Below are 63093 nucleotides of genomic sequence, written 5' to 3' on the forward strand. Positions count from 1 at the left end.
CGCAATTGTGTTGGAAAGACCATTATTTTATCATCTTACAAAGTATGATCACGAAACTTGGCCACATAACTGCTATGATATCGCAAATTACGAAATATATAAAATTTCATAAAATTTCCTCGTTGCCATGGTAACATAACGATTTTAAAAAGGGCCAATTTACAGATTCTGAGATAATTTTTTCAAATTTTCTTCGGTAAAACTTTCTAATTTTTTCCACACAGTAATCTTATCCATAATTCTTTCTAATGTTAGCATTTAAAAAAAATCGTACGAGCACTTTTTTTTAAATCCTCAAAAAATCCTGTTTTTTAATTAAAAAAAATTCGGCTCGTACGATTTTCTTAAAACTTGCACATTTTACGCATTTCAAGATTACAGAAAACTGTGTAAAGTTTGAAAAGAATTTACCGAAGGAAAAACGAGAAAAATACATTTATTTTTATGTTTATGACGTCACAAAAATCAGGATTTCAATTTCCTCGCGCGACCAGTCGACATCCCGCGAAGGCCCGCGCGTGTTTATCAAAAGTTCACAATGACAAGTTTTAAAAAGCCCGCCCTGCATGCAATATCAGCCACGCGTGTTGCGTGTACTATTTCGCGCGCGACAAAATTACCGCGATACAACCATAGAACTGTAGGGAGCCACCTTACATACCGGTGTAAAACTTCTGAATCAGCCATATATTTCGTATATTATACACCAAGTATCTTGAACATTTCCTGAATCAAAATGGCGTTGCGAAACATGTAAATTCACTGATTTTTTGAAGCTGAAATGCTCGAAAACTGCAGGTTTGTGAAGGTGAAAACACGCGAATTTAGACTTTCTATAATTTATCCTAATTTTCTATCGTGTTTTCAAGTAGTGCCCGAAGGGGGGCTTCGAAACTGAACGACAATCGGCCACAGAATACGGCCTAATTATCATACGAGGGGGCCCAAATCCGCGAGAAGAATATAATCCAAATCTCCGGGCGAAATTGTACCCCCGTAGGTTTATATCCGCTAGCGCATCTCCGGGTTCAAATATGGATTTGGACCGGGGGGTCCATTTTCAGCCAGGTCCAAATCCGCTGTGACAACTGTACACAGGGCCCTAGCAAAAAGTGTAATTAGGGGGTGCCAGTTTATATCAATATATTGTTTGTGTATTGTACCTTTGATATGTAAAAATGATTATATGATGCAAGATACAAGATGACTGCCGGTTAGCGTTCTCAACGTTAACTATCATATCCAATAGAAGAGGACACTTTTGGCCTGCAAGAAGCAGTGTGTGTTCAAGTAAAATAACTGGTGGCATTTTACCAAAATAAAAAAATTTGTTCAATTTGACTGCTCTCAGTTCCAAAGAAAATATGCAAATATTTCGCTGGCAAATAAATCTCTCTGCAGGAGAAAACCCATTAGGTCAGGGTTTCCACAACTTGGCTGTCCTCATAGGGGGTAGCAACAATGAAAAAAAGAGAGACAAAGAATTTTTGAAAAGAAGGCATAATATATCCTATTAACACAGATCCCTCTTACCCTTGTGGTTTTCAAAGGAAATTTCCTTGCATTGTGGAAACCCTTATTGTAGCTAATTGCCTATAATTGCAAGATAATATTCAAAGAATTCTTTCCTTTATAGTTAAATAATGTTGCGAAATTTCATAATAAATAAGGTTTTTTCCTCGTTTTAAATGAGCATCACAGCAGCACGCTAGAACGCTAATGACGAATATACACCACTGACGGCAGCGGAGATAGTCAGCGATGAAGGTAGGTTTGCTGGAATGTAGACTACAAAGATCTTTATTTAACATATCTTTAATGTTGTTGGGTATAAACCATTGAAGCCAGGAAATTGATAAATAACCTTGGGTAATAATATAACAATAATTTGTTTCAGTATTACCGTACTCAGAATCCATCAGAAATTTTGTGAAATGCAGTGCATTTGCGCAAGGATTGTGGTCTAATGGTCTAATTACTTAAAAATCAAAACAGACTTTATCGATTGCCACGTTAGACGAATTTTACTCATGAGTGACTTAGGCTATGTTCACGCTAAACTCAGAGACCACGATCTATCTCACCAGAATCAACCGGCAAAGCGGTTATCCTGAGGTAGGGGCCCTAAATTTAGGGTTTCATATTCGCAAATTCGTAGCCGTGTGACTGCCGGATGTCATTCGAAAGCGAATGTTGTGACGGTGATTGGAAATTCTTGAATATACGACCGCAATTAAGGCTGGTTTCCATTTAATCATCTCCATTCAATGTGTCGTGAACAGTAATTTAAACCCGTGACAAATAGTTCAAATATAAATTGATCTTCATTATTTCAGAATTTAAATCGGCAATTGTTGACTGCACAGACATAGAAATTTTCTATCACATCAGCCAAGGAATCAAGGAACGGGGAACGAGGAACGAGGAACGGGGAACCGGAAATGAGAATCTCCGGAATCTTTAAAACCCGGAACGAGAATCTCCAGAATCTTTAAAACCCGGAACGAGAATCTCCGGAATCTTTAAAACCCGGAATGAGAATCTCTGGAATCTTTAAAACCCAGAGTGAGAATTACCGGAATCTTTAAAACCCGGAACGAGAAACATGTAAACAGAAGGCGAAAAGATAAATCCCGTCCTAAACAACTTGTGTCATTCGATATCAACTTTTTTTTCCATAAAAACAGTTAATTCATGATAAAATGAGCCTGTCTCTTTAATTCTTTCGTTGGAATTTTCCAGATTTGGCCTAAAACGTGAAAGAATTATATTTGAATAGCCATGCTACTTCGCACACAATTTGTTAAATCAATGTCAAGTCTAAAATATCGTGAAAATCAAGCGTTATCGGAATGCTGCTTATCCAGGCGAAATATTGGACCATCACCGAAGCCCTATTTTCTCTAACAAATGCCTTTTCGCAACGGTCCTCCCCAAGCACCCCTGCGCGATCGCACATCTTAGGCTCTTAGCCACAGATCTCTATATTACGCTGAATGCAGCCTTTATGTTTTCCAATAAAGCGCCAGGGAACGAGGCTGTCTCATGGGTTAGACAGCGAGGACAAGGACGACGATGAGGCGAAGGAAAAGGCATTTGTTAGAGGAAATACGGTTTCGGTGATGGTCCAATATTTCGCCTGGATAAGCAGCATTCTGATAACGCTTGATTTTCACGATATTTTAGACTTGACATTGATTTAACAAATTGTGTGCGAAGTAGCATAGCTATTCAAATATAATTATTTCACGTTTTTGGCCGAATCTGGAAAATTCCAACGAAAGAATTCAAGAGACAGGCTCATTTTTTCATAAATCGACTGTTTTTATGGAAAAAAAGTTGACATCGAATGACACAACTTGTTCAGAACGGAATTTATCTTATTGCTCCTTCTGTTTACATGTTTCTCGTTCCGGGTTTTAAAGATTCCGGAAATTCTCATTCCGGGTTTTAAAGATTCCGGAGTTTCTCATTACGGCTTTTAAAGATTCCGGCGTTTCTCATTCCGGCTTTTAAAGATTCCGGAGATTCTCCTTCCGGCTTTTCAAGATTCCTGAGATTATCAATCCTGGTTTTAAAGATTCCGGTGATTCTCACCCCCGTCCCCCTTTCCTGGTTCCTCGTTCCTGGTTTTAAAGATGGCCGCCACCATGACATGCTCGCCACACTTTTTAAATGGCAACCAGGTATCAAATTCATATTGCCTGTAGTTTCTGCCCTGCGGTGTTGTAGCTAAACTATTCTTCAAAGACAGTTTCGATGCTGTCTCGCCACTTTTATTTTAGAATATTGTATGGTATGATTTTTTTAAAGGCAGTTAATGGGTCAATCTCGTTCGGTGCGCTCACTCGTGAGAAATTGTTTTTGACAAGAGAACATAAATTCCATATCCTCGAGCGAACCGTGTAATGTTTTCATTGTTTTGTTTATTATATGGATTAGATCATGAGTGACCAAAATATACAGAAATCAATAAATAAGCCTAAACATTAAAGTAGAATAAATTTTACGTATTTAAAGATGTCTTTCAATTGTTTTTGTTTGTATATATCCAACGTTAATTCCGTTTTATATGACGAGCCAAAGACCATTTGTATTTTCACAACAACAGCAATGAATACGAGAAATTTTACAATTTCTAGCGCACATTGTGTAATTTATAGTGGCGAGTTCTACGAGTGTTTTAGTTCTAATTTATATAAATTATTTAATACCCCCATCCATATAATAAAAGAGGATAATTTCCTCTTCAGAGCCCAGCTTAAGTTAATTTCATTTAATATAGTAATTGTTGTGAACATGTCAAGATGGTTGATCTGTTAGAATATTGCTGTGTGTTTGCAGTTAACAATGACAATACATAAGGACTAAATTGCCTGCTTAATGGCGTGGTAAAACGGGCGATGTTTACTTCACTTTTATGACTGTATTGGTTTCTGCAAATAAGAAACATTTATGAGCTTTCGACTCATTCGAGTCATTTCATAAATCATTAGCTTTGCCTGAGTTCTGGCTTAGGAAATATTCCGCTTCGTTTCAAATGACGAGGGGTTGTTTCATGTATGTATTTCTAGTAAAATTCTATTATGGGTTTTAAAAATTAAATAATTGAAGTTTGCTTTTTAGATAAAGGTGCACATGCAACGTGCCATTTTCATATGAAGTCTGAATTGTTTTAGGCATAGCCGTTATGCTCAAAGATGAGAATGACTGAATCCACGGAAAAGTGATGATGTCATCATATCCCAGCGCGAGGAGAGTGACATAACTTTAACTTTGACAAAAAAGAATCGTACAGCAACGTCAGGAAATTAGATTATATATCTGCGTTGGGAAATAAACAATCCAAGCCTGTTGTTAATGAACAAAAAGGAATTGAAGTAGAACTTCGTGGAGAGAGCATTGAAAACGAAAAATGTCATAATGGTATGAAATTTTATATAATGAAGAGATTTATAATTAGTTTGACTTTTGTCCTCAACCGCTAACCACAAATCGTGGCTTGAGCTTGAAATTTTGCCGTTTCACGTTTGCCGTTCACGTTTTAAACCGCTGGACGTGTATTTTCACGTAGCTCATTTAATAACACGATTGGCAATATATGGCAGTTTACCAAAATATCGTTATTCCGCCTTTAGTCGATGGTCAGTTATTAAAATGGAGGTTCTTCTAAACTTTTCCAGGTGTAAACGACTTTTGATTTTAAAAAAATTGAAGCATTAGAAATAGCTATCTGCAATTTAATTGCGAAACTGTTTACTGCATTTTAATTTTGAATCGTTCTAACACAAGGTATAGGTAAATGACTGCTAACTAAATGTCAAATTTGCAACAACGGCAACGTCAAAACGCTAACGTGAAACCACGTTTGCGGCTTGCCGTAAACGTCTAACTAAAACTCTCTAATAAGGAAACGCGCAATTTCATTGGTTACACTAGGCGTACAAGATGAGCCAATCCTGCACGAAAAGTTTCATGGTAGGTATTTTATAAAGGAAATACTAAATGCTTCCTCGACTTTCGAAAAGCGTAACGGCTCGGACTTTTTCACGCTTTCCAAAAGTCTCGCAATATCTCGCGTGGAGTATCACGCTATCCTGCACGGAGACCATTTATAACACTCCTTTATTATAGAACATTTATCTAAGAACCGACCTGGTTTGAATTAATTGACTACACAAGGAAAAATAAACAAAACCGCGACGTTTCAAGCAAAGAATTCGAAGCAAGGTGAAAAACTTCCCTTGCTCGAAACGTGGAAGTTATCTCTGCATTCTTCAAATATTCGGCTTATCGTCTTAATATTAACATGACAAACTTTCTGGACGTTAATTGGTCAAGATGAGTACAGTAATTTCACCAATTACAGTACTGTGCAAAAGTTTTAGGCCCCCAGTCAAATTGTCACTTGTTAGTAAAATTTATGGTATTGCAAGACATGCTTGGTATAAAGACTTGTAGTGGTCTTGCACTCGGTACAGCCACCATGAGAGACCATTATTGCGGCACAGTGCCCACTCATTGACCTAACAAGCTTGTTTGTTACATCTGGATCAACAGCCTCACGTGATGCGAAAATGGTCTCTTTCATTCTTTCAGATGTCGAGATGGGCTTCTATCTGACGTCTTTTTGACTTATTCCCAAAAATGTTCAATGAGGTCTACGTCAGCAATCTCTTATAACCCTGGGCTGGTCAATATCACTCTCTTTCAGGCTCTTTTCTAAATGACATGGTGCCCCCATCTTACTGGAAGATATAATCTCCACCACAAAGCCATCTCATCTATTAGGAAAGTTCTAGATACAAGCCAAACATACCATTTTCCGTATCTAGTCGAAAATTTACGATCTTGGGACTTTCTAAAAGGTGGAGAGAGCTTTGCGGTTGAGACTTTATCTTTGAACAAGATAGGACACCATGTGACAGAGAAAAAAGCCCCACCGAAAGAAATATCAATCAGTTCAGGGCAACGACAGAATTCTGACCTAAACCTGTTCGAATATCTCTGGGAATAAGTAAAGAAGAGGTCAGATAGAAGACCATCTCGACATCTGGAAGAATGAAAGAGACCATTTTCACAACACGTGAGGCTGTTCATCCAGATGTAACAAACAAGCTTGTTAGGTCAATGACTGGGCATTGTGCCGTAATAATGGTCCCTCATGGTGGCTGTACCAAGTGCAAGACCACTACAAGTCTTTCTATCTAGCATGTCTTGCAATACCATGAATTTTACTAACAAGTGACAATTTGGCTGGGGGCCTAAAACGTTTGCACAGTACTGTATATATTTTTTGTAATCTTTGGAAAATGCCGCAAGTTTATTTGGCAACCCTTTCAAGTTGTAATTGCACTTTGGCTCATAGCCAATAAAAATCACTCTAGTATATACAACTGGGCAATCAGCATTCAGGAAACATGCAAAAATAATATGAATTTGTACCAAATTGTACCATTTACCAAGCATTGTTCTGATAAATAGGCAAGTGGGGAGACAGGGCTGCATTCTGCAGTTATTGAAGGTACGCTAGAAATGGTAAAAGATCTTGTTGAAAATGGCGCTAATGTAAATGGAAAGGACACTGACGGGTGGACAGTGCTGCACTATGCTGTTACTGAAGATAAACTAGAAATCATAAAATATCTTGTTGAAAATGGCGCTGATGTGAAAGGCAAAAACACTGAAGGTAGGACGGTTCTACAGACTGCTGTTACTGAAGGTACACTGGAAATGGTAAAATACCTAGTTGAAAAAGGTGCTGATGTAAATGGCAGAAATACTAGCGGGTGGACTGTGCTGCACAGTAGTGTTACTAAAGGTACGCTAGATATAGTGAAATACCTTCTTGAAAATGGAGCTGATGTAAGTGGCAAAAACACTGATGGGTGGACAGTCCTGCACAGTGCCGTTACCAATGGTAAGCTAGGAATAGTAAAATACCTTGTTGAAAACGGTGCTGATGTTAATTGCGAGGATAGTGATGGAAGGACAGTGCTCTACTTTGCTGTTACTGAAGGTGCGCTGGAAATGGTAAAATATCTTGTTGACAGCGGCGCTGATGTAAACGGAAAGAACACTAACGGGAGGACAATGCTGCACAGTGCTATTGAAAAAGGTACGCTAGAAATAATAGAATACCTTACCGTAAACGGAGCTAATGTAAGACTATGTGCACACGGTAACGTTTTCGAGCGTTTTCATCTGTAACGCGTTTCAATAAGACTATGTGCACACGGTAACGTTTTCAAGCGTTTTTGTACTAGCGTTTTCAAATGTGTCGTTTTGGCGTCTTGTTCACACGATGGTTCACAAACGTTCCCAAGAACTAGTTACCAGTGCTCTGTTGCCAGATATGATGCGCGGTAATGGCCAGGATGCAGTTTTAGCGCGAAATATTTTCTACCTTTTCCTACATTAGTCCGTTCTTTCACAGACAACTAAAACTTGTGTACTGAAATCATTGACTGAAATGCAACAACAGTCGTTAGAAACAAGCGAAATAGTTGAAGTTGCTCCAAAAACTGCAATGGCCGAAACAGTTGATGCTAATAAACGTAAACGAAGCTCCACAGAGAATTTCATATGGACTGACGCCGAAGTAGAATTGCTTCTTTCCATCGTAAAGGAATACAAAACTCAAAAAACAAACGATGGGATATATTGGGACAGTTGTAAAAGCAAGTATACCGACTTAAATGAAATGTTTGTGGATAAGCTAGCGGTTGTAAACGGCATACCTAATGACGATTATGCACATAAACATACTGAATTTCAAAACAACCCTACTCGACTGGCTGGCAAAATCAAACAACTCAGAAACAAGTTTGTTGCTGCTGTAAGAGCTGGTAAAAGAAGTGGTGGTGGAAGGCAGGTGTTCAGATTTTATGAAGAATGTCAGAATGTATTTGGTGGAAATGCAGCCGCTACTGAAATACCTGGAGCCATTGAAACTGATCATAGTGGTGTTCATGCTGTTACGTCTGCCAAAGACAAGGAGAATGTAGAAGAGGATTTGGAAGAGGATGCAGGTGCAACCATTCCATATTTGATGACCCTCTCCCTCCGAAACGCCGTCATCTTATTTCTGATTTACGAAATCAAAAGTTGAATAAGAAAATTTCCACTGATCAGCAGATGATAAACATTGCACAAAAAGAACTTGTGTTGCAGGAACTCATGGTGAACAAGATAGCTGAAAGTGACAGCCAACAGGCAAATGCACTAAAAGCACTGTCAGAGTCAATTACCATCATTGGTCAATCTATGTCAGAAGGTTTTAAGAATATTGCTACTGCAATTGGTGAAAAAAAATCAGGTAGTTCAAATGTTGAAGAATATTGGTGATAATAATACAAGTGTGATGGTCACAAGCAATTTAGAATTGTTATGCTGTTTTAAGTTACCAGTTGTAGTGTTCACCTTAATATAAATGGGAACATTTCATGTTTTGAACATAGTATATATTATATTGTAATATAAATAATTACATTTTTGTTGTATAAATATTTAAATATCATTTTCAATATTGGTTGAGTTATATTTACAAGTAATTATTTATCATTAAAATTATATTATTTGTTTACCATTTTGTACAACTGTTATTAATTAACAAATAAACATTTTTTCAAGTTTGCAACAAGTTTAAAGATTCTGGGTGATGCTTGGAGGGTAGGTTAACCACATAAAGTGAACCCTATATGTTATAAGGCAATCACTAGTTCATTCAAAATACATTTTGAATATTTCACGAATGTCCTTTGCATTATTTGGGCAAGGTTCTATTTGCTGCCGCCAGTTCATAGGTTGTTCATTAAATTGTTCAATGCTCTGAATTCTGGGCTGAGTGAATTCTCTATCATAACGTAGTGCTGCATCAATTGCAGCCTGATCTACCCCGTCATGATGTACTTCGCAGTAATTATGGAGATAAAACATGCATAAATGAGATATGGAAGCAATTCCAAATCAACATCTAGTACACCTTTTAAACAGCCCCACCTGGCCTTCAATCTTCCATTTGCACACTCTATCACCATTCTTGCCGATGACAGTCTGAACCCATAAAATTGTTCAGCCTCTGTTATGCCCCCTGCTTCATACTCCTTCATCAGGTAAGTATTGAGTGGGTAGGCTGGATCACCCAAAATGCAAATTGGAACAGGAGGTAAATTTTGAACAATCACTTTAGGGCAAGTTGGAATGGTTCCATCTTTAAGCATTTTACACACTGACGAATTGACAAACACTTGAGCATCATGGACACTCCCTGGCCATTTGACAACAACGTCAAGAAAGCAGTACTTGAAATCACATGTTCCTTGAACATTTAGACTGTAGGTACCTTAAAAGAAATGTTCATGGAAAATTATTACTTGAATTAATATCCTACACATTAACAAATCAAGGTAGTGCTTGGTACGTTTACCATATTCTATCTATATTCAGTCTAGATTCAGTCTATTTTTACCCAAACAATATATTTGTCATAAAGGTTGAGGCTTGTTCCTTAATTGATTCGCGACTGAATGAATTTAACATTCAATATGACACCTTTTCCTAAAATTTTCAGTGCCATTTGATATATAGGGACACCCCTCCATTCAGGGGTTTGGATATCCAATAAGAAAGAGGGATATTTCATCCTTATTTTTTCAAGGGGTAGACTGTGATTTTGCCCCATAATTACATAAATTTGATGTTTTTGTGATTATTCAAGGGGAAAAATATATTAAAGAGGTACTTATGATATCCTATAGGCCAATGTTTCAAAAAATGCATCCAAAGGGATTCAAATTATTGTTCTCCTAAGAGGGCTTTAAAATGATCCCCCAATAGAGCAGGGGGGTACCTATATTAAACAGAGAAATAAAACAGGATACTCTGAAGTAGAAGACTGGTTACAATGTTGCACAGGTGTACCTTTCCGATTAATATATTCAGATGACTTTCCTCTTGGTTGCTTTATCCGTATGTGTGTTCCATCTACAGCTCCTATACATTGGGGAAAACCATGCTTATCATAAAATTGGCTGGCCAACTTGTGTATGCTTGCCACATCAGTTGGAATCTTTATGTACTCTTTTCCTAGATGCTTAACTATGGCAATGCAAACTGACCGAAGAAGGTGGTTTTTCCAATGCCAAAGGCATTTGCAACCTGAAAACGAAGTGAAATTAAATTAAAGATAAAGTGAAAATGTGTTGTAATCAGTAATCACAATGGGCTATATTGCATTTAATATGTTTATCTCCAAGGGTTAGAAAATTTTGCCTTGAAAATTGATCTTAAAGGGTATAGCATTTTGAATGTACCTTTGGTACATTCCTATATCATCATGGTACCTTTCTATATCTTGACTCGTCTGCTAAATAATACAGTGTAGCTGCAACTTTCGTTTCTACGGGGATTGCTTTTCTCATCACAGTATCTTCTCCAGTTAAATGTGGCCTCAGCTTTTCGCAAAGCTGCATAAAATTCCTTTTAGTCATTCTAAAATTTTCTTTCCACTCCTGAATGCTTGCTTTGTTCTCCCAAATATTAGTCCACCAGATAGACGTCCTGCCTGGTCGGCACCAAATTCTTGACCTTCTTGGGGGTCGTCGAAGCCTTTTTAAGTGTCTTTTTAGGCGTCTTTTTGAATTATTGAACTCCTGAATAGCAGCCAGTTTAGTTTTATTTCTTGTTATCAATATCGTAGTTACAACCAAGGATATTAACTGAAGAACTAAGCTACTAGTCAACAGTGTAAATATCGCCACTCTTGCATTGGGCGCCATTTTGAATTTTAGCGTTTCAGCGTTTTTCATAGCGAAAACGCTTGTCTGAAAACGTTTCCAGCATTGAAAACGTTTCCGGGATTAGATTCCGTTTTCGCCCTGTTTTCACCCATTTTTGTGTGTACGCGCCTTAAAAACGACACTTATTGAAACGCGTTACAGATGAAAACGCTCGAAAACGTTACCGTGTGCACATAGTCTTAATGGCAAGGATGATGACGGATGGACTGTATTGCACTATGCTGTTACCAGCGGAACGCTAGAAGTGGCGAAATATCTTTTGGAAAAGGGTGCTAATGTAAATGGTGAGAATACTAACGGGAGGACTGTCTTGCACAGTGCTGTTGCTAAAGGTGCGCTAGATATAGTGAAATACCTTGTTGAAAACGGCGCTGATGTAAATAGCACGGATATTGACGGGAGGTCAGTTCTACACAGTGCTGTAACTGAACGTAAGCTAGACATGATAAAATACCTTGTTGAACATGGGGCTAATGTAAATGGCAAGGATTCTGATGGGGAGACAGTGCTGCATTTTGCAGTTAGTGAAGGTACCCTAGAAATGGTAAACTATCTTGTTGAAAATGGCGCTGATGTAAATGGAATGGATACTAACGGATGGACAGTGTTGCACAATGCTGTTACTGAAGGTAAGCTGGAAATCATAAAATATCTTGTTGAAAATGGCGCCAATGTAAATGGCAGGTATACTGATGGATGGACAGTATTGCACTATGCTGTTTCCAATGGTACACTAGAAATGGTAAAATATCTTGTTGAAAAGGGAGCTGATGTAAAAGGTAAAAATACTGACGGGTTGACAGTCCTGCACAGTGCCGTTACTAATGGTGCGCGAGATATAGTGAAATATCTTGCTGAAAAGGGCGCTGAAGTAAATATCAGAGATATTTATGGGTGGACAGTGCTGCACAGTGCTGTTAATCAAGGTGAGCTAGAAGTAGTAAAATACCTCGTTGCAAAGGGCGCTAAAGTAAATATCAGGGATATTTATGGGTGGACAGTGCTGCACAGTGCTGTTACTAAAGGTATGCAAGATATAGTAAAATACCTCGTTAAAAACGGCGCTGATGTAAATGGCGAGAATACTAACGGGTGGACAGTCCTGCACAGTGCTATTACTAATGGTTGGCCAGAAATGGTAAAATATCTTGTTGAAAATGGTGCTGATGTAAATGGCAAAAAGGCTAATGGGTGGACAGTGTTGCACAGCGCTGTTACTAAAGGTGAGCTGGAAATGATAAAATATCTTGTTGAACATGGTGCTGATGTAAATGGCAGGGATACTGACGGGTGGACAGTGCTGTACACTGCTGTTACGGCTGGTGCCTTAGACCTCGAATGTTCAGTTGAACAGGTCGCGAAGGATACTGCTGAGTGGAGGGATCTGCATCGTGTTTTCTATTTTTGTAAGTTAGAAATTGTAAAATATATACTAGAACATGGCGCTGACATAAATTGCAAGGATGCTGATGGATGGACCGCCCTCCACGCTTCTGTCGATACTGGTGTATTAGAAATTGTTGAGTATTTAGTTGAGCAGGGTGCTGATATAGCACTTGAAAGTAAAATCAGCGCTCATACTCTTGGCACTGACATCATGAGAATGGCTGTTGTGAACAATTCAGTTGCTTTGGTCAATCTCCTGTTGCAAAAAAAAATCGTTGTGTGGAGAGCTGGAAAACTGCTTGTTGAGGGAAAGCAAATGAGTCTTCTTGAATGGAGTATTTTCCTTGGTCATGATGAAATTCCGAATATTCTCAAAAGGTCCGTAAAACATCGTGAAAAAATTCAGGTGTTGAAAACAACGAACTTCAACCAGTTAGAAAAGGTAATTTCTCAAACACATATGAAGTTGTTTTAATGAGTTTTGCATCTTATATAAAGGTTAAAAGGAAGTTTACAGTCGGCAGCACCTTTTATATTCGTTTTGCACAATATAACTTAATTGTAACCAGATTCGGACTACGCGACTAGATTTTTCCCCTATGCCCCATTTGCTTATAGGCTTAGGTGATTCCATCTAATAACCATCTTTTACTCCTATAGACTGAAATACCGATGGAAGCTTTTGTCGCAAAGAATCAATTCAAAATTGGTGATGGTGGTTTTTCTTGTGTCTATGTTGGTCTCATGAAAGATCAAAGTGAAGTTGCTGTTAAGAGAATTGTGGTGCAAAGTGAGGACAAAACAGTTGAAAACGAAAAAGAAATCATGAGTCTCATTAAAACGAACAACAGTCCATTTATTGTGCACTATCGTCATTTTCACCGTGACGACATATTCATGTATCTTATTGTTGATCTTTGCGAAGAGGACTTGGGGGAACTTGTTCATGCATCCGAGATTGAACATCTACAACAGCGTGGTCCACGAATGATTAAGGAAATTTTATCAGGACTTGAATTTCTTCATGATAAAAGAATATTGCACAGAGATCTAAAACCATCAAACGTCCTGGTTGATATCGAAGGTCGCATGAAATTGGCAGACTTTGGAATAAGCCGCGTTCTAAATGACGAAGAAACAACAGTTGTAACATTCGTGAAAGGTACTCCTGGATGGATGCCACCAGAAGTAATTGAAGCCATTGAAAAAAATGAGAAGTGTCGTTTCAAAAGGAAATCAGATGTCCAGGTAGCGGGTATGATTGCTTTCTTCATCTTAACCAAAGGTGAACACCCTTTTGGATCTAAGTTAGATCGAATGAAAAATATTTCTAAAGGAAACTCGGTGAATTTGAAGAAACTTGGTTTGAAGAAAGCTCGAAAGTTTGTGTCATGGCTGATGAATCATAAAATTGATAAGAGACCTTATGCTCACGAAGCGCTGAGGGATCCTTTTGTTTATAATACATAAATAGCTGTTCTAAGGAGATAAAAGTCCGTTTACACTACGCGCGATATTTGGTAGGGTATGGATAAAACTGGCACCCGTGCCAAATATTGCGTGTAGCTAAAACGGGGCTAAACAACTATTTCTGAAAATAATTATGAAAGACGAGTTCGTACTCGTAAATACGGGTTTCCAAGGGGAGGGAGTCAATGCAGTCCTCGAAAGCTGTAATTTACTTCTTGGTAATTGCGGTTAGCCATGTTTGAAATATCACGACCGATATTCTGAAGCGTTTCGAACAACTTTATAGCATGAAATTCTGTCACGGGTCATATCGCATAATCTAGAATTCTCCTTCATGTCGAAGCCACTGTAAGTTTGTTGCATTCTTCGATAGACCTACACAATTGCGTTAGTTCCATCTTCAATTCCTCCAAATGAACAAGCGACAATTCAGTAACCTTGTAAACAAATATTGTAAAAATAGGGAAACATATCCTCTTCCCTATACTAATATCGGGGAAAGCACTTCCACTTTAGTATATTGTGGATGCATTTGTGTACATGGATGCATTTAAGTTTTGTAAATTTACCGATATTTTTAAGTAAAATTTAGACATTAAATGTGTTTCTATGCATGTTACAAATATAATACTACACCTTTTTGTGTAGAATTTACACATTCGTTTTTGCAGTGAAGTTGTTTCTAACTAAGCCTAAAACTGATCATCTTAAGCGCCCCTTTAGTTATAGTGGAACCTTGCTTTGGAACAACTTGCCTGAATCTTTAAGAGATTCTTCGTCACACCCCACCTTTAAAGCAAACTGGAGTCCCTATATTCATTCAGATTTATCGACTCCTACACGGCAACCAGGCAGAACAGTACTTCTTTTTAATAACTTATCAACCTATGCATATATTTTATCATCAATTATGTAATGTATCACTGCTACCGCTTTACCATCACGCATAGCTGGTGCAAACTGAGCAAGAAGGGATTTTCTAGCAAAATTTAGCCTTTTATAGTTTCATTGTGTCTGTCTCACGTGTCCCTACCCATTTATAATCGTTCCGCATGATTAAAAGTGTTTTAACCAGTGCCTGTGACACTCGCGCTTTTTTTCCTGAAACGCGAAATAACGAATCACGTGACCTAAATTTTTCGCCTTCGCTGTTTGCCGTTTCAACGCCAAGATGAAAAAAAATCGTGACTAAGAATTTAATATGTTTTATAGGTTATCAAATTTTTAAATATTTTTTTTATTCTGAAAGATTTTGCATTTCAACTTTCTTATGTGCTTTTCTGCGACTTAAAGCTTATTAATTCCAGATTTGACCAATTTGCATATATTTACAATCAACAGCGTTGTAAGTCACGCACTGGTCCAAACTCTTTCCATATGTTTGCCCAGATTGGTGATCCTCTCTTCTGTACGTTGGGCCAACACCAGTGGCGCATCAACCACAGATCTACAGGGTGTCTCAGGCTTAATAGCTATATATGTATTCGTTGAAACTATTATTTACTGTAATCACATTCATTATTGACGCATTCATCAACGAACTTTTTCTAACAACTATATTATTTATGCGGGTTCCGTTTTTTTGGGACATGCACCCTGTAGAGCCTCCCGGACCTACGCTTAGGAGCCAGAGCATGCTGTGCCCAAGTCTATAGACTAAATAAATTACGTCTTCTAATCTGTAATTATTTACAAATTTACTTCAGATTGGTTTAGCGCAAGTATGCATGTGCGCTCCTTGAAGTTTCTTTGTGTTTATTTTTTTTAATTTTAGCTGAGTCTTTAAAAGCCGAAATGAGAATCTCCGGACTTTGAATTCCGCTATGTTCTGGAACAATGAGATTAGTACCCACTTACGGCGCTCGCGGAATAAGAACTTTTTTAAGAATCTAGGTAAAAATAATACTTGTAGTTTGTACGTATGAAGTTTGTTCTATAAAAATGTCCCAAGACGCGACATGTATAGTTCGCATAGCCGTCGACGATGTTCCTTTCCAAATTGATTGTTTTTACGTTCTTCTATCATGAATATATGAATATACTCCCCCCCCCCCCACATAAACCCACTTAACGATTTTTGGCTTTGGCCTCTCTCCCTCCTTTCTCTATATGCCATTGTGATTTGTAGATATAGCGACTTCCACGTGTGACCGTGATTAGGCCTTTAGATATACTTTTAGAAATTGGAATCGTGAATTAGTTATCAAGTAAACAGATGATAACAAACAAACAATAAAGATTTGTCGCAAGTATTTAATTACTACACATATAGAGAGTAGAATGCCTAGATTAACTATCTAAATACCAGTGGCGGATCTTGGAGGTGTGCAGAATAAATTTCAAAGCTTAATTTTAAATTCAAAACACCTTAATAACAACGCTATTGGTTATAGATTTGAAAAGAATATTTTTACATCAAATCTGCCAATGCGATTGCGATTTTAAGCTGTCGTAATTTATTCTGCAGTTATAGACCACACACAAAGAAATGTGAGTCAAAGATGTATAGAATAAAAGTATATTATATTACTAAAACGTTTACTGTCCAAATGTACAAACTTCCAACCCCTTCAAATTCATTCTACCGCGCATGTCCCTCCAGGCCAGACCACTGGCCAACACTGCACATCCCGCAGATCCGCCACTGCTAAAATACAGACTATAATTTATCAAAAAACGTTTAAGCATCAAAGAGTCCTAAAACGTCATAAAAAAGTCGGTATCTAGGAGTCCTAAAAAGAGGAGTTAATATGTTTCTCCGCGATAAAGTTAATATAAACTAACCATGCATAGACACACGCCATTAACGAATTAAACTGAATTAAACTGACAATCAGCCTGAACTAACTTGGGCTAGAAAGGATTAAAGTGCTACTGCAACGAAATTTTCGACCCCTTTTTTACTGGCTCAATTTAAAGTGCTCGCTTTCCTGATTTCATTTCTGAAAACAGAATCAAAATTGGCTTTCTCAAAAGATTTTTATAGCTCTCCAAAGTCGCGATTTTTGCCACTTCCTGTGCGAACTTTTGCTCCGCCATATTGTGGTTTGTGACGTAGAAAAGAGTACCGATTCTTAGCATGGCGTAAAAATACTAGTGTTAAGTAGCCTCGTCGACGAAGAAGCTGTGTTTCTTACAGTCCTTACTAAGCCAGTATTCATCAAAATTATTAAATATCTATACATATGTTCCTAACAAAAAGATGGATCGCCAAAGTCGAAGAAAATATTGAATTTTGTCCCGACTTTCTGTCTCATGGTGCGGTTCTTTGCGCGGCTAAGTCGATTTCAAAGATTCGTATATGACTCTTGTTTAGCAAGATCCCTTAAATAAAAGAGTATTGAAAGAAGATTCAGTGCATACATTTTATGTCTGAAGAATCGTAGCAAAAGTTGAAAGCTAACAGATATATAGGCAAAGGCTGATTTTATCATCAATGCGATACTTCGCGCGCACATGCATTAAAGATGAATTATAATGATGTTGGCCTTGGTGTCTTAATGTGCATCGCCAGTGTCGTCTCTTAAGACATTGAAGATCAATTTAAATCAGCAAGGATGGTGTTTCTTGAGTATTTACGTAGATAAACGGACCTGTGTTAGTGTGTGTTTGATATATTTGGATACGCGCTATTGCAAAACAGTGGCAATGTGGCATTTACAAATAGTGCAGTATCATATTACTGTTTATGGTTTGCGGGAATATATCGCATAGCATACACCAATATTATCAGTAACAAGGACATCATATCATTGCCTTCGTCTTCTTTTACTGAAAGCCTAAGCAGTTTTTTTAAGTTCTTCAAGATCGTCTTATGTAGGACTTTGTGGCATAAAGGACTTTGCGGCACAACATATACATGCTTATATATGGCATATATTACTACATTATATCCCTGTCAGCCGGGCCTAAGACTAATTTGAATTTTCTAACAAATCGGCGTATATTTTCAGACCCTTTACCAGGCATTCCTTGAATATATGTTAGGTAACAGACTTAACTTCCATTTCAAAATAAAATGATTTGGTTCTCCGCGTCAAGCTCGAAAATTCGAAGCGGACAACACACAAGCTATACATATTACCATAAGCCTCGAAACATCGGTACTCGTTATGACGTCACATCAGCAAACATAACGGCTATAAAAGTTCGCATTTGATACTGAGGTTTGAGGGCAAAATTAGTCAACTTCTACTTAACACACAAAAGTCATATATACATCAAATTGTTTCTAAAAGGCTGAATATTTGTTTAGGCTAATAAAAATGGAGTCGAAAAATTCGTTGCAGTAGCACTTTAATTAATTGAAACAAACTTCGCAGATAATATGTCTGACGGATGACCCGCCTTTTTAATGGTGTTATTCACAAAGATTATCAAAAGAACTATAACAACAACAGAAGAATACTGGAGTTGTTTTGAGAAATATGAGATGCCCAAGAACACAAATTATTTCATTTACGTTTAACACGTGACAATCGATGTTGTGGTCTTCTTCTCTGCTGTGTTCGTTGTGTCTCGGTGAAAAAAGAATTCCTCATTGCTTCGTCAGCATATGGTCTATCATCAATCTTGTGACTAATCAGCCACAACACTAACTTTTGAGCTTCGCGGTCATCAAGTTTCTTCAAATTGACAGGATTACCCTCTAAAATATTTTTCATTCGATCTAACTCAGATCCAAAAGGGTGTTCACCTTTAGTTAAGACGTAGAAAGCAATCATACCCGCGACCTGGACATCTGATTTCTTTTTAAAACGACCCTTTTCTTTTTTAACTATTGCTTCAATTACTTCTGGTGGCATCCATCCACGAGTACCTTTAGCATCTGTTTCAACTGTCGTTTCTTCTTCATTAAGAACACGGCTTATTCCAAAGTCTGCCAATTTCATGCGACCCTCGATATCAACCAGAATATTTGATGGTTTTAGATCTCTGTGCAATATTCCTTTATCATGAAGAAATGCGAGTCCGGATAAAATTTCCCAAATCATTCGTGGACCACGCTTTCGTAGATATTCAATTTTAGATGCATCAACAAGTTCCCTCAAGTTTTCTTCGCAAAGATCAACAATAAGATACATAAAATCATCGCCACGGTAAAAATGACGATAGTGCACAATAAATTTACATCTGTTAGTTTTTATGAGACTCATTATTGTCTTTTCATTTTCAACTGTTTTATCCTCACTTTGTACTAAAATTCTCTTAACGGCAACTTCACTTCCATCTTTCATGAGACCAACATAGACACGTGAACCACCACAACCATCGCCAATTTTGAGTTCATTTTTTGCCACAAAAGCCTGCATCGGTACTTCAGTCTATGGAACAAACAACATATTTTCTATCATGAGTAGGAACTAGGGATTCAAGTTTTGAGGCTGTTTCGATGTTTAATCACCGAATGTCCGTCCTAACTTATAACCAACTTTGATTCTCAATGACATGCTGACATGGTTAATTACATATCTGCTATACATACCTATATGTATATCAAACCTTACAATCAGGATTATCACTTCTCAGTACTAGTAAAATCTAGAGTACAAGGTTAAACATAACTCGAAATCAAGGTTAAACATAACTCGAATCTTGGTTGTGTTGAGTTACAACCAAGCGTCGAATCACAAATGGATTAAAATTTTCACTCAAATTGTTTGTAACATTTTCATTTAATACGCTATGATTCCTCAGGGTATTTTTTTGGGAAAAACCTTTATCCTCTAACCAGTTATAAAATGAAGCGTTCTTGTTTTATATTGAAGATCTTGAAAATTTATTATAGACGCGTTAGCTTAATATATGGTAATTGCACTGAGTGGAGTGTAATTTGGAGTGAAATCAAACGCCTGATTACAAAATGGCACGACCGCAAAGCGGGAGTGCGATTTGTAATCACAAGTTTGATCTCACACCAAAATTGCACGACACGAAGTGCAATTTCCACTTTATTATATGCATTTTGAAATCATACAAAAAATTAAACAAATTCAAAACGATTTATTGGCTGAAAGAACCGTAAAGGGTGTAAAATGTGAGGAATTTTCGTCTATTTTTGTCAAGAAATTTTGCAGGTCACTTAAAAATCAGAATAATAAAATTTTGTGCCATTTTCCCCTGTAATTTGATTGGTTAGTTACACTGAAATACTAAATCTGATTGGTTATTGTTGGGCAGAGCTTCAATCCTATTGGTTTATGAATGATGTGATTAATGCTCAAAAATAGTGCAATTTGGAAATCAAATACACCATTTTTAATCAATCAGATTGCAAGAAACACCATTGATTTAAAAATGAATATAATAAAAGGAAAAATTATACTCCAAATCACATTAGCCACAATCTTGTCATGGCAACTGGAGCAATTTCGGAGTAAACAGGTTTCAATACATCGTGTATGTGTCTGTTCGTCAAGTAGAAAAATTTCAACTTTATGATGTCTATTTTAAAAGTTTAATAATTTTGAAAAAAATTGAGCAAGATACATACATAATATATAATAATGAACATAAACAGTGCCAGCGCACCGTGCGGTTTATGTCAGCTGAAACGTCTATTCGCATAATTCACGCATGAATTGAACCCCAATATAAAAAATACCAGGCCATAGTTCGTCAAAATATAGATGTATATTTACCATATATTATTGAGTGCTGTCTTGCGCAGTTCAATAAAAATCGAATTTTGCGGGGGTAATTAAATTCCTGGCTTTATATAACACATAACACATACATGTACGCATCATGAAAATAAAATGCTTTAAAAACCCATAGTAACGACCGAGATTTTTCGATACTTTTTTGCAAACTTTGGAAAAGCTTGAAGATTTTTTAATCAGAAAACTGAAATCTTTTAATCTCCTTCCAATCACTGAATATTTTACAATAGGTTACTACAAAAATAACTGACTGCATGTCCGACTAACGAACTGACTGATGTGAATTTTCACCACTTACCATAATATTGAAAAGAAAAAAAAAACCCTAGACAAAATTTTTCAAAATATCTTTCATCTTTACAAGCTAGGCTATTGCGGAAGTGAATATTGAAATAATCTCCATTTAATTTACGAAGTCTATATATATCTCGCTATCGTAGCCAAACGGCCTGAACGCTAAAGGATAAATAAAACCTAATTGCTTTAGTCGCAGTCTGCATGCATGGTAACGTAATTTTGATGCTGCTAACCGTCTACGAAAATCTCCTGATAACCTTTTGTATACTAGTGACTACGCAAACATGTTAAAACAACTTCATATAATTTATTCTAAATATTACCTTTTCTAACTGCTTACAGTCCGTTGTTTTCAACCTCTGAATTTTCTCACGATGTTTTACGGATCTTTTAAGTGTAGTCGTAATTTCAACATGGTCATTGAAAATACTCCATTCAAGAAGATACATTTGCCTTCCTTTAACAGGGAAAGTCCCGGATCTCCACACAACGTTCTTTTCCAACAGAAGCTTTACCAAATGAACTGAATTATTTACAACAGCTATCTTCAGGACGTCAAATCCAAGAGTATGAACACTGATTTTACTGTTCAGAGTAACGTCAGCACCCTGCTCAACTAAATACTTGACAATTTCTAATACACAAAAATCGACAGCAGTGTGCAAGACTGACAATCCATTAGCACCTTTACCATTTACATCAGCGCCCTGTTCAACAAGATATCTCACAATGCTAAATTCACCATCTCTCACAGCATGATGTAGAACTCCCTTTCCATTTACATCAGCGCCGTTTTCAACTAGATAATTAACTATTTCTAGCCCACCTCTAGTAACAGCCCTGCTCAGAACTGTCCTCCCGGAAGTATCCTTGCTATTTACATCAGCGCCATGTTCAACAAGGTATTTCACCATTCCTAGGTTACTTTTAAAAACAGCGTTGTTCAAGACTGTCTCACCATCAGTATCCTTGCTATTTACACCAGCGCCCATTTCGACAAGAAGTTTTACCATTTCTAACGTACCATTATTAACAGCATTTCGCAGCACTGTCCAACCATTAGTTTTCTTACCATTTACATCGGCGCCATGTTCAACAAGATATTTTACGACTTCTACGTTATGCATAGCAACTGCACTTTGAAGCACTGCCCAACCGTCAGTTTTCCTACCATTTACATCGGCGCCATGTTCAACAAGATATTTCACTATTTCTAGCGTGCCTTTAGTGGCAGCACTGTGCAGGACTGTCCGCCCGGTAGTATCCTTGCTATTTATATCAGCGCCATGTTCAACAAGATATTTTACCATTTCTAAATTATTTTTAGAAAGAGCGTAGTTCAAGACTGCCCTCCCGTCAGTATCCTTGCTATTTACTCCAGCTCCCTTTTCGACAAGATATTTTACCATTTCTAGCGCACCTTTGGTAACAGCAGTGTGTAGCACTGTCTTCCCGTTACTATCCTTTCCATTTACACCAGCGCCATGTTCAACAAGATATTCTACAATATCTGGCCTACCTGTAGTTACAGCATATTTCAGCGCTGTCCACCCTCCTCTATCCATTCCATTTACATCAGCGCCAAGTTCAATAAGATATTCTACAATTTCCAGCCTACCTGTATTAACAGCATAGTTTAGCGCTGTCCACCCTTCTCTATTCATTCCATTTAGATCAGCGCCATGTTCAACAAGATATTTTACCATTCCTGTGTTATTTTTTGAAAGAGCGTTGTTCAAAACGGTCCCTCCGTTAGTATCCTCGCTATTTACACCAGCTCCCTTTTCGACAAGATATTTTACAATTTCTAGCGAACCTTTGGTAACAGCAGTGTGTAGCACTGTCTTCTCGTCAGTATCCTTTCCATTTACACCAGCGCCATGTTCAACAAGATATTCTACAATTTCCAGCCTACCTGTAGCAACAGCATACTTTAGCGCTGTCCAACCTCTTCTGTCCTTTTCATTTACATCAACGCCACATTGTTCAACAAAATATTTGACAATTTCTGTTACGCCAACACCAACAGCATGATGTAAAGCAGTTTTGCCCAACTCATCTTTGCAGCTTAAATCAGTACCACAATATTTAACCAAAAATTTCACAACTGCTAATGATGGAGACTGCATTGCACTCTGAGAAGCTATTTGATCATAAAGAAAATGTTTCGGACCATATTCGCAGACATTTATATTCTTGCACTTGCTTCTTGTTCGTTACAAATTCCTATTATAAACGTGAATGATGTAAATATGAGGCGATATAATTTCGAGGGGGGCTTGACCCGTTCAGAATATACTTTAATTGCAAATGTGTAGTTTGTATTAGTTCTATTTTTTCCAGGGTATTAGCAATATTGTTTTATTCTTGCTATCAGTTAAACTCGACCTGCTGATTACTAATGTTTTACCCAAACTGTTTTGTTCTTGACTGATTTATTTCATGGTAAATATTCAGTTCGTTCGCCATCTTAGACCGAATTTCCAAAAAAATCTTTTGGTAACTGGGCATTTGTGACGTCGGGTGCAGGGTAGATCAAATATATTGGAAGAAAAAATTTCAGTATGTGATAATGCAAAGACTCAGGTGTGTATATTAAATGTATATGTGATGTTGCTACTCTGAGTCACCAACCGGGCAAGCTGAAAAATTATCTTGACCACGGGGGGGGGGGGGAGGATTTCGGGGCTATCGCTTGTGGCTACTATGATTTTATCCGACCTACTGGTGAGTGTTCAGAAGATATGTGGAAATGTGCCGATACTACAATTTCAGACGTCATTCCTAAACACAGCAATACTGAGCAAACAGCAGCTGTTAATAAAATTGTTAACTGATCCGAATCAAACGTGATCAAATGGGGGTTTCATTGCTATAACTATAATTGCTCAATACAGCAGCACACACGAATATAGCAAAATTTGTATGCTTTTTGTAGCAGGGTTGTAGTTCATTGTACTTTCAATATAACAATAGAGTTCATATTCGCGGGCATAAATGTGTTTTTGGCCCGATTCGATTTCAAGATGTGTTCTAAACTGAGGAAGGCGGTCAGCATGGGTTGTACTCTCCAAATCCACAACCCAAATATATATATTTATATTATTTGTATTTGATGTATTTCACTATAAATCTGAATGTGTTATGTGATAGACGACATTATAATTTGATTTATAAACTACGTTTTCATAATGACAAAAAATCAAATCAAAATATTCGCGTGCAAAAGCCAGTCGAGGCGTAAAATAAAACTTCGGAAGTTGTATGAGACGTCTGATGTTATATTTCATGCTAAAGAATAGTTAAAATAATTTACCATAACGCTGACTAAAGATGAGTAACTTAACTTCGAAAAAAATGTAAAAATCTTGTAAAAAACTTTGATTCTTTAAAAATATACGGCCGTTGCGACTTCCTATGACTACCGTGCTTCCACGCCCAGAAAAATATTTTTATACTTCTTTTCTCACATACCATGTACTCTCCAAGCCCTCAACCCACATAAATTTTCTAACTCTCATGTTACTATCCCTATGCTCAACTAATTTCGTTTAACCGAGGCGACGGATTGCTGCATGCATGTATTTCTAGTAGTAGGCACTGAAGCGTCACAGCCGGTTTTCTGAAATGAACTGTAATATACTGTATACAGCTTGGGTGTCCCAAAAAACGTCCCCTCTATTGAAATCAAGCCTTTGTTAGAATCTGATTGCTTTAATATTAAGATGAACCCAATTGAATAGTAAGATGCTTTATTTGAATGCCTCAACCTAATAACTATGCTATTTACGCACTACTGCTTTGATCATGCATTCAAATTCCAACAAAAGCTTCATTTGAAAAGGGGGGACTTTTTTGGGGGACACCCTGTACAGGATGTATATAAAAAAGAAGACCTTTACAAATTAATCTATTGTTATACCTGGCCATCAGGCATCACTATGCTAAGCCTATTTATGCATGATGTATAAAATATTGAAAGCTTTGTGCATATATTACACATATCCTTGTTACAAGCATAAAAGCCTTTCTTCATGCAACTGAAAATTTGACATAACTTCTAAAAAGCAAAATTATGCGCAATAATGCATGGTCAAATCGTTCAGTTTTCTCGTCCAGACCTATATCCAGACGTAAAGTACAGCTGTGTTACAAAATGCGTTTTGAGAAAGGTTCTTGATTGAAATCCACCGGTGGAAAGCACAACCTTGAAAAACGCCGGTGCGAAATTAATGAGCAGTAATATTAATTCGTGACATGCATTAGATTTTAGTCGATTGTTTGCCCACCTGTGGGCTTAGCAAATTGATCAGGGGCCGGTTGTTCGAAAGGTGGATAAGTCGCTATCCAACGGATAGGTTTTATCCAGCGTGTGATTTGCGTTGCACGAAGCTTGGATAACTTTATCCAGCCGATAACACTGAGAACATTTACGATAAAAAAGGACAAAAATGCAATATTCCTGTTACTGTGTTTCAACAAACTAATGCACATGATTGTACACACTATTAAAAATGTTTTCGAAGTGCAATCCAGCCAATGTTTATATATTTGTCGCAGCAGCGTTTCACGTTGCCTACGGCAACACATTCCGTTCCGAGCGGCGATTTTTTTGGACATCCTCACATTGATAACAGGCGTTAAATTATTATATATACGCTTCTAATCAGTTTATAAAAAGCGATTACATATGCAAAGAAAGATACAACCTATTCCAAGGAGACTTGCTAATATCTAATTAATTTCACTCACGCAATAGACAAGTATAGACAACAAGGCTACGAATTTTGTTCTCCGCCAGGTATTATAGCCAACCAAAACATTAAAATAGTGTTCCTACATTTGTAATGGAACCGAAAGGCAAAGCGTCGCAAGGTCAAGGAATAAAATTGCAATGTGCATATTTAATAAAATCACTATTATGTGAAGTGCAAAGTTTTTTCCATTCTGTAACTACTCGAGACTTCATAATGATTATGAATTAAAATTTATAAATGCCTAGCAAAAGCAACAGCTGACGTTGTGGTACGAACTTCAAGATAATCCTGTTTTCTCCTGGTAAATTTTAACTTATCTATTGGATAGCTACCCATCAACTACCCATGCTTCGTGCGACACGTTTTTATCCAATAGATAACTATCCACTGGATAGCAGATTTATCCGCTGGATAGGACTTATCCGATGGATAAGTTATCCATCTTTCGAACAACCGGCCCTAGGCATTTAAATTATAGCAATAGTTTAATTTCCAAACTTAAAAGGTCTTCTTTTTTATACACTCTGTATTATACAAAAAGTTTAAAGACAATAGACAAAAACTGCGTGTATATACAAGACAAAATGGTATGCGGCTCAAACTTATAGATAAAGATAGAGTGTATGAGAAAGAAGTTATATAGTGTGTGAAATATTAGCAATGTTAATACATAAACGGAACAGGAGAATAATTTATTTCGAACATTAACTACGGTGAAGCAACTGACTAACACACGACCATTTACATTTGTGAACGGATATTACACACTTTTATAATCTATAACATTCTAGACTCGAAGTGGATGTCATGTATATGCAAACAAATGGTTTGTTTGCATTTTGAACTTCGATAATTTTTAAAATACCATGTGCTGTGTGAATATCCAACAACATTTAGGTTCGCTATACGCTGCTAAATGAATATATGAACTAGTGTTTATGTTCAGATCTATAGAAGCCAATTGACAAAGAGTGCATGGACCTTAATCGTAAAATTAATAGTCCTTAAGATTTGAAATAGCTAGACCTCTGCGGTAAAGATGAACGCTGCTGTCGTTGATATACAATTCACATAGTATCTCAATCACACACGAATGCGACACACAATACTTCGCACAAATATGTTCCTCGTCTGGATCATAATATTAAACCTGACTGCTAGGCGCTTCCGAATCGGTGTCGTGTCGTGCTGAAGTAAATAACTGTGCTATAATCTATTTACTTACCTTCGATGGTTTATGTCCTACATCATAATAGCGTCGATCGATACAGCACCAAAACCGAAGCAAATGTATTGGATAAAATTCCTGTCATCTACGACAAACCAAATTGGCAAAGCTAATAAATTAATAATCTTCGAAGAAAACAATTATTACACAATCCTAATGCAATCTCGATTGTGATTGGCTAAAAACCTACAAATAATTCTCAATGCTTTGCCACCTGCACGAAATTGAAAATTACCCGTAGGTGACTTAATTTTTTGCCGGTAGTTTGTTGTCAATAATGGCACAGGCTTTCTCTCTAAAAAATAAATGCATAATAAAACAATTATTGAATTCCGATAGATGACACGTGTAACATTGCGAAAGACAGGCTGCTCTCAGATGATACGCTGTCTAAAATGTCTAGCCTTTCTTCCGGAAGTATATATGAACTACTGAAATTGTGCTTGAATACAACTAATTTTCAGTGGCGTGAGAAATGCTAGGTGCAAACACCTTGTGCTCCTATGGGTAGTCCTTTATCACCAGTTATGGCCTATTTATTCCTGGAAGAATTTGAAAAGAATTTGAATTTCTCAATTTCTTCTGCGAATGTCTTACGGAATTTGTTTCAGTTTCGAAGTTGTTAATGGCCTTCTCAACGCTGTATCATTCCCAATACAAGCGGACAGTTTTTACTTGCAATATAAGCGGTCAAGCAACTGGTGGCATTTTACCAACATAGAGAAATTTAATTACCCTCATGAAGGCCCGGTTTAACGGACTGAAAGCTTTGCAGTATTAAATACTTACGTGGTGTACCTACAAACTAACTAAACTAATTTATTTATTTAATTGATGTCGCCATGTATGCAAACGTACAAGAATATTATAAAAAATTTGCTCAACTTGACTTCTCTTAAAAGAAAATATGCATATATTTCGCTAGCTAGCATTTCTCTGCAGGAGGAAATCCAGCCGAAGCCAACTTACCGTGCCAGAATTGTGGCTAATTGCCTTTAATTGCATGATAATATTCAAAGAATTCTGGTCTTTATAGTTAAATAATGTTGTGAGACTTCGTAATAAATAAGGGTTTTTCTTCGTTTTCTGGTTTCTTGTTTTAAGTGAGTGATCATCACAGCAGCAATAACGAATGCCACTGACGACAGCGGAGATAGTCAGCGATGATGGTAGGTTTGTTAGAATGTAGATTACAAAGATCTTTATTTAACATATCGTCAATGTTGTAGGGTATAAACCATTCAAGGTAGGAAATTGATAAATAACTTTGTGTAATATCACAGTAATTTGTTTGAGTAACGACAGTTTTCAGAAGCCATAGGAAATTTTGTGAAATGCAGCGCATTTGTCAGGATTGTGTATCAGTGTATGGTCTAATTACTTAATTCAACATGGCTTTTATCGATTGCTACGCAAGACGAATTTTATATATATGAGTGACTTGGGCAATGCTCATGCTAAACTTAGAGATCTCGATCTATCTCACCAAGAATCAATCTGCAATGGCTATCCTGAGAAACGCGCGCTAAATTGATGGGTTCATAATTATTCGCAAATTCGTAGCTGTGTGACTGCCGGATTTCATTCAAAAGCGAATGTTGTTACGGTGATTGAAAATGCATCATTATACAACCACAATTAAGCCTGGTTTCCATTTAATCGTAAATGTGTCGTGAACAAGTGATTTTAACCGATGACAAAGTTCATGCACATATAAATTTATCTTGTTGGCTGCACATGCACACATGGAAATACTAAGTACCTCAGCCTCTATGGCATGTTCACGACACTTGATTAAATGGAAACCAGGCAACACGTCAAGGTATTTGACGAATTAGAATATTGCTACGTGTTTGCAGTGAACAATGATAATTTACATGCAAAGAATAAGGAGTAAATTGCCTGCTTAATGGCGTGGGAAAACGGGTGATGTTTACTTCACTTTTATGACTGTATTTGTTACGGAAAAATTGAAACATCATGCAGCTTTCGAATCATCTGAGTCATTTCATAAATCATTAGCTTAGCCTGGGATCTGGCTTAGTAAATTATTCAGCTTCGTTTGAAATGACGAGGGGATGTTTTTAATGCATGTACAGTACTGTCCAGGAAAACCAGGTCAGCCGATGTCGTACCGCGGTGAGAGCGTGAGACCAAATAACCTAACACGGCGGTTGCCGATTCGACAGACATTAATTCTTAAGATGTTTTTTATTTGATTATTGTGTTGTCGTTATCGGCAGTTTAGAACATTCCGTTCGGAAGCGAACGGCAAACGCGATCGTATTTTTTCCCCTTGCGCGGTCGTCTGCGGTTTCTGCAGTTTTAGGTTATTACTGGACAGTACTATATTTCTAGTAAAATTCTATTATGGGTTACAAAAATTATATCGAAGCTTGCCTTTTAGGTAAAGGTGGACATGCAACGGTCCATTTTCATAATATGAAGTTTGAATTTTTTTAGGGATAGCCGTTTTGCTCAAAGATGGCGACTTCACCAAATAAGATCAGAATGACTGAATCAATAGAAAAAAATAATGTCATCATATCCCAGCGTGAGGAGAGCGACCAAACTTTAATTATGGCAGTAAAGAATCGTACAGCAACGTCGGGGAAATTAGATGACGTGTCTGCGTTGGGAAATAAACAATCCAAGCCTGTTGTTAATGAAAAAAAAGAAATTGAAGTGGAACTTCAAGGAGAAAACATTGAAAACGAAAAATGTCATAATGGTATGAAATTATAAAACATTTATCTAAGAACCAGACTGGTTTATATTAATTGACTCTACCGGAAAAATTAACAAAACTGTGACGTTTTAAGCAGGGAAAACGAACTAAGGTCAACTAACTTCCAAACCAAAGCCCTTATTCGGTTATCGTCTTAATATTAACATGAGAAAATTTCTGGACGCTAATTGATCAAGAAGAATGCAGTCATTTCACCAATTATATATATTCTGTAATCTTTGGAACACGCTGCAACTTCACTGGCAACCCTTTCACTTTTGCTCATAGCCAATAAAAATAACATGTCATTTGTGCATGATAAGAACTCGCCCTGGGGTTGCGTGGCCCCTTTGTTTTGTTTGACCGTGCATCTAATTAATTGAACACGCAACGGTTCAATGTTATCTATTTGTTAAATATAGGTAGTGATGTAAAGCAAGGGGAAAGTGAAAGTGCAAACGTCTGTGAAGAAGGAAAACATAAATTTTGGGACGAAATAAGAAAGCAAGTTGAATGTGGTGAAAACAAAGAAGATCATTGGCAGAGGACAATTCTTTGGCGTGCTTTTCAGTTTAATCCAGTAGATCAAAAAATTGCTAAATATTTAGTTGACCATGGAGCAGACATTTATTCCCAGAACGAAGAAGGTGAAACAGTACTGGGGATTGCGACAAGAAATGGTTTACTCGATCTTGTTAAGTATTTTGTTCAATATGGCCCGAAACGAACATTTCGAGATGATTACAGATCTCTTCAGAGTGCAATACAGTCTCAATCATTTGAAATTGTGGAATATTTCGTTAAAAGGGGCGCTAATGTAAACGGAAATTATACTGATGGGGAAACAGTGCTGCATTTTGCAGTTATTGAAGGTACGCTTGAAATGGTGAAATATCTTGTTGAAAATGGCGCTGATGTAAATGGAAAGGATACTAAAGGGTGGACAGTGCTGCACAATGCTGTTACTGAAGGTAAGCTAGAAATCATAAAATATCTTGTTGAAAATGGCGCTGATGTAAATTGCAAGTATACTAATGGATGGACAGTCTTGCACTATGCTGTTAGCAAAGGTACACTAGAAATGGTAAAATATCTTGTTGAAAAGGGCGCTGATGTAAATGGAAAGGATACTAAAGGGTGGACAGTGTTGCACTACGCTGTTACTGAATGTCCGATGGATATAGTAAAATACCTAGTTGAAAATGGCGCTGATGTAATTGGTAAGACGACGAACGGGTGGACGGTGCTGCACGATGCCGTTAGCAAAGGTACACTAAAAATGGTAAAATATCTTGTTGACAATGGCGCTGATGTAAATGGAGAGGATACTGACGGGTGGACAGTGCTGCACAATGCTGTTACTGAAGGTAAGCTAGAAATCATAAAATATCTTGTTGAAAATGGCGCTGATGTAAATGGCAAGTATATTGATGGATGGACAGTCTTGCACTATGCTGCTAGCAATGGTACACTTGAAATGGTAAAATATCTTGTTGAAAATGGCGCTGATGTAAATGGAAATGATACTGACGGGTGGACAGTGCTGCACAATGCTGTTACTGATGGTAAGCTAGAAATCATAAAATATCTTGTTGAAAATGGCGCTGATGTAAATGGCAAGTATATTGATGGATGGACAGTCTTGCACTATGCTGTTAGCAAAGGTACACTAGAGATGGTAGAATATCTTGTTGAAAAGGGCGCTGCTGTAAATGGCAAGAATACTTACGGTAGGACAGTGTTGCACTGCGCTGTTACTGAATGCACGATGGATATAGTAAAATACCTTGTTGAAAATGGCGCTGATGTAATTGGTAAGGCGACAAACGGGTGGACAGTGTTGCACTATGCTGTTAGCAAAGGTACACTAGAAATGGTAAAATATCTTGTTGAAAAGGGCGCTGATGTAGATGGTAAGAATACATACAGTAGGACAGTGTTGCACTACGCTGTTTCTGAAGGTACGATGGATATAGTAAAATACCTGGTTGAAAATGGCGCTGGTGTAATTGGTAAGACGACGAACGGGTGGACAGTGCTGCACAATGCTGTTAGCAAAGGTACACTAGAAATGGTAAAATATCTTGTTGAAAAGGGCGCTGATGTAAATGGAAAGGATACTAAAGGGTGGACAGTATTGCACAATTCTGTTGCTGAAAAAAGGCTAGAAATCATAAAATGTCTTGTTGAAATTGGCGCTGATGTAAATGGAAAGTATACTGATGGATGGACAATCTTTCACTATGCTGTTTCTAAAGGTACACAAGAAATGGTGAAATATCTTGTTGAAGAAGGCGCCGAAATAAATGGAAAGGATACTGACGGGTGGACAGTGCTGCACGCTGCTGTTACTGACGATAAGCTGGAAATCATAAAATATCTTGTTGAAAATGGCGCTGATGTAAATGGCAAGTCTACTAGTGATGGATGGACAGTCTTGCACTATGCTGTCAGCAAAGGTACGCTAGAAATGGTGAAATATCTTGTTGAAAAGGGTGCTGATGTAAATGCTAAGAGTAATTACGGTAAGACAGTGTTGCACTACGCTGTTACTGAATGTACGATGGATATAGTAAAATACCTGGTTGAAAATGGCGCTGATGTAATTGGTAAGACGACGAACGGACGGACAGTGCTGCACAGCGCCGTTACGAAAGGTACGCTAAGTGTGGTAAGATACCTAGTCAGAAATGGCGCTAATGTAAATGGTAAGAATTCTGACAAGTCGACAGTCCTGCACAGTGCTGTTAATAAAGGTACGCTATATACGGTAAAATACCTCGTTGAAAATGGCGCTGATGTAAATGGAAAGAATACTGACGGGTGGACAGTCCTGCACACTGCTGTTACTAAAGGTAGCCTGGATATCACAAAGCACCTCGTGGAAAATGGCGCTGATGTAAATGCTAAATATACTGACGGTTGGACCGTCCTACACGCCGCTGTCGATACAGGTGAATTAGAAATTGTCAAGTATTTAGTTGAACAGGGTGCTGACATAGCTCCTAAAAGTAATATCAGCGCTCTTGGCACTGACATCATGAGGATGGCTGTTGTGAACAATTCAGTTGCTTTGGTGAAACTCCTCTTGCAAAAGAACATAGTTGTTTCGAGAGCTGGAAAATTTCTTGTCGAGGGAAGGCAAATGAGTCTTCTTGAATGGAGTATTTACATTGGCCATGATGAAATTAAAACTATTCTAAAGAGGTCCATAAAACATCGCGAGAAAATTGAGATGTTGAAAACAATGAACCACAACCAGTTAGAAAAGGTAATTTTTGAAATACATAATCACACAGTTGTTTTAATCAGTTTTGCGTATATAATAAAGGTGAAAATGGAGTTTATGATCTACGCTGTCGCACCGCGAAGACGAGCATTTAGATTCCGCAGACAGTTTTCAATATTCGTTTGCACAATATAACTTATTACCAGATTTTGCCCTCTGCATCTAATAACCATCTCTTTCTCCAATAGACTGAAATACCGATTCAGGCTTTTGTCGCGAAGAATCAATTCAAAATTGGCGATGGTTGTGGTGGTTCACGTGTCTATGTTGGTCTCATGAAAGATGGAAGTGAAGTTGCTGTTAAGAGAATCTTGGTGCAAAGTGAGGACAAAACAGTTGAAAACGAAAAGGAAATCATGAGTCTCATTGAAACGGAAAACTGTCCATTTATAGTGAGCTATCGTTATTTTCATTCTGGCGATGACTTCATGTATCTTATTGTTGATCTTTGCGAGGAAAACTTGAGGGAACTTGTTCATGCATGCAGTATTGAGCATCTACAAGAGCATGGTCCACGAATGATTCGGGAAATTCTATCAGGACTTGAATTTCTTCATGGTAAAGGAGTATTGCACAGAGATTTAAAACCTTCAAACGTCCTGGTTGATATCGAAGGTCGCATGAAATTGGCAGACTTTGGAATAAGCCGTGTCCTAGAAGACGATCAAACGACAGTTCAAACATTCGTGAGAGGCACTCCTGGATGGATGCCATCGGAAGTAACTCAAGCCATTGAGAAAAATGAGAAATGTCGTTTTAAAAGGAAATCAGATGTCCAGGTCGCGGGTATGATTGCTTTCTACGTCTTAACTAAAGGTGAACACCCTTTTGGTTCTTCCTTTGATCGAATGAGAAATATTTCGGAAGGGAACTCTGTCAGTTTGAAGAAACTTGGTGATCGCAAAGCTCAAAAGTTTGTGTCGTGGCTGATCAATCATAAAATTGATGAGAGACCTTATGCTCACGAGGCGTTGAGGGATCCTTTCGTTGATGAACATTGACACAGTCGAAATACAGAACTTTTCTACGGAGATGAGGCAATTATCGTCGAAATTAATTACGAAGGAGTTTCGTGGACTTGAACATATGATATTTGTCAAGAAGGGGGGAGGGGGTTGACACTTTTCACACAAAGAAAAAAAATCTGAATGCAAAAACAAAGGCCTATAATAACTGTAATTAAACAAAGACTGAAAACCAATGTAATAATGAAGTTATATGTTGAAATAAACTGTTAAATACTGGATAGTGTCAGAGCATTCAATGTTGTGTGTATTTCAGATACGGCTTTCTACCATCTGTGACGATATTCACCCCCCTGTCAGAGCCTTGTCCCGTTATTCGCACGAAATCCGTACGGATTGTTTTGAAAAACTCGTGTGCAAATTTTACAAGATAGTAAAATGCTGTATTTTTCAAATTTTATCATCAGCTTTACCATGTTGACCGCTATGGTCAACTTACACTAAAACAGTTTACCTGTCCTAAATGAAATGCATACAAACTCATACACATGCAGGTCCTTGACTAATCAGGCGCATCCAGCTTCAGTTGAGTGATATAAAAGGATCTCAAAATTGTTCAAATGGCTGGGATAATGAGATTAATTATTAACATGATAAATATACTAGATGCTGATTGGTCATGAGCAGTACAGTTATCTCATTGATGATTTTTGCCAGAATAAACAAAATGGCTGTAAACTTAATAAACAAACTGAACAGCCTTAGAGGAAGAAAGCACAGAAAGCCAAAAGTACAAAATAATGGATGAAAGTCGGGATGTCAAGCAGGCCTGTATTTTGACAAACGCTTGCATTAAAAACAAGGGGCCATTGACATTTAGAGCTTTTTAAACTATTAACAACTGGGATTTTAAAGTACACATTTTTGCTGTCGTTGAAGCTTCCACTTGAATTATATTCATACATATTCAATATCCTGACGTAGTTAGATCTGCGAAAAAAACGTGCCGAAACCTAGAGTTGCTGGTCACCGGTGCCCCAGCGACTAATTACGTACTAAAGGATCTCGACGGGGCGTTTCAAAATTCAACTGATATTTTATGCTAATAATAAACAAATATGCATGCGGGATTATTAGAGATGTTTGAAAATTTTGCCAAATCCGACCCGCCCCGGCTTCGCCAGGCAAAGAATACGTATTACTAGAGATTATTTTTGTGTCCTCAAATTCTCCCAAAATGTACACGTCATGCATACGCCACCATACTTGCTGGAACATGGCTGCCTGTGATTTCTTACTATTTCTGCCGTTTTAGTAGTAGTTTGTTGGCTTTTAATTGATATAACTTAGTAAATTTATTTTCAAATTAATTTTTACCTCGCGAATGCCAAAGCATTAGTGAAATAGGTCGCACGGCAGATAGCATAAAAGAAATGACGTAATGACAAATGACGAATATCAGGCAATAAACATTCGCCAGCAAGTTACCACTGAGACGGACAATGTCCACCTTATTCATCTATGGCCTGGCTGATCCCGAAATGTACTCGCCATCGCATGATTGATTATCGTTAACAATTTTTATTGGCCAAAAGAAACTTCTAGGACGAACATGCGTTAAGTTGAAGTTAATTTACAAATCAATACAGAGTTAAAAAGTAAATTATATCGTCTGTAGTCTAGACGAAAAGTCTGAAAATGATGTAGCTAACTGCAGCAATTGTGTTGACATCGGAAATCTGTGTCCAACAATATACATATTTTCTTTCAATTTCAAACTGAAAATTTTAGGACCACAACATTCTCTGGCTCGTATGACCAAAAAAACCCGAAACCAGCCTGCATAATAATTATAGGTATTAGAAATGGTTGTTATATATGGTTAATTTTGCTTTCACTTACACCGTTACAGTACAAAATATATTAAACTTGCCTCAATATTCAATCTGCTTACAGTAAATAATATTTCCAACGAATACACAGCTAACTATTAACGCGGGTTCCTTTTTTTATCCTTGTAGATCTTTGATTAATGCGGCACTGATCTTGGCCCAACTTATAGAAGAGAAAATTGCACCACGCGGGGATGTTAAATTTTTATGGGGATTTTATTTGACTTGTCTGTATAAAAACACAGTTTATCACAAACTTTTGTACAGAGGATGTCCAAAGAACTCAAACTATGGTACCTACATATACCAAAAAAATTCTTAACGACGCGCTAGAAGACATATACCACGTGTGGATTCATTCTTTTTTTTACATCATGTATAGAAGAATGAAACAAAGAAACGAGATGCGTGAGCGTCACAGACGGATAAAATGCTAAAAAAATTAATATAAAAAAGACTATCAAGTAATTAATTCTGGCTTCCTATGATTCATGGCATAACATTTTCTCTTTTATTATATTCATTTTGAACTCTATGGTGTTTCTTGCAATCTGATTGGTGACTTTTGATTTCACACCAAATTGCACTCCACTCAGTGCAATTACCATTATTTATTTTCTTTAATCGTCTTCACAATTAAATTCAGCTTTCCGTACAACCTTTCTCATTATTTCCCTAAAAAGGTACAATAACTGACTTGGAAATAAATCCGGATATTTTAGTATGCATCAATTTCTTGACCCAATTTGTAAAATAGTAACAATTTGGAAGCATTTAAAATTTTCCGCGCGACAGTTGAAAGCAGCCCTAAGTCACAAATTTGCTACAATTCGACAATTATGTAAATGCGTCTGAAAAATAAAACGGTCTCACTCACCTAACCGAGATGAGCGTTTTTTCCTCGCTGTATTCCAACATCTCTGCAATGTAATGAACACAAACAATTAAACTAATAGAAAAGCTTTTAAGGTGGTTCGTAAATATAACGCGGCTCCCCACATTTTTGCCCAAAAATTATTTTGCCATGCACGAAACTCACTCCTGAGTGATATTAAGAGGAAATTTTCGTCAAATATGCGTGATATACTGTTATTATATTGTGGCTGGACAAACATGGTGGATTTCGTTTTAAAATAATACTTCCTGTAAAATGGTGAATAATATGTCGTTTTACTGGAAGAAGTCAAAATTTTGGCATTCTGATTATGTTAGCGAAAATGTAAACAAACTTGCTGATCTGTCTAAAACGAAATTCGCCTGGTTGGCTGGGCAGAGTACACAAGTGGCACTGAAAATCTTTACGTATAGAACTTCCGACATCCATTGGTCGAATAGTAAAAATCGATCGAGAATGATTTTCAACTCGAATTAACTTTTACATCTTAGATGCTACCAGAGAGAATCATTTTAAAAAAGTTCAATGACACAAATTATGAAAGGTAACTCAGTTAAATTACTCGGTGTTTTTTTACAATCTGTAAAAAGTACCAAGTACTAAATATACTAACTATACTAACATCTAAGCTCTTCATTTGCCCAAACCAAACACTGATTTTAGTCACAGTCACATTTTGTAATCAATTAATCCCGAGTCGGTACGTAGCGCCGTGCGAGGGTACTAATTCCGGTGGGCGATATAGTACACCAGGGTATTTCGACAGACCATAGTCGACGGTGACGGTCAACGACGGAAAAACACGTAAAATTAATATCTAAGTATTTTACGAAATGCTGAGCGCGCAATGCGTGAAAGTAGTTGATTTATAAGCAACTTTGAGTTGCGATATCGCTCTGCTTAGAAACGATTTTGTTTGGAAGAAAACATTGCCGATTCTTTTTACTTCTTTATTAAACTAAATCGCTCCTGAACATGGCGAAATCACAACTAAAATTGGCCTGGATAATTCACACTACGGTCACGCATTGCGCGCTTGAAAGCTATAAGGGTAAAGGTCTATTAGGTTGGAATTCCATTGGAGACAGTACTTAGCTATGTGAAATGTTTATGTTATACTAACCCTCGATAAGTTCAACCTCGCTCACTTGTTGCTCGCCCTCATGGAAATATCTCATTCGAAAGTTCTAAAGAGACGAGATGAGAATATGAGCTGAAGAACCTGCGAGAACGAATGATATAATTGTCTTACGATATCTATTGAGTTTTTTGAGATATATATTGTCGGATTTCACGAAGGACGTTATCAACAGTTCGGTTTTAAATTGTTTATCTTTGACAAGATCGGGGACAAAAGACTGGAGTATCCGTTGTCGTTCTTTCACAATACTTTTTTCCCACACGTACCAATTTCAGTGAGCACGGATGGCAAAATTGCTATCTTAGATCCAGAAAGCGGAACTTTATATACTGGAGACAGATATGCCGAGTTTAACAACTCTAGTTTCAATACGAGTTTTCAAATAAAGAAGCTGTCAAATTTTCCGTCAAGCAAGACAACAGTCAGAGTCGCAAGTGCTTCCAAAACTCTTTACATCTGCGCGGAAGATGGACGAGTGGATCACAAGTTTAAGATACCAGCACGCAACGCGGTCATTGATTCGATCGCAATCAATTACGTCACGGGACGCATTCTTGTTAAAGTGTCTAACAAAGAACAAGTTTACCGTTTCTCGGAAACTGGACAGTTCATAGACAGTTTATGTCTGGGAAGCAACGAGTGGATTCATGATGCTGTTTTGGCTTCACATCCAAATGGCGCGGTTGCCTTAATTGGTAAAACAGAAGCAACCTTTCATCATTAGTTGCATATAAAAATTTTTGATAAACATATAGCTATCTCTTTTCCCCAGTGCGAAAAAATCTTGCGGGCATTTATTTTCTCAGTCTCGTTATTTACCCTAAAGGAGTGATGAAATGAAGAATAGCCCATATATATTGAAACGCTGCAAAAAAGGTTAACATACAGGGGGTGATTGTATAATGAAGGCTGGGTAGCGCTATCCACCTGATAGTGCTATTTTCAACCGTTCTAGAAAATACATGAAAAGCAAAAAAATTAGCTTTGCAACGAAAATAAAGAATCCTCAATTTAGTAATACTAAATAACGGGCAAGTGAAAAAACACTATTCGGTGCATGGACAGCGCTGTCCACTGAACGTTTGTACAATCGGCCCCAGGAAACGTCGTTGATACGTTACTTGGTCGTTAAGTTGAATTATTGTGTTAATATATTGCGCATATTTCAGTTTAATTTTATTCCTTATTGCAAACAACGAAACAATTAATATATTTTTTCCTGGTTATCATATCTTGATCTCGGTAATCATAGCGGTCTCTCAGGCTGCTTTCAATCGGTCAAAATGTTCGAAACGGTCATATTTGAAATTGAAATAAGAAAAAAATCGGCAAAACCGCCTTTCACGTGCTAGGCAGATGCATATGTCAATGCTTGAATGCTAATTTAGGAAACATTCTAAAATACCATGTAATCTGTCTGCACTGAAATATAACACGACCAGTCTAGCCGTTTTACCTTATAAAGGATAGCGCACAAAGAAACACAGAACTCATTATTTCCCGAGGAGAAATACATTCTACATTATCTTATACATGTACATGGATTGATGGACACTTACAAATGGCCATGGCCACTGTTCAAGACGAGCGATGATCGACATTCTATCGACGGAATATTGGAACTTTGCATTATTCTTAGCCTCACTGTACGTGTCACTCAACTGCGCTATCAGCACATTGAGCAAAACCACGACTACCAGACCCGTGTAGACGAGAAGAAGAATGATGGTCAACCAGCTAGAAATGGAGAAACACAAACATAATCTTAATTAGTAAACAGAGTTAACTAGCAGAACACGAAATCCCTACTAGTAAATTTCTATACAATCATTTGATATAGCCTTTCTAGCTGTGGCGTACCTGGTTGTTATCGCTGACAGAAATCGCTGACAAATTTCCAGCAGAATTTGCCACTAGGAACGGATTACATGAACCTCGCAGGCCAGGTAAGAGAAGCCTGACTTGCGAGGTTGCGGATTACGTGAACATCGTGTAATTACCTGAATATTGTGTAGTCTTCTTCAACTACTTGTTGTTGCTCTGTGAGAACTCGTACAGCAGCCAGCAATAATTTACCGTAATTACTAAAACATAAGGCAGGGAAATAAGCGACAGCATATCAAAAGAACTTATGTGGCGTCCAGAAGTTAGAATGTCACATCTTGTATATAACGACTTGTTTTATTGTGACTTTTTAAATGTGTTTTCAAGATTCGCACTATTTATTTCTAACTAGTGACAAGTTTTGATCACGTCGTTTTTAACTGGTATCAAGGGGCCGCGGTTGTTCAAAAGCCAGTTACCTTAATCCTGGGTTTACGCAAATCTTTAGGTGAATTTTTTAATCGCTTCTTTATAAAAAGTTTGACACATTTCCAACAAATATTTTAGGCACCAACAGAAAGGTTATTTTGGAAAGTTTACAGGAGACGGATGAAAACATAACCCAGGTTTAGCACGGCCCCTCGCGGACGAGCAGTTGCGTTCCACCCCTTCCGCCCTTGCACTTTAGTTAAGGGTTGTTCTGTGTATAGGTATTACCTGAAAGTATCTTGTTTTCCTGTGGCTGTCAACGCCATGAAGAGAGCACCGCAGAAACCAACGCAAACAACAACAAACAAGACTAAGAACCGGCTTATGTCCCGATAAATGATTTTCGCCAAAGTCTTCGTGTACAGTCCAGTCGTCCTAAAGAGAAAATAATACATTGTCCAGTGTATTAGCAAAATTAATCTATTCGAGAATTTCCAGTTTTCAAAATCCATGTTATTGAAATAGTATGCCCGATACTTAAAATAGTATGGAAGTTTACAATATCCATGCTAATTGCCGTCTCCATTGTATGGCTATATATAGTAGGGAAAAAATTATACAATATCCATACTAATTGCGATTCCATAGTATGCATTTAAAAAAAAATTCCAGTGTAATAAGAGACGCCTTGCAAAACTAAAGACCATCGATGGTGCAAATTTTTAAGTCACACTATTTAAGTCACAAGCGAACAGACGTCTGTCCCAACGCAAGATGTAGGGACAGGATTTTAAATTATGTCAGTAAAAATCTAAGCTATCAGGTTAATCATAATCCTGATTCAAGCGGGTAAGTTTATTGCTAATATTTTAATGGTTAAATAGTTGAGAAAATGTTGGTTTCAGTACAGCAGACGTTCTGTAAGACGTTTTGTAAAGTTACAGCTGTATAATTACTTGGTAACACAGGAAAACTTGAAAATTCTGAGAAAATTGAACAAATATCCGAGACTTGCGATGCTCCATTGCGAACTTGAATCGGCGTAACGAAGTGGAATGATAATCAATGTCAGAAGCAGACCACACCAATCACAATAGTTGTAAAATTCTTTGAAATAGGTATCGTATTCCCTGAAATAAAAATTACGGTGATTCAATCGTGCATGTCTTGTATCATTCACACATGTCCTGCTTATATTATTCGCGTCAACCGGATTTTAAACAACCAGCTAAGAAGAAATCATCATTCAGTGAAAACCATCCACAGCAGGTTCTGAACCCTGCCCAGTATGATGTCTTGACTGAGTCATGATTGGGTGCTTTTAACATCCTGGGGCTGGTTGTATAAAATAATTCAACTACATTTTGAAAAGTTGAATCCTAGTTAACTCAGAAATACACGACTCTGATTGGCCAATTCCGTCCTTAACTACAGTAAAAAGTTAACCAGTCTTTTGTACAGCGCGAAACCTTTTTACCGCAAGTAGTCAAAATTTATACATTCTGATTGGGTTACTGAAAATGTAAACAAACTTGCTGATAGTTCTAAACGAAATCCCCCCTTGTTAACTAGAAACATAATTAGGTAACTTCAATTAACCTTAGCAAGTTGGCTTCAGGCAATGTTATAGAGATCCTGTAAGACTTTTCACCACAAACACTTACCGAACAATTTGAAAAATTTCTTCAAAGATGTAGAGCATGACGAAAATAATGCTAAGAACTTCACAAAATAGTCTAAAGTTGTCAGCTGGTCCGTCGTACTGGCTCGGATCGTCCCGGGTCGCCCCGTAGATCAATGCATAGGACAACAGCGCCAGAAATATCACGTAACCGATCGCCTGCAAGCTGAAATTTATTAAAAAATTGAGACAGAAAAAACACCCAGTGATGTTAAACTAACTTATTTATGCTGTTTAAATTCTAAAGAAAATACGCAAATATTTCGCTATATTTCTCTGCAAGTGGAAATGAAAAGAAATATCTCCACTTGCACGTACGTACACGCCGAAATCGCGCGTGCGTACGGCTTGCGGGCCTGTTTTGTTATACGTACAAAAAATTAGCTGCGACTGCCGGCTTAACGAACAGTTTCGAGTCACCGAGCATGCGCCAAAAAGGCCGCACTGACCGTACGTGCAAGTGGAGGCCGGTCTTTAGGGCTGCTTTCCACTGTCGCTATTCAATCGTTGATAACTTTTACGTGCGTATACCTATGCAGAAACGTCTGCACGGGGTTTCTGTCAGTCGTAAAATAGGAATGGAAAATACTGATTAGCAGGGCCGTAGCTGGAGGCAAAATTCCAGTGGGGGAGTGTATTAATATATCCTCGCTGATTTCATCTGTACGCTATTGTTCCTATGATATGTAAATGTTAATATATAAACATAAACCCCCCCCCCTCAATTTACGGTCCTGCACATTGGTGTTTCATGGCGTGGTTTCCGACATATGCATGGTATACGTATTGGATACGGTATGCCTATCGAAATTTCACTGATATTTGCAATGCTAGTCTGATTCACAAACTTTCTTAAGAAAAAGTGACGTTGCTATATGGTAAATTGCTATAATGTTTTATTGTTAGCCACCTATACTTGAATGACAGTAATTCTCTGAATGATAATATAACCAGGGAGTCTTGCTTTAATATCTCCCCTGAGGAAGACCCTTATAGTCGAAACGTCGAAAAGATTTTTCGTCCATTTTTGACTCAAGTAGGAGTATCAGGGAATCACTGCTAACGGTCTCGCATTCTTTAGTGCCATTAACTCGACCAACCTGCTTTGCGCACTCAGTATTAAAAACTTGTTTAATTGGTTAGTCTACTAGCCAACAAATAATCGGCTATTTGTATAACCGTGAGTCGTCTCATTGAGACCTTCGATTAAGCAGTTGTTTGTTATACCATCGATGAATGCTAAATTTCGGATAACCACACACAAAACCAAAAATAAACTTGAACAACATGTACAAAATGTACACAATCGAGCTATGAGAAATCCTTACGGGAATATTCAAAGAATATAGGCAGCTATACCTAAACCATAAATGAGCAAATTCCTTCCACTTTCTCCTTACATACATTCTGATCACAGGGTGCTGAATCGCCTCCTGCAAAGAAAAACGAGATAGCAAATTATGCCCAAGAAGAAATACATTGACGAGCTTTAATCTTAATTAAATTAATGGACATCAGCTATACACGACGAGAGATTTATACATTTTTCATATATCTATTCGAAGCTTTTCTAGGAAAAAAGACCACATGGAGACCACATAAAACTACAATACAACTCATTAACTATGTTGAGGTAGATTTATGCAAAAAATTGTTCCTTTCTCATCACATGTCTATTGTATTTTACACGTCTTAGTATTGTATCTCGTCACATGTCTATTGTATTTTGATGAGCTTAGCAAGACGAATGCCATTGGTAAATTTGGCTAAAATACAATAGACACGTGACGAGAAAGGAACCATTTTTTGCATAAACCTGGACAATAACATAGTTAATGAGTTGTATTGTACTTTTATTTAGTATCCAAACCATGTATTATCTATCAACTGTGGGTAAACCAATTACGACAGACTTCAGTCATACCTTATTGTTACTTTTGGTTAAACGGCGTAGACAGGACTTGGATTTCGCATTAAATGCATTGTTTTCTTCCCCATTAACTCTGGGCTCCAGGCCCTTATCATCTCTCTCCAACAGGTGATAAAAGAAGTCGTAGTCCAATGGATCATCCGGAAGACTTGACCAAGCTCGTTCTATGCGTTCATCCCCCTTCTCCAGGTCTGGCCAACGTGGGTTGACCAGGCTACTAAACACGGCCACGACAGTTTTCTATATTTATTATAATTCAGTGCGTAGTCAGATAACGGAAAAAATAAACAGTAATATCTTACTCTCATTTTATGTTTTGTATCTTACTCTTATTTACTATTAACGCAACAAATGGACAGCTTGTAAAAAGCTTGACAGGTTTGTAACAAACCTGTTGTACCAAGATTGTGTAAATTTGCCGAGCTGTGATTCAATTAAGATGTGACTCACACACAACTTGTGCCCGCAACTAGTATTCGGACAGGTTGACTGACAGAACTTTGGCAAGTTGTTGCAAAAACTTGTAACAAGACTGTTGTGTTTATCAGGTTTGTAGAAAATCTGAGGCCGGCTTGTTACAAGGTGAGCGTCTTTACGTTTGTATGGTGAAGATGACGTGTTTATTCCTGGCGTCGGCTGGCGTAACTCACCGGGCATTTCGCGACATTTAAAGGATTATAAATTTTTGGTAATATCCGAATTTTTAATCAGAACACTTTAAAACAAAAAAATGTACGTGTATACATTAACTTTTGATTATGTTTTCATATCACTTATATACTCGGGCCAGCGAATATGCGAATGAGAGCAAGGACCTATATGACGACGTAAGCAATCGTGTTGACGACCATAGCTCCTGATTTAGGTCGCATTTACACGATACCGGATAAGTTTTCGTATACGATTATCTACGTTGATTATCCGATATACATATGCAGGGTATCGGATTTGTCTTGATCACACGATAACGGATTGATTAAAAATACAAACAGATTGGCATAAAAACAAATGTGAAAACGTTACCGTGTGCACACAGCCTGCGCCCCGTTTCAGACGTCGAACTTTTCATGTGCTGAACATAATGTTATTGAGGTAATGTGTGCATGTTTATATAAGCTTATTTGCATTCGATTCGGCACATGAAACGTTCGACGTCTGAAACGGGACTGTAAGTCAGAATTTAAATGTAGCCGTGCCATGGTTAATTGTTTTTAGATTTTAATGCTTTTTAAGAGTCTTTTAGTACGAAACTAAAATGTAAACAAACGTGCTGATTGGCTAATAAGAATATCCCTCCCCTAGTTTTGTTAGCGCCGTATGTTTCATCAATTGAAAGAGCAGGTCTCCTTTGGGACACCAGGGTCCGGTTGTTCAAAAGTCGGTTAACTTATATTTCGCCTGGGTTATATTCATAAAGCAAATCTTTACATCAATATTTTTAATCCCTTGTTTACAAGATGAATATATTTTCCATAAATATTTTCTGGACTGACAAAAGCCATGTTTTATAAAGGTTTTAAAAAACGAACAGCGACTCAGAAACACTTAAACCAAAAGAGTGGGTTAAAACATATCCCAGAGTTAGCGCTAACCCAGTTTGGAACAACTGGCCCCTGGTGTATTGTACTCATAATAACACTTACTTTCATACTTGGTGTAGGTTTATTCGTAGCAGGATTCCTCTCGCTGATATAATCGCCTAAACTGTACTTCGCTGCTCCTAGGTTTTCGTTATATTTAAAGAGGTTGTGAACCCTACAAAAACAATAGAATAGTCACATACCGCTGAAAACCGTTTCTCAAAGCTTCCAACTAAATTATGAAGAAGGTTTGTTGCGGTTCTTTACCGGTCTTGCTTCATCTGTGAAATGAGAAAGGCCGCAGTTTCATCGTGAAAATCCATCAGCGCCATTTCTACAGGAAGGTATCGTTTGTGTGGGTCTTCATCTTTAATATCTTGATGAACTAGACCAGGGTATTTCTTCACAAGATGTTTAGCAACATGAATGAAATCCTGTTTGGCAGCGATATGTAGCAAGGTGGGTTTTGCCGGCTTGTCGTTTTTGTCACGAAAGCCCCTGTACGTGTCCGTCGTGTCTTTTTCCAAAATAATCTTTGTGAAGCGACCTATCTATAGAAATTAGGTAACATAAATGCATATTGTAATTATTTTCCACGTGCTTGAAATGATACCGCAATAGAAAATTGCTGTTTAAGACTTAGCTGATCTATTGTATATGAAGTTGTTCCTGTGCACCCAGGCACCCCCGCGCGCTCATTTGTTTTCTCAGCTGACCTCTATATAATAGGAAGTTGACGTTTCACGACGCCCTTGCAAAACAATGAAAAACCACACGCGAGACAAAAGCTATGCATATAACTTGTGATCCCACGACACTGTCGTCATTCTTACAACGCCTTCAAATTGAAATATATGTCATATGAATAGAAGAACAAATTATTTGTTTAGTCGAAATGATTTTTCATTGACCGATGTAAATTTCCTCCATGTGAACGGCCCTAAAGATAACCACCAGATTGGATCTAAACACGCCTGCATCTAAACAGGCCCTTCTAAAGGCCTGTTTACGCTTTCATTTTACGTACGGTTTTCTCCTTTTGATGGATGTGAACGAGTGAATTAATTACTGATGCTCAAGAAGACCTCTTATAAATGAGAGCATTCGTAACTAATTACTCGTTCACATCTATCAAAAGAAGAAAATCGCAGAATAAATCGCAAGTGTTAATACGCCTTAAGAATGTTAGAATTACTAGTTTCTTCGAAATGACTACCTACCATTTTTTCCAAGCTCTTTAAAACATCCGGTTTACCCTTGAACTTTTTCGGCCAATCTCGTATAATGACAAGCAGACAATCTGTACCCAATTTATTCATCAACCTTTCAACACGAACTTCGTCCATTGCCTCGCTCCATGTTATGCCTTTTGATTCAAACTTCTTTTGAACCTAAATGTATTTATTTTGACAACAAATAAATCCCAGTCAATAGAAGGGTTTCATTTAATTCATTTATATATTATAAGTGCTGTGTAGAACTAAATTTATCAGAGGAGGAGGGGCTCTATTGACGAGGGTGGAGCCGGGTGACGTCATTGTGTGACACCATATATGTTCAGAACTTGTCACTGAGATGACTCTTATATTAAAGGCCATAACTCATATTAATTAAGTCACATGTCTCACATTAAGTCATTTAATATAAAAAATAATAAAATATTAGCTGACTGGCTGTGCCTGCAACTCCCAAAGCAACTCCCCAAGACTCACAATGGAAGTACTTAGTGTGAATTTGAACCTTAAGCTAAGCTGATGAACATAGGAGTATAAAAAGATTTTGATTCTACCTTATTAAAAAGTAGCTGAGTTTCTGTAAAAGTTCAATTAATAAATTATTAATTTCCTAAATAGAAGGGGGGGAGGGATTTGCCCTACCAGAGATTTAAGAAAGGGGTCTCTATTCTCATTCTCATTTATACATCTCGACATTATTTGCATTAACACAGTTTAATAAATATTCGGTACAGCTGATATGGTTTCACCCCCACCTAGCAAAGTCCTGGCCTGCACCCCCCCCCCTCCTCCAAGAAAACCGACTTGTATCCACCCATGTGTCACATGCAGAAACTTTACCCTTTAATGTGTGACAAATGGTAAACCGTGAAATTGCTTAACATATAGCATATTTAGGAGAAAGATCCATCCGATATATGGTATATGACACTTGATTCAAATGATATAATCATATGGCATAGTTGTAACAAGTTTTATGTGCATGATTCCAAGATTGCAGGACATGAACCCTCTGAGTGACAGCATTCATTAGCAAGTAAAATTATGCTAAGATTGTTTTTTCATATTTATAGCATATGAATTACACACTGTCTCTACAGGTTTTAGCACAATGAGAGCCTGCTCAGACTCAGACAAAGAAAGGTTTCACTAATGATGAATTGAAGAGGTTTCACTAATTATTTATTGGTTTAACATGAAAATTGATTTTGCTCTAAGCTTATATGGTACTTTTTACAAACACCCGTTGGAATGTAGCAAAACAAAGACAGCCCCAATGGGTGTCAGTCACACAGCTGACTTCTAAATGAATATACATGTAGGGATTGAGTGATGATCCATACTGTACAAGCAATATTCATCCAATAGCAATATTGTGACTTTGCCCACGGGGGCAAAGGAAAACAGTATTGGTGAGAATTGGTCAAAGCAGTTGCATATAATGTATGGTACATTTAACATTTGTCTCTCACTTGTAGATACTGTAAACAATTTGATAGCTATAATTTGCTATGTTGATCAAGGTAATAACAGCCGGTAGACTGTGGTGTGAGATAAGAATAGAATTATTATTTATTAGTTTTATAATAGAACTCTTATATAATCTGTCGAAATCACGAACAGTTATTCAGAGTTATTTATGCAGAACACTCTGGATGTATGATTTATTGTTAATCAATGCAATTTAGTCAATACCCGATACATTCTGTTACTGTATTTAAACTTTTAATCTAGTCCTTTTAGCCATGAGAAATGTGCAAAAGTGCAAGGTCAAGGGCAATGGCAGCTTGTTGAAGTTGGTAAGCTTTACCAGACATTTGATTCGTGCGAGAACGGCTCACATGATCAAAGATTATTCGATATTAACTACAGTCAATACCGTGGTTAAATTAACAATAACAAAAGCAAACCTCATCCCAAAACTCTTGATCAAACGGATCTTCTAGTTTCCCACTGTCCTCTTCGGATTTCCTTTCCTCCAGCGGCATAGCCGTGTATTTACTTTCAGACATTTTCACTCCTATTAATCTTTATCCAAACAATTTTTGCAACGTAAAACGTAAACACAGGGATGTATTTACCCAAAGCCACAAGCGCAACGCCCAACTCCTATGAAATATCGGGCATACAGCCCGCAGCTCATCGCATTTTCTGGAGTTTTTTTTTGTTCGCTAATAATTTTGTGTTCGTTTAATAATGATGAGCATCGTCCGTAGGCCATAGTGATGAATTTTCTGTAATTCCGTTATAAATGAAAATCAAAGATTCCTGATATTCACATAATGTGGATATACATGTCGCGTCAAATGGGCTACATTTGATCGTCTATGTCCATGTCACAACTCACAATTGCTGGGGTTTTTTAAAAAATTTTTGGTGCTCTTCGGCAATTGGTACGGTTTAACATGCATCTTTTAAATCAACAGATGCCATGCACCTGTTTTTTCCCCTACCCACAAAACATTCAACATTCTCAACTATAACTTCTTCATTACCCGCACGAGCAAAGCTGAAAGCGCTATAATTGTTTTTAATCCCGTCACGGCCGTTAGAGCAGATTATAAAGGCAGCTTTGCCCACGGGGGTAAAGGAAAACAGTATTTAGGTCAAGTTTCGAATTTTCGATTTAGAAATTAGATCACTATTCCGGTGCCGAGGAGACGGAGTAAATGGTCAGCAATCAAGAAGGCCTGACTTGGCAATGGGTACTTCTACTTCCGAAAAGGCCGAGAACATATTGTCCTTGCACTAAAATTTTGGGAGAGGAGGCACCTCGTCCAAATGCCCCACCAGTTCCGCGCTCGAGTGCTGCACACAACCAGCACTACCTCCTCCGCAGGCGCTAGGAAGCATTTCGGAAATTTCTACCTGCAAAATATCACCACCCGCCATATTTGCCCGAAAAAGGTTTGCGAAGGAGGTAGCAACCAGGACACAACTGATAAAGCTTCAGCAAAACTTCGTTTCAGGATATTAGGTAAAGTAGTTGCAAGAGATGCAATAAATCATAAATGAGATTGCCGGAGGATCGGAACGCAGGTGAAATGATGACTGATGAGTGATGAAAAACTGCGATATTTAAAGCCGAAAAAAATATAACAGTTTCGCAATCGGCACTAATTGGTAGAAGGAGTGTTAGGGCCCCCCAGAGGGCCCCCCAGATTCAAAAAGTAAGCCCCGTTCAAACTACACTACACTCAATTTATTGGCACGGCAGGGCTAAAATTGGTACCCTTTGCCATTTTACTAGTGCTCAGTCTACCAAAACAAAGGCCGGGCACGGATTTAGCAGTGCCGTGCCAATAAACTGAGTGTAGTGTAAACGGGCCTCTAATCATGGCCAAACAAATTTTAGTTTTAATTTACTCACCCAGTTTAGTCCAACTCCAGAAAGCCTTTCTAGTATGAAAACTTTATTTGGTGGATGTCACCTGAACAACTAATTACACCCTTCAGTTAATTGTTATTTTTCAATCAATTTTTCAACAGCGTCTTGTGAACGTCATAATTCCTGGAATTACACTACAGACAATGTTGCTTAAAAAAGGTCCATCAGAAGTCATTATACACTATGAATAGCTCCAATTAAGCCTTTAATTTTGCCAGAGTTCACAAAATCGCTAAAGGTGATGTTTTCAACGTCTTCAAACTCAAACGCAAAGTGTCGTGCATCTTCAGCGGCGTTTAAAACGCCTTGCGGAGGCCACTGGGAATCCAAACTTGGCCCAAACGAGACTGTGAACACCTTTTTATGTACCACGCCATCATTTACATAACCTCTTTCTTCACATGTTCTTTTTATTGCGGGAATTGCCTCAGATGTCAAGCTTATCAAGACGACGTTGTTGGTTTTGTCTAGCCAAGAAGCATCTTTCAATTTGCTTTTGTAATTTTCTTTATTAATATTCACATTCTCGACGAACTCTACAGACCCTTTCGCTTTGTCCTGGATAGCATCTTGAAAGTTTTCAACTATTTCCTCTTTTTTTTCGGTATCCGATTTGTGAATAAGAAGAACATACTTCGTGTCTTCCATAAGATTTGCTCGTGGGGCCTGGATAGGAGGTTCTTCATTCTTTTCCTTGTTTTCCTTTGAAGAATTTCCACCCATCCTCAATCTATATGGTGAAGAAATATTTAGTATGTAGCTATAGGATCAAACGTTTCCTGGGTTCTAGTGCTGGCCAACAATTATTATTAGTACAAAACAATTATTTACTTTATTGTCCGTAAATAGTGCGCTCCATATACTGCGCGGAATAAGCCCGAATATATAATTTTAGGTCAACTCATTTTGCTCCACATTATGAAGTGCATTGGAGTGATAGGACTGTAAGCTTGTTCGAAAAACAGGAAATGACTACTATGCATGTTAAAGATGATTTTCATACGTATTGTGAAGAAACTAGAAGACGAATTATCTTTCGCTTGCCCAAGTTCGTCCAGACGGATGATCCGTCTCTAGTATAAATCGGATTTACCACATTCACGTGGAAATTGTGACAAAGTTTCTATAATAGAACTTACTTCTTACGACGTTTTTGAGGTTAGATGATAAGGATGGGTTGATTGATAACATTTTAAAGTTGTAATTAATTTGCAAGTGACTGCCTAACTGTTTTATTTGAAAAGACCGTAATTCGTAAGCAGAAGTGAGCTCCCTTAATATTTTTTTGTGATAGCGCTGTGCAGCTGGCATGGTGGGCGCACGACAGGAAATTTCATTTCAATATACGCTTGACAATACGAAATGTAAAGGTCTGTTGGAAAATCATTAAGTTTTTTAAGTTAAACATTCTATTTTGTGGGATATTTTCAGTTTAATCGAAAGAGAAAGTATTGTTTTATCGAAGATATGTTCTGTTTGGCTTTTCGTTCGTGTTACACGTCATATTTAAAATTGTGTTTATCCCAAAAGCAGTTTTGACTCTCGTGAGAAGATTGGGGGAATCTGATGACGGTGTTCTTTCATATAGGTAAGATCTTCATGCAGTTCATCTGCCAACCATTAAGTCCATTAAGTTATATTAGCTGGCTCATTTAATTGTCTACTTAGCTAATACATTTGATTGCTCAGAATGTTATATGATTCATTCAAAATATAATTTGATATTTAACTATCAGCTCTAATACTTTATATACCCCTATACATTGCACCACGCCCTGATACGCCTAAGTTTGGCAGTGCCATTAGCCTTGGACACCACTGGGCAACATTCCTTATGCCATTGCGTTCATATAGTATGGACATATAAACTTGGGATTATATTGAGGGTTTTTGTTGAAGAATTTAAAATTGTATGTTTTCTAATCCATTTCAGTACACATGTGGTACTGTATATAGATGATCAAGTTGCAGTTTTTTCAAGTGAGATTACCCTTCAAGGTCTGAGAGGGATTCATTTGTTGATAATCTAGGAATTAGTTACGGAAACAAAATGCTGAGTATTTCCATAAAATATAAAACAATAGAAACTCCCTTAAAAGTGAACATTTTGAAAAATGATTTTCAATTTTGATTCTCAACCTATCCATTTTTAACCTTGTGTAATCTACAGTAATTGAGAGAGTGCTGGTAGTATACTAGGTGGTACCAGATGCAATATTTTGGAAGGGTATATATTTATATTAATAAGGGTATAAGGGTATAAATATATATTCATAGATTTAGGGGGGAAAATTTTTCATAAGTATCACCCCTGCCACGATTACATGTCTTGTTGTGCAGTGGTGGTATGTGTGCATCATTTGGTTAGCATGGTCCCTTCTTGGTTAATAATTAATTAACCAGAGATTGGAGTTGTGCCCATGCACCCTTACTCTTATGATACTAATTGCACAGGAAATGGCCTTTTTAATGCTTTTTTGAGTAATTGTTTAACTCAAATTAGTATTTATACACTTGATGTAATCAACAGGGGAATGGTATTGCTGGCTTGAGTAGGTTATTCAAAAATCACCTTAACATGTTTGGTAATAATGCTGTATTCTCTAATGTGCTTTAATGTACTGAATCATTTTAATCAGTTTATCATCCCTTCATTTCTTAATTAACATTTTCAGTACCACTGACCTAACAGTACCACTGACCTAACAGTACCACTGACCTAACAGTACCACTGACCTAACAGTACCACTGACCTAACAGTACCACTGACCTAACAGTAACACTGAAATGAAAAGCCATGATGCAGTGGCAACAATAGTCAGCTTAATTATTGTCATCTTTAACCCATTAAAGTTTTTCATGGTAATAATGGGAGATTATATTCTTAATGGGAGAATATATACACTCTTGAGGGCTATCAGTATCTGTTAGATTGAGTGTATGAATCATAGTGCCTTTTTTATCTTTATGTACAGGTTCATGCTGTGAACACTCACTCTCAAAGAGTGACTTTGGAAAGAACAAATTTGAGGATGTAGTGTGATTTTTAAGACAGTTGAATTATCAGTACACCTAACGTTACGACGTACGTATCGCGGGCCCAGGTTTAGGCTGAAACTTTTGACAGCTAGGATGGAAACTTCTGGATTGAAAGCTTAAAAGCATCTAATTTGATGACAGTGTATATTGCTTCATGATAATGCAAAGTAACACCAATTTATTCGATAAATATACCCACAAACAGGACAGAATTCGGTATTTAGTGGAAACCTAAAAGTTCAATCCTTATAAAGGAACATTTAGTGAAAGTTTAAAGCTATTGTGAGCTTTGAAAGTGGTCAAAAATGCTCTCTTTGGGTCTTCCTTGTAAGGCATACATAAAACGCAATTGAAATTGCACATTCACTTACGTGTGTTTTGATCACTAGATCAGCCCGATACGAGGTCGTTTTGGATTTACACCAGCTTTCCAAATCTTACTGGCACTGTTAGAGTAATTGTTAATAAAGATGTGAGTTTAGTTCGCTTCTCAGAGCGTAAATTAGACTTGCTTCATCCAAGTCTTGCTGTTTCAGGCCTCGACACGTCACTAGAATAAAGGGAGGGGAGCCAAAACATCGCTGAACAGATCAGGTCAGCGGTCATTCCATGAAACGTTATGCAATTAGCCTTTCTCACGATGACGTTTTTGGGTACTTTCCACTTTCTCAAATGGGTTAAAAAAATTATAACAACATGAAAAGCATTTTCTTAGAAAGAACAGACCATTTGAAGAATAAATTGCGTTACAACGTCTTACGCTCACGGTTTTGAAAGTACCCCCAAAAACGTGAGAAAGGCTAATTGATGCTTTGATTGAATACTTCGACATATTTTCGAAGCATCTACGCTGAATAAGGGAGACTTGGAACTTGAGATAAAAATTTCAAACAACCACTCTGTTTTAATAGTAGCTATAACAGTAGGAGCTCCGGAGATTTATAAAAGGTAGATTATTTGAAAACACAGTACACACGTGAAAACGATCAGATTTTTGCAGTGTTGAAGTTTGATTCAAGGTTTTTTGAGCTATGTACTATCAGTGAAAAGGAAAATCTGTGCAGTTTGTTGTACGGTAGCAATAGTAAAAAAATTTGCACTATCCTTGGATCCCTATAATTTTAGGAGCTGTTTGCCTGTAGGGATGTTTTTCACCTCTGTTTAAATGCAAAATTCTAGCCCCACATCTAGGGCGAAGTGGACGCCGCGTTTTGGCGCCAAAAACAAAATGGCTGCCAAAAAAACCCACAAAACTGTTATTTTCATTATTTCAATGAAAATATATTTACTTTTCCTAATGATTTTTGAACAATATACTCTATTATTGCTTTGAAGATGAACGAAGAAGGCCGGAACCATCAAATAGCGTCATTCGGCTGACGTTGAAATCTTTAGCCTTACAGAGAGGGCTAGCCGTTTATATGGAAAATTTCCAGCCCTCGGGTAGTCAATAGCGAGATCTCGCCTGATAGGGCTGGCTCTCCTCTCACGTAAACGAAATTGTTCTTTAGTACGCCCTTATAGTAGCACACGCGATCTCGCTTGGTAGGGCTAGCCTTCCCTGTAGGGCTCGTGTAAACAGCCCCTTAGTAGTGGGTCCCCTTAACTGAATATTTTGAACGGTACCAATTCTCTCTTGGCATAATTTGTTTCAAAGTACTTTCTGTCTCTTTACTAGTAACAAAAATATCTAAAATGAATCATTCATTCATGAATATACTTTCTAATTGTGTTTTCCATTTTTCTATAAGATCTACCTGTCTGAGTAAAAACCCGTCTGAATATGAATCGGGATGGATAAATTTATACGTATGATGGATCGGGTAATGCGTAATCGTTATGATAATATTTTTGTTTATTTTCCCTCAACCTTGTTCCGTCCTTCACTGTGCTGATATTTCAAATACTCGTCTGATTTATCCGTCTGAATGCAAATTTAAAACGAGTTTCTCGACGGGAAAGTTGGACGGAAAAATTTGGACCAGAAACCCGTCTGACCTGATATCAGACTTCCGGTCTTCAATGAGTTTCCCGCGTTTAGGACGAGTTTCCCGCCTCTATAAATTTATCCAATCGTATTCATTTTTACCATCAACTTTCCCGTCTAAGATGATGATTGAATAATGTTGCTCATATTGTTCACACCACTGTTGTCAACATTGAACAATATTGACTATTGATGAAACAGAATTGAGTGTAACAATATTGTTTATGATGATCGCGTTCTGGGGCCGGTTGTTCGAAAGGCGTTTAGCTTAAACGGTGGATAAGTTCAAAATGGAAAGCAAAAGTATTTATTTATTGAACAACTGAGCTGAAATATTTCGATGTAAATAGCTTAATTGTCAATGGAAGTACATGTTTAATGCATAAGATGCAGATTTAGTCATTCACAAGATGCATGATAAACTTTGGCTTATCCACCGTTTAAGCTAAACGCCTTTCGAACAACCGGCCCCTGGGAACAATATGGGCAACAGAATATTGTTTATTTCATTTCATATCAATATTGCAACAATCTGATCGTTTTTACTTTTAGACCTGTACTAAGTTTCCAAATTTTCTACAGCATTATGACCTCCCGGAGCTGCTACTGTTACTATTAAAACACTTAGAGATTTTGGTTTATATGATTAACTAATTTAGTTACACGCTTCCGCTGTAATACAAAAGTATATACAAGGTGCATCGCCGAGGTAAGAAATTAAATAAATTAAAACGCAAGTTGTCCATTAAGGTCCTCCACGGCCCTTGTAGTTAAGGTATATTTTTCTTTACTTGCTGCGTGCAATAGAAGGGCAATATATTTCCCAGGTCGTGTGGTTGTCTCACTTGTCTGGCATTAATTCTGCGAAATGTCCCGTGATGAAAAACAAACACAGCCATAGGTACCAATATATTCATCAGTAAACATTTTTAAATTATTTAGCCTCTTAATAAAAAAATTGTCAAAGTTCTTGATAAGAAAATATATCTTTCAAAAGAATGAAAGCTATAACAGAAAGGCTGTTCCCGAATAGATCATTTTGCATATTATTTATAATTTACCGAATGAAATAGTTTGAAACAAGATATGCCTGGGTAGAATTATTAAGATTTTGACCTTGCTATGAGTTAAGGCATCCAGATGTTCCAATTAACGTCAACTTGCGATGTTTTTGCTTTTAATGTAACAACCACCAGAGAAACGGAGATAACCCTGGCTGTCAGAAAACAGGATCTGTTAACAATGCAAGAGATGATATGAGGGAGAGGTGCCAAAACAAAAATAGTAGCTAATAACATTTCATTAGTTTAAAACTGATGTCCTCTCGTAATGTTAACAAACGCTCTGTTTACATTTTGAGTTGTTATTTTCTTTGAAATACGACAACAACTGCCTGCGAATCTTTCTTATGTCAGCAATGTTCCCTATGGTTTTAATAGAATAGAAGCTAGGGTCTGTGTCCAGAAGAATCCGAAGCATTCAAATTTTAACAAAAGGTGCTTTCAATAGTTTGGGGTTTGGGGGAACACCCGGAAGACTGCTTTACTGGACAATGGCGCTGGGTATTTAAGCTGAATGCTCTCTAGCAGGTCTTCCATGGCTTATTGAGCCGTAAGAGTAAAATTTTGACGATGAAATAAACCGTTGAGACTAAGATATGTAATAAAGAGAAAAGTTAACATTTTATGCAAAACGTCAAAGACATTTTTATTTTCCATCTCAAAAATACACTCGATTTTACGATTTTCAAATCCAATCGAATACTTAAATTATGGATGGTTAATGTACAGAAATTATACATTGTTATAAAACGTCATAATCATTGAACAACGTGTTGTTTTTAATTTCCCATAATTGCGCAATAAACAACACAGTTTTTATTAGTTCATACTTGTACAATAATCAATAGTTAACCAGTCCAACCTAGTCCACCACCGTTCATAGTGGACCTCAAATCGTATGTGCTCAAGAAAAATAAAGAGGACAAAACTACGTAACTTTAAACAAATAGCAACTGCGTGGTTTGAACACTTTGAATGTCTATTTTTGTTCAAGTAAGTTTCAAGATGGTACTAGACCAACACCTCGGCTGTATGATACCATCGCGACACCCACGCCTCGATTATACGACGGACGCCAGATGAGATGGGAATCTCTTCTACAAGTACAACCGTCATTGTGATAACCAGAGGGACATTTGGTGCATCCGCGGGCGAATGTCAATCCACACAAGTCGTACCATGGACATCCTCCGTTATTGGCGTTTATTATACGAGCATCTCTGAAACATGTGAGGCCATCGTTGCGATAGCCGCTGGGACAGTTACCATAGCACATGTAAGTGTTGCCATGAGGCGTTGAGCTCGGGCATCTTCTGTAACATAAGCCAGCAATTTGTACAGGACGATCTTTAACACAGCCCCAACAAATCGTTCCAACACCTAGCGAAAAGGCCCAGTGTGAGAGGGTCCTGCATGGCTGGTAGCACAAACCTGCGTGCATCACTGAGTGACTGCTCGGACACGATCCAGCTAAAGTGCTTTCTGAATTGAATAAGAACACGAGAGAAAACAGAAAATGAAGATACTGCGAAGCCATCTTTTGATAGTCTATCTTGTGACGAGAGACAAGTTGCAGCAATACTGGTCAACACCACCTATCAGCCAGAGAACGAGATGGGCTTTTATAATGCAGGGAAACGTCAGCAAAATAGTAAACAGATTCAGTCATACATAAAGACGGGGGGAAAATGGTAAACGATGATCGATATCCCAAGTGTATGAATAATTGGATTAGATTAAAATGTTATGCACGCAGTAGGAGTCACAAAAATAATGTTGACCAGGGGTCAACTTAGGGAGAATGTGTTTTTTTAGTTTGTTTCCTAAACTTTTGACCACGAAATAGATATTTCAAGATGGAAACGTATATATATTATAGCCTATGATGCAGTTTAACAGCAGAGAATGACTGGAAGCTGTTTGAAACAATATACATAATTATAATATGTAGGCGTAAAAAGTAATGAATAACATTTTGCTAACAGGTTTAATTAAACTTCATTAGGGACAAGTTTCTAGTAAACATGCAAGGTCATTCAATTTTGTTGTATGAGATCAGGTCGCGGAAACTTTTGGAACGATTTTTGTTGCTATGTTTGTTAAATATAGAGAAACCGAACGGCAACCGTTCATCCTATAACTTATTTCAATTTTTTGAACGGTCCAATTGTCTCTGAAGTCTCTTGTGCTACAATTGCCCTGGTATTGTTTATTAATTTTTTGGTATTGTCTGGTATGCGTCCATGCAGAACGAAGACGAAAATTAGGTTAAGAGGCTCTTCACATGATCACGATTACCTGAGATTCGACGAAGCGTAAAATGACTTCGAGGTCCGTGGTGTAGTCATCCCAACAATACTATGGGATTTTTTGTTTCTAAAGCCTGGTTTCCATTTAGTTTTAATTATCGTAAACAAGTCATTTTCACCGATGAGAAATAGTATGGATGTATAAATCGTCTATATTTCTACAATTCAAATAAAGTATCTTTGACTATCAGCCACCTTAACATGCATGTCACAACTAAAGTAATAGAAACCCGGCACAAAAAACGTATTTTAATACCTCAAAAGATCTCACGTTTCGGTAAATATCGGCTAACTGGACTCATGTGTACAGCCCCTATATAAAACAACAACGCATGAAAAACTAATATAATGGAGGTTTCCAAATAGGATACGGTCTTGAATATACTGGAAACAATTTGAATTGAAGCAAGCTGCGCATTTCGTAGATATACATCACATGCCGGGAGTAACCGAGTAAGAGTGTCGCGTTTCATGAAATTGGGGTATTTTATCTTTTTCCCCAATTGGAATAAATCATCTCCTTCCGTATTAATTTGAATTTTTTGCCGAAAAATTGTTACTCGTAATTACTTTCATATTACCATGCATGAACGAGTGCATGCGTTCGAGCACGCGTGAGTATGAAGCTGCAACGATTATTTGCACCTTTAAAGATAATGTCCGGTTTGCGTTTGCGCATGGGTTCTCTGAAAATTGCCTAAATTTCGCATGTTTCGGATTCTTTTGGACACAGACCATAACTCCTATTCAATTAAAACCATAGGGAACATCGCTCATATAGGAAAGATTCGCGGACATTTTGTCGTATTTCATATCAAAGAAAATATCAGTTGAAAATATAAACAGAGCGTCTGTTAATATTACGACGTGACATCAGTTTTAAATGAAATGTTATTAGCTACTGTTTTTGTGTTTACACCTCTCCCTCATATCATCTCTTGCATTGTTAACAGATCCTGTTTTCTGACAGCCAGGGTAATCTCCGTTTCTCTGGTGGTTGTTACATTAAAAACAAAAACATCGCAAGTTGACGTTAATTGGAACATCTGGATGCCTTAACTCATAGCAAGGTCAAAATCTTAATAATTCTACCCAGGCATATCTTGTTTCAAACTACTTTTCAGTCGGTAAATTATAAATAATATGCAAAATAATCTATTGGTGAACAACCTTCTTGTTATAGCTTTCATTTTTTGAAAGATCTATATTCCCTTACTAAGAACTTGGACAATTTTTTTATTATTAGGCCAAATCATTTAAAAATGTTTACTGATGATATATTAATAGTACGTCTGTTTCAAGTTTCATCACGCGACTTTACTTCATGGAATTACTGACAGACAAAATGAGACAAACACACGACCTGGGAAATGTTTGTGTTCTGCATTATTAGTTTCTTTTGAAATTGATTGCTTTTACGGACTGTTAACACGACTAGGCTATATGAATATTAGGCCCCCAATTAAGGATCTTCCGCAGCCCTGATACTATACAACCACGCACCATATTTTCGCTGTAAATGAACTTGCTGTTTTAAAAACCACTATAGGTGTTTTAATAGTAACAGACTAACAGTAGCAGCTCCGGGAAGTCATAATGGTGTTGAAAATTTGGGAACTTTGCACAGGTCTAAAAGTAAAAACGATCAGATGGTTGCAATATTGATATGAAATGAATTAAACAATATTGTGTTGCCCATATTGTTCTCAGTACGCGATCATCATAAACAATATTCAATATTGTTACACTCAATTCTGTTTCAACAGTACTAGTCTGTAGTCAATATTGTTCAATGCTGTTGACAGGTGTGAACAATATGAGCAGCACAACATTGTTCAATATTGTTAAACTACGGGCTCAGAGCTTTTGGCTTGTAAAATTTTAGTATATATACTCATAGAGGTTTTTATATATTAGGCCAAAGAAAATTGCATGACGCTTTAAGTCTGAGATTTTCACTGTGACAAGCCTTCCATCATTGCGCTGGTCGTGGCGCTGGCCATGCATGAGCTCTCGTTTAAACTTCTAATGTTTAATATGTTTCGTTTTTCTCTATTATTGGATTACTGTAGTCTGTACACAACAGACAGTAATCCTAACCAATTGGATTTTGATTGTATTCGCCAAACAAATCTATGTTACTGCTACATCGAAGAGATTTGTCTCTTGTGCATAAGTGTTTCCATGTTGTCAAAGCTAGTCGCTGGTTTAACTGAGGAGTTTCCCCTTTTCCTACACAACTTCCTTTTACAGTTTAATAATCTAAAATGCTTACGTTCCACGCAAATTAAAATTATGTGAAATATATCTTTGTGAAATTGTTGCGAATGACCTTTAATTAATTTTGACTTATTCGTAAAAACAGTTCCGGTTTAAAAAAGTAGAAAAAATAACATACGCGAAACAGTTCGTTTTAGGCAACAACGTTTTTCTATTGCAGGTTTGCAGTTATTGAATGAAATGGTAATACTTTTGCATCCTTTCTGCCTACATCATTTTCCTACTCTCCGTTGTTTGTGTGGTCGTTATGAGAAATCTAATCGGAAGCACCTGTTACATGAGAAACTTGAAGAAAGGTCGCAACAACACCAATCCCATGCACCCCTGGCATAACTTATTTCACTGAAGTACCTCAATATCTCAAATATAAATAATCTGTTCGTGCAGATACTTTCCTAATTGTTTCCATTTACCTTTAAGATCTACCTCACCATTAACAGGCGTCATATCCAGGACTATCGTAATGCTCATTCAAAAATAATATCGTATTATTAATTTCTGCTACTTTTCCGTCATGTTGGGCAATCGTGCAACTTCAAAACTCTAATCGAATCCATATTTTTTTCCTGAAGATGTCTCGTTATTTATATGCTATATAGACCAATTTAGCGAGACAGCCGAGGCTATATACTCCCACTCGTGCTAGCTTATAATGTTTCTTCAATTAAACAATGAAGTAGACCATGTTAATGAATTTAGCTGCACTGTATGCAAGCATATCATTCGTTGCCAATGTTTCTCGCGATGAAAACTTTCATATTACCTTTCGAGGGCCATTGGGAAGAATACCTTAAGGTAACAATGTGAACCCCTCATGAAATAAAGTTTTAATAATAATAATAATAATAATAATAATGTAAGTCTGTATTAAACGGCGGATAAGTCAAAATGAAATAACACCCTTACATCCCTCTTGAATGAGTCAACTTGAATATTATGCCCTGAATATGTAGTTGTAAACATTATCCTTGTTTTCAGGTTGAAAATATTTAGTTTGCTTGCTGAATAAAACGATAGACTCGCTTTCTATTTTGAACTTAACCACCGTTTAAGCTAAACGAGCTTGATACAATCGGCCACAGTATTGGTAAAACAACGAGTTTTAGATTCTTCACTTTTCAAGGTTAAATTGTGGCGTAGCCAGCCTGACGATTTGCGGCCTGTTAACATGATCCTGCTTAGCCGAGATTTGACAAGGCGAAAAAAAAGGTTTTTGAGACATTGAATGTAAAATTATACAGGTTACAACGATCTATTGTTATGATAGTTTATGAACTTCAGAATATTAGCACAGCGGGACAAATCTGTCGGACGGTTTATAATACAGTGCCTGCTTGGAATAAGGTTCGCATGTCAAAACAAATAATCGTTGTAGCTTCATACTGACTCGTGCTCGAACGCATGCACACGCTCATGCATGGTAATATGAAAGTAATTACGAGTAAAAAATTTTCGGCAAAAAATTCAAATTAATATAATAATATATTGTATATTCAATACCGTAATCTATTTGGAACCCGCTATTATATTAGTTTTTTATGCGTTGTTGTTTTATTACCGAAACGTAAGATGTTCTGAGGTATTAAAATAGGTCTTTGGTGCCGGGTTTCTATTACTCTAGTTGTGACAGAATATTTCTGCATGTGTGCACAGTCAACGATATCTTATTTGAATGCAGAAATATAGGCGATTTATACATGCATACTATTTCTCGTATATCATCAGTGAAAATGACTTGTTTTTGATAATTAAAACTAAATGGAAACCAGGCTTTAAAAACAAAAAATCCCATAGTATTGTTAGGATGACTACAGCACGGACCTCGAAGTCATTTTACGCTTCGTCGAATCTCGGGTAACCGTGATCATGTGAAGAGCCTCTTAACCTAATTTTTGTCTTCGTTCTGCATGGACGCATACCAGACAATATCAAAAATAATTAATAAACAATACCAGGGCAATTGTAGCACAAGAGACTTCAGAGACAATTGGACCGTTCAAAAAAATGAAATAAGTTATAGGATGAACGGTTGCCATTTGGTTTCTCTATATTTAACAAACATAGCAACAAAAATCGTTCCAAATGTTTCCGCGACCTGATCTCATACAACAAAATTGAATGACCTTGCATGTTTACTAGAAACTTGTCCCTAATGAAGTTTAATTAAACCTGTTAGCAAAATGTTATTCATTACTTTTTACGCCTACATATTATAATTATGTATATTGTTTCAAACAGCTTCCAGTCATTCTCTGCTGTCAAACTGCATCATAGGCTATATATATATACGTTTCCATCTTGAAATATCTATTTCGTGGTCAAAAGTTTAGGAAACAAACT

The 63093-nt window shown here is 37.3% G+C and overlaps 5 protein-coding genes across 5 annotated transcripts; 2 read left to right on the forward strand and 3 right to left on the reverse strand.

Moving 5' to 3' along the window:
• Positions 1-11472: 11472 nt before the first annotated feature.
• On the forward strand, positions 11473-14156 carry LOC114535292 (putative ankyrin repeat protein RF_0381; the record flags this gene model as incomplete). Its single annotated transcript, XM_028556663.1, has 4 exons — positions 11473-12424; positions 12737-13128; positions 13347-13476; positions 14023-14156. Coding segments are annotated over 4 exons (1608 nt in total), but the record flags the coding sequence as incomplete, so codon positions are not given.
• A 2467-nt stretch (positions 14157-16623) lies between these two features.
• Positions 16624-27183, reverse strand: LOC114535271 (putative ankyrin repeat protein RF_0381). Its single transcript, XM_028556642.1, has 3 exons — positions 27098-27183; positions 21439-23341; positions 16624-19480 (listed from the first exon to the last, which is right to left on the reverse strand). The coding sequence occupies exons 2-3, from the start codon at positions 23242-23244 to the stop codon at positions 18611-18613; spliced, it is 2676 nt and encodes an 891-aa protein (XP_028412443.1). The 5' UTR covers positions 23245-23341; positions 27098-27183; the 3' UTR covers positions 16624-18610.
• Positions 27184-29680: 2497 nt separating this feature from the next.
• Positions 29681-34118, forward strand: LOC114535293 (putative ankyrin repeat protein RF_0381). The gene is made up of 6 exons (XM_028556664.1): positions 29681-29831; positions 30251-30700; positions 31271-32287; positions 32402-32584; positions 32684-33099; positions 33306-34118. The coding sequence occupies exons 1-6, from the start codon at positions 29681-29683 to the stop codon at positions 34116-34118; spliced, it is 3030 nt and encodes a 1009-aa protein (XP_028412465.1).
• Positions 34119-36146: 2028 nt separating this feature from the next.
• On the reverse strand, positions 36147-48790 carry LOC114535273 (transient receptor potential cation channel subfamily V member 3-like). The gene is made up of 14 exons (XM_028556645.1): positions 48600-48790; positions 46675-46845; positions 45722-46005; positions 45518-45629; positions 43869-44114; positions 43304-43377; positions 41928-42110; positions 41220-41393; positions 40552-40698; positions 40011-40094; positions 39570-39747; positions 37993-38056; positions 36852-36894; positions 36147-36649 (listed from the first exon to the last, which is right to left on the reverse strand). The coding sequence occupies exons 1-14, from the start codon at positions 48699-48701 to the stop codon at positions 36595-36597; spliced, it is 1917 nt and encodes a 638-aa protein (XP_028412446.1). The 5' UTR covers positions 48702-48790; the 3' UTR covers positions 36147-36594.
• Positions 48791-50085: 1295 nt separating this feature from the next.
• LOC114535270 lies at positions 50086-53676 on the reverse strand. The gene is made up of 2 exons (XM_028556641.1): positions 53488-53676; positions 50086-50807 (listed from the first exon to the last, which is right to left on the reverse strand). The coding sequence occupies exon 2, from the start codon at positions 50798-50800 to the stop codon at positions 50252-50254; it is 549 nt and encodes a 182-aa protein (XP_028412442.1). The 5' UTR covers positions 50801-50807; positions 53488-53676; the 3' UTR covers positions 50086-50251.
• Positions 53677-63093: the final 9417 nt, after the last annotated feature.

The sequence above is a fragment of the Dendronephthya gigantea genome, unplaced genomic scaffold (genome assembly GCF_004324835.1).
Source record: "Dendronephthya gigantea isolate DGI-Jeju-01 unplaced genomic scaffold, DenGig_1.0 000115F, whole genome shotgun sequence".
Taxonomy (NCBI): Eukaryota; Metazoa; Cnidaria; class Anthozoa; order Malacalcyonacea; family Nephtheidae; genus Dendronephthya; species Dendronephthya gigantea.

What these genes read in the sequence shown, in the direction of transcription:
- LOC114535293 (XM_028556664.1), top strand. Translation starts at nt 29,681, where the DNA reads ATGGCAGTAAAGAATCGTACAGCAACGTCGGGGAAATTAGATGACGTG. An exon ending in GCATTTTGCAGTTATTGAAG is followed by an intron (nt 30,701 to 31,270) that starts GTACGCTTGAAA and finishes ATGGATGGACAG; the next exon opens with TCTTGCACTATGCTGCTAGC. An exon ending in ACCACAACCAGTTAGAAAAG is followed by an intron (nt 33,100 to 33,305) that starts GTAATTTTTGAA and finishes TTTCTCCAATAG; the next exon opens with ACTGAAATACCGATTCAGGC.
- LOC114535273 (XM_028556645.1), bottom strand. Translation starts at nt 48,701, where the DNA reads ATGTCTGAAAGTAAATACACGGCTATGCCGCTGGAGGAAAGGAAATCC. An exon ending in AAGTTTTCCTGTGTTACCAA is followed by an intron (nt 40,699 to 41,219) that starts GTAATTATACAG and finishes TTTTCTCTTTAG; the next exon opens with GACGACTGGACTGTACACGA. An exon ending in GAAGACTACACAATATTCAG is followed by an intron (nt 39,748 to 40,010) that starts GTAATTACACGA and finishes CTCCATTTCTAG; the next exon opens with CTGGTTGACCATCATTCTTC.
- LOC114535271 (XM_028556642.1), bottom strand. Translation starts at nt 23,244, where the DNA reads ATGCAGTCTCCATCATTAGCAGTTGTGAAATTTTTGGTTAAATATTGT. An exon ending in ACTGTAAGCAGTTAGAAAAG is followed by an intron (nt 19,481 to 21,438) that starts GTAATATTTAGA and finishes TTTGTTCCATAG; the next exon opens with ACTGAAGTACCGATGCAGGC.
- LOC114535270 (XM_028556641.1), bottom strand. Translation starts at nt 50,800, where the DNA reads ATGGGTGGAAATTCTTCAAAGGAAAACAAGGAAAAGAATGAAGAACCT.